Genomic DNA, 72089 nt, shown 5'->3' on the forward strand with positions numbered 1-72089 from the left:
TATAAAAGTTAAGGCTAGAAGAGCAGGGCACAACAGAGAACTTCTTATAAATATAGGCAAAAGCTTTAATTCCTTACAGAGCTCTATTTTTTCTAGATATATTTGCTGTCTTTTTATAAAGAGTTTTCTCAGTGGATGTCTCCTGGAGCTGAAAAAGCATTTCCTTGCTTTAAATCTCACAGGAGTCAAAGAAAGGAATTTATTCAAAGCCTGTGTCTGAGATTATTACATATATGCTGCTTAGTTTCAAGTAGTAAACAAGTTGTTTGTGTTTTGAATTAGAACATTTTCTTCCTATAAAGCTGCTAGAGGAATTCAGTGCATCTTTCCACAATGAAATTTGAAAATGACCATAGAAGCTTTAGCCACCCTATGAGAAATACAAATAACAGGAAAAAAAAAGTTATAGAAGCACCCAAAATGGAGATCTAGCACCTCTTTCCTTAGTTTATGGGGGTTTAATATTTAGTCCAAACTCGCCACATGAAATCTGATCAATGATCTTTAAAGGCCAATACCAGTGCAGATTCAGCCTGTAATTGAAACTTCGAAACCAAGTCCCTTCCAACCCAAACCACTCTATGATTCTTGATTATTGCTGAAGCCTTTTATAAAACCATTGAATCAAAGAATCACAGAATAGTTTGGGTTAGAAGAGACTTTTAAATCTAGTCCACCCTCCCCTCTGCCACGGGCAGGGACACCTTCACTAGAACAGGTTGCTCAAAGCCCCGTCCAACCTGGCCTTAAACATTTACAGGGATGAGGCATCTACAACCTCTCTGGACAACCTGTTCCAGTGTCTCATCACCCTCACTGTGAATAATCTCTTCCTCATATCTAATCTAAATCTACCCTCCTTCAGTTTAAAACCATTACCCCTCATCCTCTCCCTACATCCCTGATAAAGTCCCTCCCCATCTTTCCTGTAGCCCCTTTCAGTACTGGAAGGCCGCTATAAGGTCTCCCTGGAGCCTTCTCCTCTCCAGTCTGAACAACCCCAACTCTCTCAGCCTGTCCTCATAAGGGAGGTGCTCCAGCCCCTGATCATCTTCATGGCCTCCTCTGGATCCACTTGAGCAGGTCTATGTCCTTCTTATGTTGGAGGCCCCAGAGCTGGACACATGGCAACAGCTCAGATTAATTGCATATTATGCAAAACAGTATTTAATTTTCATGAATCAGTTTTAAATGTGCTGCTCTTTAATTTTCTTGTGTGTTCCTTTTTATCAGGAAAGACACATGGGTGAGTTCAATTTTGCTTTTGTGTACTATTACCTTAGATACTTTCATCCCAAGGAATCAGAGAAATTTATCAGTTTACTTGCATTGGTTTATCCTTGAGCACTGGGTTGATATATGCCTTAAGACATCCAAGAGAATGACGAACATTTACTCAGTTTCAGCTCTCCTACTTCACCTTCATGCCTAAATTACTAAGCAGGGTCAGCAGTTCCTACATCACCTTTTGGCCCTTCTGGCTTTGAACAACTAATGCAATTCTGCATTTTCTAGTAACACCAGCACAGATAAACACAGTTATTACACCACACATCCTAGTTAGTGCAATGCTATGTCAGGCAAAGTGGGACAAGGAATTCTTCCCGATTTCAAAAGAAAAATTTAATTCCCCCCCCCCCCCCCCCCTTTCCTAATCCCAGTTTCACCAATTTGTTTTCCACAGTGGAAGATACTTTCTATAAAGGAGAAAGAAGTTATCTGTACCTATGTATTTAGCTACGTTACCTCACCATCCCTGTAAGTAACCTCCCACTTTTATGATAACTGGCAAGATTTTATTTTTTCAGAAGAGACTAGAAACATAGATAATTAAATGTTGACCTTTAGTTTGTCCTAAGTCATTCTTAAACATGTAGAATGCAGTAAAATGTTTATTTTCACAGAACTCAAAATGAATTATATAAAACACATAAAATTTGTTTTTGTCATGCAGTAATCAATCACAAGCAAAACAAGATGAATGGATGCACAGCAGAGTACAAGCAGCAACATAATAAAGCCAGTTTAAAAACTGTGTATCTGTAAGAGAATCTAAGCTTGTCAAAGTAGATGATCAAGCATCTGCATATGTTAATTGGTGTGAGAACCCTTATGCAAAAACCTTCTTGCAGACCAGCATCCAAAATTATTTCTTCTCTGTCAAGCACTAAATCAGTGAAAGGTCTCCAGATCTGCTCTAGAGAAACACCCTGAAGGCAGCAGAACTTGAATAAGAGGGGTTTTTTCATTGTTTCTGCAATATGGTGAGATGGGGTAGTACTGGGAACAAGGACTGAGCAGTTAGTCAATGCTTTGAACCGCTGAACATTGACCATATCCTGTACAAATGAGATGAGGTGAATCAAAAATTAAGGCAGTGGTTAGGCAACAGACTCAATAGACCGCAGGACATCTTCAGTGAAAGAATCAGACAAATCTTAAACAGTGAGATGGAGATACTACATGAACACTCATTTTATGACAAGTTGACTACAGCATCATAAACCACCTATTATAGAGAAGAGGGCCCTGAGCACTTTGGTAGACATGTGAAAAACATCTGGTTTAAAAATACCACTGGGTGTGTATTACACTAATTGCCTACCGAAGATCTTCATGCTCATCTACAAGTTACTCTATATTGTTTTTTGCTTTAGTAATCACTCCTCCCCAGCCTCAGTTCTTACACCTAGACATACAATTATTTCATTACCATATAATCATATTAACATTAAAAAGCCAATTAGTGCTGCATGCATTGCAATTATGCCGTTTGTAAGTTGATGCTTTCATCTGTATTTTTCATAGACCAGTACTTTCATGACAGCACTTCTAATCTCACTGAAGGGTGCCGTCTGTGGTTCAAACACCAATTTGACACACTTTAATCAAGAGACTCTTCAAATCCAAATTTCCCCAATTCATGCTGAAACGTACAGTACTGTTCTTCTAAGGAGCAATTCCTGAACTGACTCACAATGCTTTGGTACTCCTTGTCTCTCCATTTTTCTAACTCCTCTATAATACCTAAATAATATAAACCTAATGTATCCTCTTAGCCACGAGGAACATGTGAAGACAAGAGTAACTTCCAGCGTGTACTTTCCAAGATTTCTCTAACTATTGCTCAAGCTTCCATCCCCTCAACCTATGTGAAACAACCTTTTCCAACCAACTTTTGTTTCATCACAGGCTAACTAAAAAGACCAAGACAGAGATGCATGGCATGCTCTGATATTTGTTATTTTACAGTGAAATAAATTTTAGCATTGGTTGTTTCTTGTTTAAAAAGAGCAAACACATCCACAGCCCTAGATGAATCTGTTGTATACCACTGAAAGGTGTAATTTTCATTAGGATAAATAAGCCTCAACTGGTCTGCAGTATTTACCAAACAGTGGCAGAAGGCTGTCTCAGAAGATTAATGCAGTTTCTTTTAAGACCGTCTTCTCTGTTCAATGCATAATAGACAGTATTGATCAAACAGGTGAGTAAAACCTCAGACTTGGTATCATGGTTCAGTATGCAGTCTGGAGTTACACATGTATTTTTAAACATGCCTTTTTACATTCCCTCAACAATCTGGCTGGTTTCAAAGCTGGCTGAGCACCAACGCCGATCCCTGCAAAATGCTTCATCTTGAAACACAGGAACATTTGCTTGCTATGGCAAAGAGGGAATTTTCCCCCTTGTTATCCACAGTGCAGATTTGGAATGTGTACCAAAATATAGCCAGAGGTGGTTGTTGGTTTTGTTTGGGTCTCTTTTCCTGCATTTCCCAATTAAATTTTTATAATTATCTAAATGAAAGGAAGGAGTTATTGTCGTTCTGAATATAGCTACCTCTCTCCTACCAGTGCTGTTGGACTGGAATTTAAAAAAAGTGTAAAAACAATTCACAGAAAGAAAACATGAAATTTCTGAGGAAAATTCCTTCTCCTTCTCCCCTCCCCTTTCCCTCACAAGATCTTCATCCTAATCCTTCATCCTACTGGTGAACTGTTAAAAAAACCTGAGCACTGTTCTTCAAAACCCAAGTGCAATAGAGTAGCTTTTACCTTTGTTCTGTAACACACCTAGACCTTTAATATAAAGAACAGCCACATGACTTCAGAGACTCTTCTCTCATATTTACATAACTGAACCTTCTCATTAAAGGTGTTGCCTTCTTTCTTGTAAGTCAGAGTATTACCATTCTGGGGGACAACAAAAGTATTTGATAGTATTACAGCCCACTTCTTTTTGCAAGCATGTGCACTGTTTATCCCAATACACAATCTAAAGGAACATATTACTGGATTTGTTATATCCATCTTTAAACACACATTCCCCCCACACCCCGAAACAGAAACACATCTCAAGTTATATGATCTCATTGCAGAAAAAATTACAGTATCTATGTCAAAAATTATGTCACTTGAAAGAATCAGCACACCTCTTAAGTTGTTGACCACTAGCCATCTCTAGTGTTGTACAGCAAGGAAGGTAAGAGTCCCTGGTCAAGATACCAGAAAACCCCAAAAGTTTATTAATAAAGTGCTGATGTCTTAAAAAAAAAAAAAAAAAAAAAAAATCACCAAAGCAGATGAAGCTCAGGTTCAGAAGGAATCAGATGGCCACCTTCTGTTTCCAATACAGATATACACATGTATTAGATTTCATATACAAATAAACAACTTAGATGTACCCACACAAATTAAGGGAGAAAATTTAGCACCCTCTAAATAACAGCGCTAACAGTTTGCTTAAATGCATACACTAGTATTTTCACCTCGCTACAGATGTAACGATCAGACTAACTACAGCAAATACTGCATACTTACCATGCCACAGAATAAAAGAGAACATAAGCAACTTCATGAAAAGTGGTATCTTTCAAGAACATCAAGACGACATTAACACAGAATAGTATTAAAAACCCTCATTTTGCAAGTGATCTGGGGAGGAAGAAAAATCTGCTAGCAGACTCATTGATTTCCTTGAACTCTGAATACTTGATAACCATCTCCAGAAGCTATTTCTGTAGGTGATAATTAAACTGTCTTGTTTTTACAGCTGCTTTCTTCTTGGATTGTTGAGCTATTCAAAGGAAATCAGAAAGCAGAATTCCAAAACCTATGGCAAGTGCCCAAGTATCTCAAGTGTCTTTGAAAATCTTTATGCAAGTGGCACGTGTCTTTTCTACTTCTTATTGGGGCTATTTCTTGTCTGCTAGTTCTGCCCACAGAATATTTTATTTCTTCTGCTCCAGTTACCTTTCTTTGAATACACACATATTTGGGAGAGGGGTGAAGCCCATTTAGAAAGCTGCATGAGAGCTGCAGGTCACACAGTTGTGCTGTGTTGCCTAAGGACTCCTGCACACCTGCCCCAGGAACACCTAAGTGACTAATTTTGCACCAGTTTTACTCTCCGTCAGGCATGTTTTGTGGAAATGTTCCCCCCACACCATTATCCATCTGCTTCATCTAATATAGGTTCCTCTTTCCAGCGGAGGGCTGAAAAATAACTACAAGAGATTGTATTTGAATTTACAAGACAGTAACTTTGAACGCAACAGGTATTTCTATAGATTAGGTGGATCAGACCCATCTAGAGGTGTGGTAACACAATTAATAATGCAGCAACTTCCTCTTTTTCCAACTGAATTGCAGCATGTTTTTATCTACAGAGAATATTCAGAAATCAATCTTCTCATCTAATATCACTGAAAAATCTTTTTGTTTTGCTTTCCAATAAATGGGTATAACTTAACATGTACAGAAGAAACATACTTCACCAGGAATATTCACATAAACTTTAAAAAAATTTAACTGCCTTAAAAAAAAAGAGGTATCTGGTTAAGTATTCCATCTTTCAACTGATTCAATGCTCCTACAGAAAACAGATCTACATTCATAAAATATAATAACTTTTGATTTCAAATATGTATCATGCATCATGGTACATGCTGAGAAGAAAGAATTTGTGCATCTTAATAAGCATCCACATTTATATACACTCACACACTGGGTACTCAAAAATAAACGGCATTCATTTGAACAAAAATATACTTCCAACAACAGAATTTCTCTATTAAATCCATGTTTATTGCTTAAGTTTTATCACAGTGGAGATTAAATTATGCTTAATCATCCGGTCAGTGCTTTTGTACCTTCTTCAATGCCAAAAAAAAACATTTAAACCAAGTCATTCATACACTCGAAGTCTTAATACCATCCCACCGTTCATTGCCTCTGTGTGCTCCTTTAGTCGCCACAAACTGCAAGATTGTAAAAAGATATAGCTAATAGGCTTATTTATAATACGATTTTCTTCAAGTATTCAGAAAGCAGTACAAGTAGCTGTACTGTATATTAGAAACATATCTGTACTGTTATTTATTGCTATAGGATAGAGGCTCCTGATGGAATGATAGTGAAATATTGCATCACCGTGTATGAAGATGAGCTCAGCATTCTGTAATCATCACAACTCTTTCCGTGTTAGTGAACAACACTAGGTAAAGGGGTTTCTTTCCTTTCTCTTTCAGACATGGGATTTCAAATAAATAAAGCATACACTCACAACATGTGTAGTGCAAATTCCAAGTAAACAGAATGACATGGAAATAAACTCATAGTTGCCAACTGTGGTTCAGCAGGGCAGTTATGATTTTATGCCCAGCGCCCTGCATCCCCACCCTTGGTGCACACCAACGCCAGCGTCCCATGTCGGCGACAATGATTGAAAGAGATTGTTGCAGGGAGGGGCCGTAGCGAGGGAAGGGGGAGACAACCACCTCTGCAAACCTTGCGCTTGGGTGGCCAGGCTTCACCCCACGCCGTGGGGTCCCGTCAGACCTTGGAAGGATGCTGGTCACCCACCTGGGGAGCGGCCTCCCATCTCGCATCAGAGAATTCGTATTGGCAACTATGTGAAACATGGATTGCGTGGCCCAGACTAATAGAAAGTAATATTTTTCCAGATACTACCATTGAAAGAGAACATCTACAACACTGCGATTTAGAAAGAACTTAATAATAATGAGAATTAATAGGATAGACATTCAACATTGGGAGGGTGTGGGGTACATTTGTTGCTTGTTGTTTTTTTTAAACAAACCCCAAATAGTGGTTTGATTCTGCACAGCTCTAGGCCACTACAAAACCTTCTGTGTTGAGCACAGGGCTAGATCTTTTTTGTTGCTGTTTCATTTATTTTTCTTAATTATGCAAATCTACTTCCCACACAGCCATATTTTAAACTGAAATAAGACTCCCTAATATTTTCATGGCATAAATTATATATGCAGAGAAAGGCAACGAATACAATATTGTATAAATTAAAAATCAGGACATATTGTAGACTTGCTCAAGACCCTTTTCTCCAAAGTACTGATAGTGAGCAGAAGAGTCATGCAGCTTATCAGTAAAATGAGTACATATTTTTGCCATTTTTCTTCAGTGCTCATTTTGAGATTTTTTTTTTTTAAATTTGTGTTCTCAGTCCGCAACTTGCTCTTTCTTGCACAAAGACTGGGAAATTATTAATTTTTTTAAAACATTCTTATACAACATGTTGAATCTTCCACAAAGGAAACACAGAACTAGCACTAAAGTTCTCTCAGCTAGAAGATGGATATATTAAAATAATAAAAAAATAAAAGGGGAAAAACCTCTGCAAATAAAAAGAAACCTCTCCTCACTTGGGACACACACATTTAGCTTTTAAAAACTGAAAATTCATAAATACAATCTTTGTATAACTTTAGAGAATTAAGGCTTCTAAAAACTTCAGTGCCAAAATAACCTCTCTGCATTACTATTAAGAATAAAATATTTTCCACTTTAGGTTGTGCTTTTTTTTTTTTTTAAAGACTTTTCTTAGTTCTGTAGAATTTTGTCACGTAATATTACATACTGAAGGGGGAGTGTTAGAACTGCTTATTGAGGTTTTAAGTAGTTGTTAGACTAAGTTACAGCGATAAAATTCGATTACTGATCTGATTCATTACTACTTTACATAGGGCAGTTGGCTCATTTCACCTTTTTTTCATGCTTAATGTGGCCATTTCTTCTATATTTGCCATTTGGTATCCCATTTTGGTAATGTCCATTGACAGCGCTATGTTCATCATTTGACCAAAGATGTTTGCTTTGTTTGCGGATAAATTTTGTCATCCTGGCCAAAATATAATAAAGTAAGGCAGCACCCACTAGTACAACAAAGGCAATATCCAGTAAGAAATACTGATATAAAGAGATGCTGTAAACAGCGGCACGTAGATGTTGGGCTCCGTTGTGACGGAGGATGTAATTAATCCAGTATACAGTCCGGTTAACAGGATGACCAGGTTGGTCTTTGTGAATCTCAGACAGCCTCTGGGCCCGCTGTCGGTAGCTGCGGGGAAGAAAAAGAGAAAAGTGAAGAAAGGAAAAAAGGTTGTCAGTGCTCTGAGCAATACAAGCCTGCAAACACGTAAATATATTTAAGCCTCTTCAGAGCCTATTACCATAGGACTCTTGCAGCCAGCACCATACAGAGGGCTAGATAATCTGTCTTTAAATCAGTCCTTACAGCTTATTGATGAAGAATGACTAGAAAAGCAGACCTGTGTGTGACTAAAGGCAGAAATCCACCCTCCAGCAAAGCGATGAATAGCCAAGCTGACCTGCTGCCAGAGAGGAGTCTTATCTAATCCAAAATGAATCCTACCCAGTGAGACACATTTGCCCTTTCCACTGTGAAGTGGCAACATACCCTAACACAGCACTCATGTATGCGATTGTGCAACTGAATTACTAGACAAATACAGAACAAAATGAAAAACTTGGTTTTGATTACACAATAAACTATTTCTTCTTGGGTCCAGAGTTCAGCCTAAAACTTATTTTTGTCAACATACTGTCCCCAGAACTTGTCAAATTCCTTCTCTTCCCCCTCACTTCACCTGTGGGGTCAACAGGTTATTTACACAGAACTCACCTTTATACTAAGGATAATTGCACAAGGGAAGGGTGATGCAACCGATGTTATCAAGACCTCTTTAGTAACATTCCCCTTTGCTGGGGTTCTGCTGCTTGCTCCTTACAGGTTTCTCCTTTCCCAAGGCAAGTGCCACTTAATGATTTTGCTTCCGTGAAAGCAAGAGGCATTGTCAGCACCGTACTCCAAAACTACAGTTAGCTTGGTACAATAAACCAACAGCTAACACATCATTATTTTAAATCTGGATACAGTCTGAACATCACAGATGTTTAAAACAGAACAGCTGGAACAAACCTGTAAAGTAACCTTCCTTGCACTTTAATACCCCTGAGCAAATTCATTTTCTGGAATTAGTTATGAAACCCAGCTCATGAGCTTTTACTTATTCTACCTGAGTAAAAAAAAAAAAAAATTACAAAACCCAGACTGGAGTCTTCATTTTCATATGAATTTGTTAGAACACTGCCATTTGCAATAAATGCAAGTGACCCTCCTGACCTTAAGAGAGGTATTACTGGCCAGAACAGGAAAATAATATTGTTATTATTATTTTAAAATCCAATCATGCATCTTTTTTCTAAAGAGGCACTCTTTTTGAATACCTCCATATTTTTAGCTAAGTTCCAAACATGCCATCCTACAATCATATACCTATATTTTGCTCCAGGGCCCTTAGTCAACACAACAGACAGACTGCTAAACATGGAGTAATCAAGACACACGAACAGAGACATTGGCCAGCAACAAGGAGTAAGTCAGGAGAGGTTTGTTTCTATAACCTTTCTGCCCTTCACATGGCAGCTCTTGCAAAAAGCAAATGAGTCAACTGAGTTTTGGTACACTGAGCAAGCAGTTTAGCACCTACCCAGAAACCTGATCAACTGAGTCATCTTGTGAAACAGGACAACCATCCAAAGACTTGCCCCAACTGTACACACAAATAAATCCCAACATGATTTTTTTTCCCTTGCACAAAGGTTCTGTATATGCTATTATATTATAACCTCTATCTATATATATAACCTATATAACCTATAACAATAACTTAAAATAAAAGCAAGAAACAGTTGCTCATTCCATACCTGGGATCATTAATAACTTTTCTTAGGGCTTCATACAATTCACTCTCAGTGACAGTCTTCCAGTTTAACAATATTCCCATGCCTTTGGCCTGCACACGAGTCATAGTATCATAATGGTCTCCAAAAAGGGGAATCCCCACCACCGGGACCCCATGGTACATGGTTTCAAAAATGCTGTTCAAACCTCCGTGACTAAGAAAAGCTTTAATGTTAGAGTGACCTGAAAACAGAATAGGCATGAAGATTAAAAAAAAATAATTACATCTTCTTCATGTAAAGTTGTTGAAGCAACAGGGTACAACACATTTGTTACCATGTTTCTGTGGCTGCAATTCAGGAAGGCAAAAATGAATGCCACTTGTTCTAAAGTTCTCCTTAAACCCACTTCACTGAAATTTCACATGCATTAGATGATTTTCTTATACACTAAGAGAGGGAACAGCTAATGCAAAGAAAATTTTCATGTATATGAGTTGTGTAAAATTATTAATGGAGTAATTAATGTACATGGTTTACTCCTGAGCAGCTGCAGGTGGTGACTACAACCAATATAGCAGTACATATGAGGAAAAACGCTCTCTCCCTGGCTCGTTATTCATATGAAATACAAATGAAAGGACAACTGATGTTACATTCTCTCTAAAGTTTCACATGCCTTACTTAAGGCTAGCAAGATCTGACAATAATGATAACCACCTTATGTAATGGAAAAATGAGAATGCCTCAGAGCAATTTAGTAACCAAAACAAATCTACTTGCTTTAAAAGTCATTTGCCTAATTTATTATGATAAATACTCCAGCTGACATGCACACACAATGACGCACACACGTTTAATACATTCAGCAGCACCCATCATAGCACTGGAGATGTTCTGCAAACACAAAAGCATCCAGGTACCCCAGAGACATCTATTCTGTGGCCCCTTGGATCTGCAGAGTACTCAGCTACCCTTCAAAAGTGAAGGAAAGGAAAAAAATAAAATACAATACACAGACCCTAACATACATACTCTTTACCAAAAGATGGAAAAATATCAAGTTTCATCTCTGCACCTGAGAACCTGGAATATCTCAGGTTAAACAGAAAGGGTATTGCCGGCTTGCAACACATAGCCAACTTCTGCTAGAGGTTCCTTTGGAGAAAAATAAATAAATGCGTATGTATACAGCAGTGTGTACAGACCCCTAAAACTCGTTTTGATGCAATGTGAACAGATTTTGTATGCTTAGTTTTATGACTTTTCCATGAAGACCAGTGAACACCATTCCACACTTTTTCATAACAGAGAAATTAACAGTTACAGTCATCAGTTCCCTAAAATAGCAGATTCAAGAAAATTTCTTCTTATTTATCTTTAATAATTATTTTCCCCTGCACTGCATAGCTTCCATGGTACAGAAGACACTTATCAAAGCATTTTCCCATTTATTAGGCCAAATAGGTCTTTGGAATAACTATGTCCTCCTACCCTATTCACTCAGACAAAAAAAATGGGAGTCAGTACCAGGGAAAGATAGTTAACATCAGAAAGGTGTTTGATTTCACCATCTTGAAATTCTGACAAATTCTATATTCCTGTACTATAACCTCCATTACATAAGTTACCCTAGCTCTATAATGACTGCTAATTCAGAATATTGTTGGAGGAGCAACCTGAACTCGAGTGAAAATAAGCAATATATGATCAAAATAGATACTCACCAAGGAGGTCATTTTGTGGTAACCATTCTATAAGCTTTGTATTGTTGCCCAAATTCCTTGGTTTGTTTCCTGAAAACCTAAACCAATAAAATCAAATAGAAGCTGAATTATCAAGACCTCAAAAAATCAATAAACTCAAACAAGAGAATCAAACCAAATGATCCATGAGCCCTAAGCACATTTCCAGTTACACAGTGATACTGTTTACTGTTACAAGAAAACAAAATATCCTCAAAGTGCTGTAAATGGCTAATAACTTCCAACTTCATGTTCTCATGATTCAGTTTCCTTACAAACTGGATTGAAATGCAATGTTTTCTGTTAATATAAAAGCAAGACAGTTCCCTCTCAAAGCATATATAACTCTTACCTCTAAGACTGGTAGGAGGTTTTATAACCTCTCTATGGTTCTAACTCCATTGTTTTACTGAAGACTCTGGCTGCTACTAGATAAATAATTCCACTGAAAATACCCCACCACCACACAAATAATAATCCCTACCATCACCATGAGGTGTTCCCTTTCAGTTGGCCAGTTTCCTGTAGCTCTTGATAACTTACTTTAAAAGGAATTACTATTATCAGGAAGGGAAAGACTGACAGCTCAGCTTATGAGGCAAGAAGCTATTGATAAAAAGTTTGGGATCAGACTGGGAGACAAATACAGTTTTTTAACTTGCTCAATTGCCTGAAACCCAATGGCAACATCTTGCTCACCAGAGCTGGAAAAGTTTAGCCCATAAGATGCAGGCTCAAAGTACAAACTAATTTACATATTTGTGTTATATACAGTTAATATAGAAAGTTAAATACATTCTAAACAGAAAAGAAAGAGGAAAAAAATTACAGGTGACTACTAAGAGCTTAGAGCTCTTATGACAGCTCCATTGAACAACGTAAAAATATTCTGGTTACTAGAGAGCATTAGAACTGTAACTTCATAAAGAATCACCTACATATTCCCAATTAAGCAAGCTATACATCTTTACAACTGGCTTGTACATTCTGCATGTTGAAAAAAGCCTACGTTATTTACACTAAGTTATTTAAAACCAAATAAACTATGTTACTGGTTTTGGCTCTAATTAACACTCCATAATCAGAAGTGTAAAAAGAACTACAAAAATTTCACTGATTTAGCATCATGACATAAAGACTGCCAAGCAGTACCACCTTTCCAATTTTCAGAAATACCCAGTATAAAACCACCTGAGTCCAACACAGGTCATAGGTCAATGAACTAAAGAACAAAAAACCCACAATCAACAAACCACAAAGTAAAGTTGGGTTTATAATATCATATTCAGGTATTTAATTGTGGATCTCAAATTTCCACGGGGGTGACTGAAAGCCACTTGCTCAACTCTCCCAAAGACCATGTCTTACATCTAGTGCCAGGGACATCTTCCCACTCCACAAATCACGATGGAAAGATACAGCAGGTGGGTTCCCTTATGCAAAAAGCCATTCAGCAGATAATAGATTGCAGATAACAAAATCAGAATAAAAGATTAAAAACCCCAAACATTGGTAAGGAAATACTAGTGAGGAAAATTACAAATTTTAAAAGAAGGCTTCAACTAAGATTGTTGCTTTTGCCTTAAAAAAAGCTACCCCCAAGAAAAATCCAGTAAAATTGATTTATTTACTACAGAAAGTGGATACTTCCTACAGAAAAACATTCCAGGGAAAACATGATCAAAGGATAAAACAAAATAAAAGCAGTAACATCAACTGGGACTAATAATTACAAACCAAGCAGTGTTGCAGGCTTCCTAACAAACGCATAGTGGCTCTAAACAAAAACTGATGAGATCTTTACTGCAACTACCAAAGGTTCTGTGCCATAGCCTGAAGAATTTCCATTTTCCTGTTCATTAGTGAGGTTCACTATTTGAATTACACACAGCAGTAAAAACAGTCCCAAAGAGATGGTGGGGAACAGGCCACTAAATAGACTGCTAATACAAGTCTGAAAGCACAGCAAGGACAGCAGTCAAACTGTAAGACACTGATTATTTGGAAACCAGTGGTTCATATGAACTCCTCTGAATTATATTCCAGAGCAACTCTCCATGTAAGGCAGAGCTGACTAAACAGTTCTTGGATTTTTACGGTAAGTTGAGAGCATCACTCAATGTTTTTAGAGCTGAGAAAGCTTATTAGTGACTTTTATTCCTGCAGATTTTTCTTCCTCCAATTTCTCACAGAAGAGCAATTATTAAAGTCTCTGTTTACAGATAAAAGAAGAGAAAGGGCCTGAAAAGGCAAAGAAGAGAAAGAAGAAAGAAAACCTAGGACAAAACCAGCAGGTTGTCATTCTTGCTCCCTAGGGTGGCTTCTTTATCAGAAATGATGACAGTATGTCACAAATGTTATAACCTCAGACACTCTTTTCACTGTCTCCAATCCTTCTAGGATATAAACTCAGCATAGGAGTATAACCTATGCCTTATTCTGCCACAAAATCATTACCAGGGGACTTCAACATTTCCACGAAGAGTGTCTTTCAAAAGAGTCAGGTCCTCTGTGCCACCCAGACTGTCTCAATTTCAGCTTCTGCAGCTCTAGATCAAGATGGCACAATAGGAAATAAGCATGCTTCAAATCACCCCAAGTACATCTATCATCGCACTTACCTCCAAATAACTCTCTGAGGCAGTCTTGCCAGAGCATGTGCTAACTTATTTGCTATATCTTCTGACAGGTATTTCACTCCAGCTCCAAATGAGACGAGGACAAAGCCATTTTCGTTAGCACCATTCACCCAAGTTTGGAGATCCTGTTAAAGTGAAAATTTATACTGAGCACTGTAGAAGCATAGGTAAACTACAGAAACAGAATAAATAAAACATTGCTTCAGAAGAACAGTTGTTGGTCCCTATGTTACTTCACAAGCCAAGTTTCAAATCAAACATTTTAGAAACCACTGAGTACAATGACTCAGTGATTCAGAATCCATGGTATAGGCTATGAAGAGCCAAATCCTTCCGGCTTCACTTTAGCTTCCATATTAACAACCAGTTTCATAAAACAATTCGTCCTTTCTTAACTAATCAGTTGACACACATTCACAAGTTAACACATTACATTTTAACTCTGCAAAATATAAATAGTTCTATCTCATAGTATCAGCCTGGAGGTACAGCACAGGAAATAGATGAAGTCTGACACTTAACTGTATGATTTCTAGCCTTAAAGAAAGTGAAGTGAAACAACTTCAAAAGGGTTGTTTTTCTTTCATTGATATAAACACAAACACAACTTGAAAGAAGGCAGAGCTTCAACAAAAAAGCCTGAGTTTCCATTGCTCCAACATTCCAAAGTAGCAAGGAATGATACGACATCTGTACGGCAAGTACAGGATGGATGTCCCTCTTTCTTGGACCTACATATTTTATCTTACTTAGACCTAACTGTGCACCTCTTCCAAGGCAAGTTATCAATATCATATTAAACTTACACAAGTGTAACAAAGGTCAAAGCCCTTTCCATCCTTAAGCTCATCCTCCCCTTGTAGTCACTCTGAAATTGAGTCTCTTGCAATGCAATTTTTTCTGACCCTCTTTATTCAAGGGCTGCCTCAACTCTGGCAAGGAAGGCAATAATGCCGAAAGCAGAGGTCTGCAATACTGTGCTGTTCAGTGGCACTCCAAAAGCAGAACCAACGTCAGTCTCCCTGACCACCAGGCCATGAGATTCAAGTTCGGAAGCAGCAGCTTTCACAGCAGGACACCCTGCGACGATGGTTCTGCAGCAGTGTCAGGCCCTGCCTTCTGCTGCAATGGGGCTTTGGGCGTCTCACCAACAGATGCTCAGCCCACACGCGGGCACCCGCAGGAGAGCCCTTTGCACAACCACAGCTGGTCCAGGGTTCCACTGCACCAAACACCTCAGTGCCTTGGGTCCAGCCACCAGGTATTCTTCCACAGCTGATGCTTCGGGCTAGTCAGAGTTCAGTGGAAAGGAGACTGCAACATCTGAACACCGGCACTGAGTTGGTGAAAATGGGGTTTGTGTCACCGACTACAAGGCAAGCCAGCAGACACCACTACCAACCACCACCAAGACAGCAGGGCTCGGCAGAGTCAGAGGAAAAACCATCCTAGCATACAAGAGTGGAGCTGCCAGCTAAAAGCAAGTATCAGACAAAAGAACAATGCCATCTGGCTTGAGGGGGTTAAAAAATGATGGTTAAAAAAAGGTAAAAGCTTCAGTGTAACCTTTGCTTTTGGAAACAGATTTAAATTCTATTTTTCCAATACAACTGTTGGCAGTGGAAATTAAAATAAATTATACCACTGACATACAGATATGTCAGTCTTGAATAACAACTTGTATTTCCCAGGATATGGTTTAATTCCGGTCTTGCCAAATTTAAGCGTAACCCTGCTCAACACTACTACAGCAATAGGAAATGAGTAAAATGAATATTAAGGGCCCTGTTCACAATGCACTTCTTGTCCTGGTAATAAATAGCAGGCCAGACAGTAATAGAGTAATGCTGTGCTATCCTATCTGAGCACAAAACCACAAAAGCTACCACAAAAACAAGCAGGTGTAATGAAGACCTGCACATTACACTGGGGGTTGTACACTAGCCTCTGCTATGCAGTGAAAAAGGTATTTTCAGCCTCTCTAGAATTCACACTTTCTCATTTTTCTTCATCCTTTTCCACTGCACTTTGCTTTCAATTTTTTTTTCCTGTATCTGTGGAGAGAGGGAGAAGGGAAAGGAATGGAAGTGTCTGTGACCTGCCTTGAAGCTGCATCATTCATTATGGGCTGAACTTCTGACATCAAAGTATCCAAGTGGGTTTGTGATTTAAAGTTTGTCCTTAAATTTTACCTAAAGCATGCTGCAAATGTACATATGCACAAATTTACAAATGAAATGCACAAATACAGGCTGGGCAATGAGTGCATTGAGAGCAGCACTGCAGAGAAGGACTTAGGGGTATTAGTGTATGGAAAACTGAATGCCCGAAATGTGTGCTCTCAGCCCAGAACGTCAACTGTATCCTGGGCTGCATCAAGACAAGTGTGGCCAGCAGGTCGAGGGAGGGGATTCTCTCCCTCTACTCCACCCTCATGAGCCTCCACCTGCAGTCCTGTCTTCAGCTCTAGGGCCCCCAACAGAAGAAGGACATTGACCTGCTCAAGCGGATCCAGAGGAGGCCACAAAGATGATCAGGGGCTGGAGCACCTCCCTTATGAGGACAGGCTGAGAGAGTTGGGGGTGATCAGCCTGGAGAAGAGAAGGCTCCAGGGAGACCTTATAGTGGCCTTCCAGTACTTAAAGGGGGCTACAGGAAAACTGGGGACTGTTTATCAGGGGGTGTAGGGATAGGATGAGGGGTAATGGTTTTAAACTGAAAGTGGGTAGACTTAGATTAGATATGAGGAAGAGATTATTCATGGTGAGGGTGGTGAGACACTGGCACAGGTTTCCCAGAGCAGCTGTGGCTGCCCCCTCCCTGGCAGTGTTCCAGGTCAGGTTGGACAGGGCTTTGGGCAACCTGGTCTGGGGGAAGGTGTCCCTGCCCATGGCAGGGGGGTTGGAACTGGATGATCTTTAAGGTCTCTTCTGACACAAACCATTCTGTGATTATAGTTGCTTTTACTTAGTGGTTCAACTAGTTATATTTTGAACTATTTCCTATCTGTAGTTTAAAGCTAAATAGAAAATAAACTTTTGTGGGCTCCAGGACAAACCATTCTGAAAAGCAATCAAGTACCATGCTGTAAAAGACAGCCCTCTGCCCATTTGTTCCATTCAATCAAGTCATATTCTGAGAGCTGATGTCACCTGTTACAAGGTGGTTTTCTTCTGACAACTGGAAGAAGCCCAACATTCACAGGCTCTTGTCTTTATAGGGCACTTACCTACCCTGATACCTGCTGGAAGGGGCAGAGGCCTGGAGGTTTCTGGAGTGCCTTTCTGATGATGACTCCATGACATCGGTGCTGAAGAAGCCAACAAGAGGAGACACTCTTCTGGACCTCATACATACAAACAAGGAAAACCTTGTCTAGGATGTGAAGGTCAGAGGCAGCCTTGAGATGGAGGAGTTCAGGATATTGAGAGGACAAGGAAGACAACAGCAGCATCTCCTTGACATCAAGAAAACTGACTCTGGTCTCTTCAGAGACCTGTTTAGAAGAATCCTGCAGGATACAGCCCTGGAGAGAAGAGGGGTTCAGGAGAGCTAATCGATATTCAAGCATCACCTCCTCCAAGCTCAAGTACAGTGCATGCTGATGAGCAGGGAGTTAAGCAAATGTGGCAGGAAGATGAACAGAGGACTCCTGGCAAAAATCAGGTATAAAAGCAAGCATACATGAGCTAGAAACAGGGACAGGTAGCCTGAGGAGAATACACAGGCACTGCCTGAGCTTGCAGAGATGGGCTTTAGAAAGCCAAAGCCCATTTGCAGCTGAAGGTGGTAAGGGACATGAAGAGCAGTAAGGTATATGAGCAGCTAAAGGGGAAGCATGGCCCACTGATGAATGGGACAAGGAAGCTGGTGACACAAATATATGGTAAAGGCCAAGGTACTTCATGCTTTCTTTGTCCAAGCCTTTACTTGCTAAGGCTGGCCTTCAGCAATCCCAGGTCCATCAGACCAGAGGAAAAGTCTGGAGCAAGGAAGACCTAACCTCAGTGAAAGATCAGGCTAGGCTACTTTTAATTAAACTGGACATGTACAAGTATATGGGACCTGATAGGATGCTACCAGAAGTGTCAGCAGGTGATTAGGAGCTGGCCAGTGTCACTGCGAGGCAATTCTTTATTATCTTTAAAAGGTCAGGACAATTAGAGCAGATTCCTGTGGACCAGGGGGGAGAAGAAAAGCGAAGGTCACTTTCATTTTCATGAAAGAGGATCCAGGCAATGGGCTGCTCAGCCTCACTTTGATGCCTGGAAGGTGATGGAACAAATAACCCTGGAGATCATTTCCAAACATATTAAGGACAACATGAATGGAACAGTCAGCATGGATTTACAGGGGGAAAATAAGCTTGATCAACCTGATAGCCTTCTACAGTAAGAAAACTGTCCCAGTGAATGAGGTGAGAGCAGTGGATGTTATTTACCTTGACCTAAGTCTTTCAGCCCTGCCTCCCACCACAGCCTCACAGACAGATTGGGCTGGCTACACAAATGGACAGTGAGGTGGGACTGAAAACTGACTAAACTGCGGGGCCCAAACACTTGTGATCAGTGGCACAAAATCCAGCTGGAGGCACATCTGCTTTTCAATAAGGACAAAAAGAGGATAGATGGCACTACTGCTCAAATATTTCTCATTCAGCACTGGGAAGTCCTCCTGCCTGTGGCTCCTTATGCTTGGTCAGACACATGGTTTCCACTGCTAGAGATCAGTCTGTTCTAGCTGAGGAGTGGCTTCCAAGGCTCCTGCTCCTCTGTGCTTAATTAGAAATTCCGTGAGACTTCACAACTCTGATGTAGTCACAGAGTAAGAATTATAAATCATTATGTAAACATAGAGGACCTATAAAATATTTCCTTATAATGGAATTTCTAAAATAGCATTCACAAATACATGTATAGCAACAATTATCTATTAAGTACTTAGAATTTTACGTAGGGGACAAAAAGAAAGGAACTTTATGTGCCCTGGAATTAGAGTCACCCTACAAGCAGGCTTTTGCATTTTATTGTTTCACAATAGCAAAGCAACCTGCCTCACATTATTATGGCATGTTTCATAGCCAAACCTTTGTAACCCTTCCCTTTGAAGGTAATTCCACTGCTTCAGTGGAACATAACACGTACGAAGAGGAACTTAAAATCTTGACAGGCCAGACAAGATCCTAACATCAGGCTCAGAAGATGGAATTTGTTTGCCATGTTAAATTGGATTACATTAAAAAATAAAAATCAAGAAAATAAATGTTTTGTGCAAACTGAAGTTTATTTCCCAAGTGCTCTCTCTCCTGACCCACTTCCTAAGTGTGGCAACACACAAAAGCACATTTGCAAGCTCTCAATCTGGGATCCAAGCGACAGACGCTTGCATGGAAAGATTTTAATTAACTTCAGAAACTGGGCGTGCTTCCCTTACAGAGAGGTCCGCACAATGAAGAAACAAGTGAAATGAGATTTGCCATGCTCCAAGTTGGTCAGGTGCAAATCAACTCTGATCCAACAGGCATCACAACACATCTGCAACAGGCATAGACTTAGCTCAGACAGAACAGCCTACATGGCTACCATGGGCTTCCAAGGCCAGAGCTGGATGATGGCTGGCCAGTCCAAATCAGAAGCAAAGGAACTTGGAAGTTGTCCTTCAGGTTTCTTTTAGGATGATGAATTACAAAGAATATGATTTTAATTCCTCACAGAGTCAGGGTCAAAACTGTCCTGTGCCAACCTCGAGAAGATCCAGAGGAGTTTTAACTTAGCTTGTCCTATTTTGACATCAACTGAAAGGTTCTTTTCTTCCCCCACTCAAATCTGTCCTAATTTTACTTAAGCTTTACACTGTGCTGGTAGTAAGAGGAATTGCTTGCCTGCCTTCTGATCTGCAGCTCCTTTCCATTCTGCTTCCTCAGAGGGGTGCTGGAGGTATCCATGCATGGGTTGCAGAAAATGTATTATAGACTTGTCAGGACAAGGATTCTCCTTGCATACACATGTGTAATTCCTGGTGTAACACAGCCTTATTAAATGGGATCACTAAGTATTGCTAAAAATGCAAGAGTTGTGTAAAAAAAAAAATCAAGAAATGAAGAACAGGGGACTTACACTGCCTCCTTGTAGAGCTCCCCAAATTTGTCACCTGGAGGAGTCCATTATTCCCAGGTTCCTTTAACTTTTTATAATTATTTTTCCTGACAGTTTTTTAGTACAGACTTTCTAAACTGAAGATTGAGTGAAACTGAATCCAAGTAAATGGTGTTCACAGGTCTTTGGTTGCAAGATAGATTTGAAAGTCCTGGTACAATTAGCTGGGCCATGGCACAAAGGCTTAGTATTTTCCTGTACTTGCCCTGTTCTTTACGTGGCACACAAGGTATAGAAGTGACACTCACAGCAGACAAAAAGAAAACTATGATCTTGGCACACAAGAGAGACTAAATACTTCATCAGCTTTATTACTATGGCTATGTATATCCCTTAATTCACACATATACATTCCTAATATTTACTTTAGGAAGCACACTGCAGTGACTGATGCAGGACAAGCAGCACAAGATACAAGCTTTGAGTGATTCTCACAAAGCCTGAATCATGGAATAGAACACACTGATGCCACAGGACAATTTTGTTTGCCTATAATTTCAACATATCTAGCCACTAGAGCCTTTAGTCACCTTCCTACCTTTCCATATATTAAGTCCGTATTAGCCCTAACACCCCAAGTATCAGTCTCAGTGAAACAACTGCTCCAACACCGTATGCTAAAATGTTTCACAGACACCTAGGCTCATGCTCTATGAATTCAACCCTTCCTTTTTCTTAAATCCACTTACACTTTTGACCTCCAGCACATTCTGTCTTCCTTATCTAATTACCCACCATGAAAACTCACCGAGTCAGGATGAGTCATTAGAGCCACATTCATTAAAAGCAGCGTTCCCTGTTCGGGCAGCATTTTGCAGCTCTTAGCTTTTTTTGCTGCAAGCAATCTCCTTCTGCTCGGTTTAAATGATGTTCAGGTTTACTGTAAATTCAGTGTGACTTTTTTAATGTAAGGAAAGGATACTTAGTATTTGAAATTACAACTTTTGAGGTGAAAACCTCCACTAAATATCTGGGGAGGGGGATTATTACATGACGAGCTGCATTACTGAGCCTTCCTCAAACTCTTCAAAGTACAACTGAACACCAAAGTGAGAAGGAAACACCTTTGACTTCTGCAGTTAATTCAAACTTTAAATATACATCAAGACAAACACTTCTTTAAATGGCGCTCTCTTTCAGTGACTGTAACAGAGCACCTGATCACTTTTTTTTTTTCAAATATAAGTACCTCCATTTTTTTTCGTGTAGAAAGAAACACTCTTCCCTCAACGACCTTGAAGTCCCAGCATAGCCAGACGACAACACTGCTTCGCTGAGGATACTCTGAAAACTTGACAAACTGACCAGCAACTTACAGAGAGCTGGGTTTCCCCTTCTGAACTAGGCATTAAACCTCAAACAATTATAACCCCCAAACCACGATGAACCTGAAAGCTGAATTTTCAGTAGAATTTCTGAAAACAAAAACCCCTTAGATTTAAGCACTTACATAACTTGTAGTTGAATAAGCATTAAAAATGTAATTATTATTCTTTCTAAATTCACACTGAAAACAAGCTGACATTAATGAAGTATTAAATTGGATACACAGGTGCATACCAGGATTTTCCAGAAATGTTAAGACACTCAAACATAGCTGACAAGTCTGGGATTGTAGAGGCATTCACAAAAATGACTTGAACGAGGGAGGCTGTTTTCTCCAGGCTATCTCAACAGTCAGCAGAGAGGCTCATTCAAAGGATAAATCTGAGCACCTACAGCTAGACACATCACACCTTCTTGCCCACCCCCACCCCCTCAGCAGGCACAGTATGACCTCAGATGAGGTTGACCCATGTGAAAGACAGAAAACCTGTCAAGCCTACTATAGCATGTTCAGTTTTTGTACTGAATTGTGAACTACATTTTCTAACCGAATTTTGCGTGTCATCCAATTATAGCTTTATATCCCCAATAAAATATCATGTAATACATACATTACCATTTTCACTTAGTGACTTAAAATAATAATAATCGATACATGCTTAAGGGAGCCTCAATTACAATACTGTGCCAAATTCTGTCAGGCCTTTGCCTATTTTCATGTTAATTTATGTGCAAATACATATTCTTTGGGCAAAACAGTATAGTAAGAGACTGAAATAATAAACTCTCTTGAAGCTCCCTGCCTGTTCATTCAAATACCTGGTTTCACGCAAGGTGACTGACTGATCCTGGCACACTGAGTCCCAGAGGAGGTACCAACTCATCTTTAGCCATATTCCACATAAGATGCGCTTTCTGAACCCTTTTAATAAGTGATAATTAAACACACTTACAGGTCAGAGGTATGGCACTTGCATGGACCAGGCAAAGGTGGTCAGACAGCACTACTTCCCTCCTTCCCTAGGCAGGGAGCTGTCACATGGTAGCAGACTGGCCTTGTGGCCATTTCTCCCCTCTCAGAAGTTACATGCTTGTTTTTAAAACGCCACCTTGAGTTTGTCATACACACTGTTCATAGGCTGCCTAAGCAGGCTTCTTTTTCAACATGGATAGCATTTATTGCAGTCAGAGCTCTGCACAGGAGCAGACACTACGACCTTGCTTTGTTCTCTTTTCCAAGTTTGGTTGCCTATGAGTAATGATTTCTGTGTGGCACTATGTTACTGAAGAGTGAATATTTTTGAGTATATACTGAGGTCCTCCCTGTGCTTGCATAGGGAGAATAAGCACTTACTGATCTACACTGTACTATAGGCACAAGGGGGGAAGGGGGAGAATGAAAAAAATAAATCTTTTTACCATTCTCAGACAGGAATGCTATTGTGCTAGCCCTACTGTGTGAGCTTTGTTCTGTTTGATTTTCTAATTAGCTATTCTTAGCAGGCTTAGATGCTAAATGCACAGCTGTGACTATAGAGTGAGGACCCAGCTGGCAGTAACCAGTGGTGCCTAATACTGAGCTTTGTTTCAGATAAACAAAGTACACAAATACAAACATAACCGGGTTTAATATCCGAAGCTTTCCCTGTTCAGCTGCTCAATTCAAAAGTGTAATAGCACAAATGCCTGTTCTTTGAATATGGTTGCAAACCACCATTCCCCAATGGAGAGCACAGGCATACTATGCAACTTCTACAAAACGCTGCTTAGAGTAGACAGAACCAGATCTATTTCAAAATAAATAAATAAGAAGCCACATGAAGTGATCTTTAGAAAGGAGATACTCACTAATAAATAAACAGAAAGGTACACAGACCATTTTTATTAGTGTCCTAACTTTTCTGGCATCTTCTAAATAGTACTGCTTATGTGAAGTGCTTAAATGCTATATTAATACATTTTTAACCTCATTTCAAACTTTACCAAAAATAATGTTTCAGCACAGGTATTGAAAGTCATATAGATGGCATTATACAATCTTTACAATCGCTGAACAAACGGGGTCCTATCATATAATCTGAAAATTATAAAATAACATGTCAGTCTATAGCAAACCGAATAAAATGCCATCACTTTAGGAAAAGTATGCTGTTTGTATTTACTTGCCATGAATTTGTCAATCAGTTTACATCCAAAAATAGAGTTCTTTTTATTTGCTTTAACAAGTAAAGGACAAGAGACACCACAGACAACACCCAACTGCACCAAGCACCTCCCTGCCTCAAGGTATCGAGATGCCTTCTGCTGGCTCAGCTGCACACCTCTGCATCAGCTAGCGCGTATGTCACACTCTGAAGGTAATTTTTCCACTAACTAAATTCCTGCCTTTTAAAAGCAATGGCCACAAGGCAAACGTGCTCATCCCAGGGTTTGTTCCTTTTCATATCATCAGACAGTTCAATTAATAGCAGCCATACTGCTCCCAGCCAAGACAAGATCCTTCCCCACCCCACCATTTCCCTCTGGATTAACTGCAAGTTAATCATTCTCCTTCCTCAGGAACAAGTTTCTGTTGGCCATCAACCTCCTCTCGCTTGTGATCTTGTAACTAAATTTATTTTTCCTGGTCTCTCCTGCTCTCTTCTGCATTTATCCTACTGTTTGAACTCAAACTGTAACTTCTACAAATCAAACAGAAAAGGTGGGGTATTGGTAAAGTCTCAGTAAGTTTCTATCTTGTCTTCCCTAGATATACTTGAGGTTGGCTGACCTCCGCCATATACTATTAAGATGCTAATAAATCTCATTCTATTAAAGAGATCCACTATACACAAAGTCCATGCAGTTAACATTCACATTTTTTCATATTTTGTAGTTCATATGAGCATAGAGTAAGACAATTCCAAAATCAATACTTTGTAGACATTAAAAGAAGCATACTTGGATTATAGCATTAGACTAAAATCCTCTATTTCCTTGCTGGTTAAAGCCATGCTAATACTCTCAGCTGGGAAACAAACTGTAAGATCTGAGCTGTTTTCTGTTAGGAACCCAAGCACTACTCTAAGTGCACTGTCATCACGTATTAATCTAACGATGCTGTTGATAAAGTGCCTCTTCAGTAATATTAGATACAGATTCAGCCTTGTTGAAACACAGACCTTCTCCTTTTATATTTCTCACTGTTTATTTGGTATATACATAGATCTACTGCATATTTGGCTTATCAAAATGCATTGGAGAGTGAAAAAAAAAAAGTCCTTAAAGCCTTTGAAGCTTTTCAATGTCTAAAACGTTGCATTTTCTTCTCCCTGACCTCCACTGCCTTTACCCATTCAACATCTAATACCGACAGAATGTTTAAGTCTATTTAACTTTAAAGAGGAATGAAATGCAGACTCAAATGCAGGCAAGAAATACAGTACTGCAAGCCTTTGTCTTTTCTCCCGTATCTCAGCCCTCTCTAGTTACAGGCGTATCCAATGAAGCCTTTGAGAACACGGTCTACCTAAAACTAGAGGTCAACCAGAAAACTGCCACGCAAGTACTTCCCTGATGCAACATTCCATCAAAAATCCATTACTCACTGGACCTTTGGCAAACACCCTGGCAAAGCAACCTTGCCTTTCAAATGAATGGAAGGTAGTCAAAAATATGAAGCTTGCCCTTCAAGAGAGGTTATTAAAATCACTGCATACAGTAGCAGGTGCAGAGGTATCCCCACATCCAGGATTCAAATTAAAAGCCTTGTGGACATTTGCATCTGAGGTATACTCTGTTAAAAAAAATACCAAAAAACACATTCACTTTCCTAAGCATGAAGCCCTGTCATATAACTTGCAAGCATACACAGAAAAGTTTGTGATTATTAAATGTAAATGCAAACCAAGGTTTTGCCAATCCTCCTACAGTTTCAGTAGGTGCATATGTAGTAGAAAAGCTGGACAAGTAAGAGTTAAGAAAGACAGTTTTAAGTACAGAGAATATTTTTACTTACTCCATCTATAGAACATCGGGTCAAATTTAATTGTAGCGAATACAGTAAGAAGAAAATTGAAAAGCAGCTGAATTTTAAATCCAGACCTCTGTATTACAGACACTGACATACAGCCCCATCCATAAATCCACATTATAAACTAATTTAGGTGGAAATTTTATCTTTCATTGTTCCAGTACAAAACCTGTGCTCTGTGGATGGCAGGAGATATAATGCTAACCTGCAGCTTTGATTTAATAATGGCAAGTTTTTCTTTATTTCCTTTTCAGATTAAATAGCTTTTCTTTCTCCCTGGAGTTTACTCCTCCCTTCTCTTTTTTTAAAAATATTTATAAATATATATAAGCACACACATATGTGTGTGTGCATGTATGCATACACACATAATGTATGTATAGTTTTATATAATATTTATTTTTGACAGGCCATCAGTCATCATCCCTTCTTTAACAAGCTTAAGATCAACTGGCTTCTGAGCCTGTGTTTAAGTGATAAGATCTCACATCCTTCAATAAGACCTCTCTAATCTACTTTTTTGCTCCTCCATTTGGTTGAGGTGACCAGAATTGCACTCAAACTCTTTGGAGGGCCCCATCTATGTGTGTGTCCCCCTCGCCTTCATCCAAAAAGTATGAAGAGAGATCAAGCACCACACTGGCGCCTGCTAAGCAATTCCCCATTTTCATCTCTTTCAGGGCCCCTGATCCCACCAGGTCTGGATGCAGGCAGGGCTGCTGACACAGCAGCACAGCACTATGCAGGATAAATCCCTGTAGCAGCTGCCAAGTATCCTGCCTCCACCTTCCCAGACCAGGGTTATCTGACCCCATCACTGCATGCTGCCTGCAGCATTCCCCAGACAGGGGTAATCCTACTCTGCAGTTTTAAAAAACAAACAAACAATAAAATCATTAGGACAACATTGTTAATAACAAAACTTCTGTTCAAGGTGCTGTTGTGACCTACAAGCAGCTCACTGTCAGGACTGCTCCATCAGGATATAAAATAAGACTTCAGGTCATCTGTAAAGTACATCCACTGAACAAATTAATGTACAGCAGGTTTCAGCCAAACATGGATTGACTCCCTGAAACTATAATTGCCTTGAAGGCAATCTTTTAATGAGAATGGCATTATTTGGAAGATGCTTTTTTAGACAGAGGAGCTGAAGATACATTACTGATTTTCCCAGCACTCTTCAAAAGGTCAGGTAAGAGGTGCTTGAAGTCACACCACAGAAGAGATTCTACAGTACCTGCTCTCAGCCACTGCTACCACGTCAGGGAGCCAAACATGGGACCATTCCTTCTCCCCAACCATCATGTCCAGCTATTCCTCAGCAGCTTCTACCCTCTCCTAGAGGCCCCTGCCACAGGCACCTCACCACTCCCAAACAATGGTTACTGCCTAACGTTAACCATAGACACAGGATATATAAATGCCCAAGTGGATTACTAGCCAAACATGAGTTTTCCACTTCACTGAAATAACCTCTAAGCGTGTAGGACATCTGAAAAGAAAATCTGGCTTGATTATAGAGATGATTTTTTTTGAAGTCAGTAATACTAATGATCAGGCTTTCTGCTCTTAAATGTCAGCTTTCAACACATCCCAATTTCACAAATTATACAAACATGGTATTCAAACTCAAGCAAATTCCAAATACTACAGAAAAAAAGTATGCCTTTGGAAATAAGGTCCTATATATCTTCTGTTTCTCTGCATAATATTAGAAGCTATCCTACAGTATGCTAGAGAAGTAGACCATGGAAAAATTACTAGATCATTATTTGTCCTACACACAGGTCAGTCTTAAAACCTTGTAGGTTAAAGCACTGCACAATACCAAAGTGAGTAAATCTTGTTTATTTGTGCATTCCAATACAAAAAATGATGAATTAGAATATTTAAAACCAAAAAAACGGTTTCTAACAGTACCTTATATTAACCTGATTTTTTGCAGATAAAGCAGCATTTCCATTGCTTTTAACTTTCGTAATTTGACCAATGCAACACCCAAGGTCTGAATCTTGAATTTTTCATTCCAAATACACACAATCATTTGAGCTGAAGAATCACCTTGTACTAAAACCCATGAACCAACTAAATTTGCTGCTTTTTGATGAATAGCACAGGCTTGCTAAAGAGGTTTAGTGTTCATTCATCAGATCACCAGATACAAGCTTATGTTTGGCATGTGTACTTGGAGGACCTGCCTTCCTGACCAAGTTTTATTGGAGATACTTAACTGGTTTCTGAAATCAGCCCTGCATCCTTTGCCCTGTCTCTTACACTACACAGATAGATGCTGAGTCACATATCTTCCCAAATTTAAAATGCAGCAGTATAGCAGGAATAGACATGGTTCATCAACCTAACCATACTGGACCCTCTGAGACTGGAAACTACAGTAGTTTTATGACTGTGGGTATCTGAAGAGCTCAGGTAATGCTTACTTGCATAGCAAAGATCAATTGGGGGAGCGGGAAGAAGCTTTATGTGCAAATATATTTGAGCCAAAATACACATGGTTCAGCACAGAATTTACACAGTGCCCCATAATCTCTATCATCCCAGACTTCTTGCCTCACCAGCTGACAATCACATGCATTTTAAAACAGCTCTAGAACTGCTTCACATCACCAGAAATTTACTGTCAAAAGTAGCTTTATGAGAACTATTCCCCAGACTCAGGAAAAAAAATTATGGTGCTATGCCACGCGCAAAAATCTACTGCTACAGCCTGCAAGAGCTTAGAGATGGTGTCTTTGAATTTGAATGAAGGAGAAAAATCTGATCTAAGGAATAAAACATGTCTTTATTCTTCAACCTAATTTTAAAGATAAATACGAGCACCAGCTAACACATGCCTAGTAAACATAAAACTGTTAGCAAGAATCAGGAAAAAACCCCAACTTTTTAGTGAAGATATTTCAAAGCCACCAATTTGTTACATAGATCTAGATCTATATAACAAGATTAGATAAGAGATCTACAGGGAGGAGTAAGTTACTGTAATTACTATCTGTTGACAGCTATGGCTGAAAGGACAGCTTCTAATTCTGAAACGTGAATAGCTGCCTTTGTAGCATAAATTAGTTCACTCAGGTACAGAAGACTTAAAAAACCCAAACCCAAACCCCCTGTAATTTGTCTGTCTTTTCCTATCAACAACAAATGGCATTCAGTCCAAAGTACCACCTCAAGATCAGCATTGGAAAAAAGCAGTTTTACACAGAGGTAGCTATGAAACTTTAAAAACTCTGCAGATGTGAAAGAGAAGCAGCTCAATTTACAAACTACAGTGTACATGTCATTTTAGTTTATGGGGTTTTTTTTGTAAACACCGACACAGATTTTATCAAGTATAACTGTGTTCAAATTGCAGGATCCAACCTATGTCCAAATGGACCTACATCATCAACCAGCTGATGGAAAGAAGCCCTTCCACTGTTCAGCTGCTTCTCTTGCAGCAAAGACGCCTGCTCATTTCCAATGACCTCCGTCCCCTCCTCGCTGGGTACTTCCCAAGGCAGCCGCTTATAGCACCCCTTGGGTTTCTACCCTGATTCAAGGACGTATTTTATCAGGCTGATTAATGCCTAACTATGTATCAACCTAGTCACAAGATATAAATGCCATAGCAGAGGTTTCCCCATTGTTTCTTAAAATGCATGTTACTTTAGAAAGCCAGCTTCATTCAGCTTTGCAAGATCCCTCTGGACAAGAAAGAGGCAGAGGAGCCTTTTACTTTCCTAATGGCCACAGCCAGCTATCTGGAAAATACTGCCAGGTAACACACTTTATAGTTTTAAGTCAGTGATGACCTTAAAGATTTTATATTCAGTCTGTCTCTAGCTTTTGATCTTTTAAAGCAAATTTTGCTCACACTGTCCTCTATTCAATTCAAGATACACTCTTTTTTGGAGTTAACTATACAGACCCTGAACTCTTTTCCACACGCATGTAAGATTTTATTCACTTACAAGTAATGGGTGCAGCCACATTAACTATCTTCTTGTCTTTTACAGAGCACATTATTTATGCGAGAAGCACCTTCTAAATCCACACACTTTAACCTGTGAAAATAGCACACTAGCTACCACAGAAGACGACCGTGCAGCATCGCCTACCTACAGTGAGCTTTGTGAAGCGAGGATCAGTCCTCACACCACGATGAAGCAGAGTAACCACAAGTTACGCTCAGCTTCATCCACCTGCAGCAGGGCTCTGAAGAGCACAGGAGGAAATGTGCCATCATCAGGCATTCTGGTCCCTGACATACTGCCTCTCTGTAAAGGGCAAGGCTAACCCTGCTACGCCGAGGAGAAGGCTCCCAGGTGCCCGCACCGCGCCGTGCCGCAAGGCTCCGCAGGGCGCCGGGCAGAGCCGTGACCTCCAAAGGACCCGCCGCTCTCCTCGCCGCCTCCTGGCTCCCGCCCCGCAGCACCGCGACCGCTGCCACCGCGCCGAGGGACACTGCGCCAGGCGCAGCCCCACATCGGGACACCGCCTCAGAGGGAGAGCACAAAGGAGAGCAGGAGCCTGGCGAAGGCTCCCCGAGGCGACCGGGCAGGCTGCAAGCCGGAGAGCCGCAGGCTACACACTGCAGCCGTAACTGCCGTAGTGCTCAGCAGCGGCTAAAAACCATGCCCGGGTCGCGAGCGAACTGCACGATCGGGCACTGCTGGTTTCTGGCCTGTACAGGGCAGTAAGAATACACCCCAGTGAGGCCAGTTCCCTTCCCGGGTGACCGGCGAGACGCACAGCTAACATACGGTCCCTGCAGGGACTGCAGCCTGCCCCTACCTGAGCACCGTGCCAGCATGGCAGCAGCTCTGCTTCGAGTCTGTGCATGCGCCAGCAAACTGAATTTGGCTACATCTGTCGTGGCCCCCGATCTGAGCATTCCCCCACAATGTCACTTAAAGCCATCCAAAAGGCCAAATGCTGCTACAGGCACTTGTGTCTCCCTATCACACACCAGCAAGCATTCGGTTTGCAGGTGAAATAAAGCTTCCAGCTTGACATCCTCAAGAAAAACCTGGTTTACCTGATCCAAAAACACTCTACAAAGGGAACTCACATGCAGTTAAGTGAGGATGACTGGGGGATCTACAAAACCCTCCCACTGCCCTGAACCAAAGTATGAATGTAGATAGGACAGGGACAGACCAAAGGATGTCACGTTTATTTCTCATGTATGCACTATTACATGACATGGATATTCAGCACCCCCTGATACATGTTACCTTTAAAGCTGTGTTTTTCTAACTTTTCTTTAAAAAAGTTTAAGGAAAGCACAGGTGCAGACTCTGAGCAACCACAGAACAGAGCTACCCCTAGAATTAAACAGCCATACCATAACAGTTTGAAGGGCCTTGACCTTTGTCTCCTCTTTGATTGTTTAATTATTACTCTGCCTTCTCTTTTTAAGATGTTACTTACTAGCAGAAAACTAGAGCTTTTCACTTACGTGTAGGTATTCTGATTTGGTTTAAAAAAAACCTAGATTTTTGCTTTCCCCCCTTTTTCACAAGCCCCCTCCCCCTTTAAATAACAACCTCTCTCTGCCAACAAGGCAGTGATGCCACTGCTAAGGTGCTTGGGTATTTCAGACTCAAAAAAACCAACACAGATTTTTTTTCCTAATACTTCTCTACCAGAAACATACTAGGCTACTTATAAGCAGTTTTGGAGAATATAAGAGACCTGAATGACTTATAATAGTAGCTCAAATTTGCTTGCTAAAGCTGTTATCTCCAGCCACATGCCCCTCTCTACTGATGATCATCTCTGGGCAGGAACACCACTTTCTTTTATGAGACGACTCCTGAAGCATTATGATTTCCAGCACAGAAACATGAATGAGCTCTGCTTCTGGCTTACCTTAATGCACCAGGCTAAAAGCTGTAGAAAATAAATTGGCAAAGGCTCCTGCTTTAGAGATGCAGCAACAGCTGAAAACAGTTCCAGCACTACCTATCCAATTTTAATCTGCCAGAATAAAGTGACAGTTATGAATTTTATGTAACTTCAGTAAAAACAAACTGACTGCCCAATAATTTACCTACAATACATACCACAGTGGATTATGTATAACAATTTGTCCATGACTAAACTGTATGATAAAAGAAACACACTCACCATGTCTCTCTTGCATTCAATCTTGGAACACTTAGAACATTGTAAGAATTAATTGCCTTATAAAACTGAAGAGAAGGTAAATAATGTCTCAATTACAGGGGGTTTTCTTCCCCCCCACTGTAATAAGTATTTGCCAGCATGTATTCTACCTACAGGTCTAGTTCAAGGTTACTGTCAAATCTGGTTGTATTAAACATTTTACTTGCTGTTCCACCTTTCTGCACCATAAAATACTCTAATAGGTGAATGTCTGTTGTTCCAGGGTAAATTTAGAAAGTACACAAATATATTTTCAAAATACTCCAAATACAGATAAATATATGTGTGTAAATATGTATCTCTACATCTTCTTACAGAACAAGAAAATACTGCTTTGGAAAATGAAAAGCTGAAACTCAATCCAGACAGCAAGGTTTTCCTGGAGAGAACAGGGCTGAACTTTGTTTAGACAGCATGGGGCTACCTTTGATCTGTATTCTCAGGGTATCTGTGCAGCCTGACACTTTCTAAACACACACAAACATACGTACAGGAAGAACCAGTTAGAAGCAGCACTGTTAGAGTCATCTCTAATGACACCTTGGAGAACAGACAATAGTATATGTTGGGATATAACCACTGGTGTGTTCAGAGTGCCATGCAAGTGCCTGCTCTTATCTAGCCTGGATGCATTTAAAGTTGAAAAGGGGAGGGGAAGAAAAAAAAAAAAAAAAAAAAAAAGAATCGACTCAGCACTCCACATCCTGCAGCCCAAATCAGAATTGTCTGATGTTTCTGAGCTGGTCAAAGAAGATACTGCTAAGTCAAGACAGTACCAACAGCACAAAGAATGAAAATAGCAAAACAAAAAAGTCCCAGCCTCCCAGGACCAGCTCTCAGGCTAGAACAGATGAGAAGTGGGCCTGGCAGTTTTCATGAAAAAAGTGAAGGCTGAAAGAGGCATTTTTAGAAGCAAGTTGTTGAGCACTGCAGGTCTACCTACCTATTTATTAGGCCAGAAGCAACCATTAATAATCATCTCCAATTTGAGATCTATTTGTTTATGTACACATAAATAGAAGTGTAAACGACAACTTTCTTGTGAAATTTTGTTCTGCCTGTCACTCACCATTGTGTTGCTGAACAGAGGCATTCTTATATATCAGGTATCAAAAGATCACATGGTACACTGAAGTAATCGAACTTAATTATTAATCTCAGCAGCCAGGATTTCTGGAATCAGTCCAGTCACTATCACTATTTCAGTCTGAAGTTCAGTACCTTATGGCCAGTGAGTGTACAGTAAAAATTTATGTGAGTACAGTGGTGGTGCCATTTAAGTCAACTCACATCATCTCCATTTTTTAGCCTATACACAGTTTCTTCATGCTTATATACACCTAGTTTTAAAGACTTTTTACCTATGAAATCAAGTGAAGAAAACTCTCCATAAACACACTAATACCATGTAATTACATAGCGTAACCTATCAGCAGGCTTCTTTAAGCATAAGCAGTATTCATCCGTTCTCTCTTCTTCCCATTTTAACCCACAATTGGTTAGAAGCTACAGACATAATTTCCAAGACAGCATGCGCTGGTTTTAACTACTGTACCATTAAGCACCTTACTCAAAGCAAAATACTTCCCAAGATCACAAAAGACTCATCAGTATGAGTGTCTGATAGTTTCCCTCACCACCACCCCAAGTCTACTTTCAGTGACTTCACCAAGCAACAACAAATCTGCTAGATCCCATTTGAAATGCACTGCTTAAAAACTGCCACTCATCATATGAGGTCAACCAGATACCACAGAAATTATGGTAAAGCTCAGCAAACCTTACTTCTGGCAGAGGGCTGGCTGGTTTGGTTAGGATTCCTCCCACATAAACAACATTGGGTAGCGTAGGTCTCGGAAACTCCAGTGCTACATCAGTACAAAGCATCCACAGGCTGGATCCATGAACCAAGTCATACATGGACCGTTCTGGCAGAACCTTGTGTTTCTGCATTATCCTTTCATATTTTGGCAGAACCAAAAAACTGACTCCAAATCTTGAAATAAGATAAACAACAGTATTTTTAATCCTCTCAAATAGGTTCATGTGATCTGTGAGTAGTGAGTTAAATTCTGGAACATATGACAGGGGAGCTGGAGCACCCACTTCTGCTGGATACCATAGGCCAGTGGAAAAGACAGCATATTTAACCCCTAAAAGGTGAGCTATAACAAATCCACACATCTCATTGGGATCTACCAGGAGCAGGTCAAATTTTTCCTGTTTCAGGGCATGCATGAGGTTTCGGTTGCCAACGATCATGTCGCAGTTCTTGGAATAGTGGTCCAGGATATCAAACAGTTCGAGGGCTGTCAGTCTCCCCGAGAAGATACTCCTCATCTTGGACTGGAGAAAATCATCCGAGGTGCTGCTGTTAAAGATCCCTGGGTAGCGCTGAAGTCTATAGTGATTAGATGGAGGAATTTCTCTGCCCTCAGAGAGGAGAAACACTGTCTGGTGACCTTGGTCATGCAAGGCTGAGGCCAGAGTCTTGAAAATATAAAGATGGCTTTCAAACATAATTGGCGGCACAACAACGATTTTGGCAGCCCTCGCTATCCCAACAGCACTCCACAGGAGAATGAAAGCTGGAGTGTACGGCTTCATAGCTGAAATGAGAAATAAAAGCATTACATCAACAGAAAACAGATTTGTATGCTACCTGAAAATTAAAAAAAAAGTTATTATGTGGCTGTGTCATGAAAGCTGATCACATCTCCCTATTTTAAAGACATCTTTGCAGTGGTCATGGGAAACGAGAGGCACTCGGCTTCAGAGTGCATTTGGTAGTGCTCAGGTTCCAGCGAGATCCATATGGCTTTTCCCCTCCCCTCCCTTTCTATCTGGCATTAAGAGTAGAAAAGAGACTTCGTCCAGCACAGGTGCTGATACAGCACCTGCATTAAATGGCAGGAAAACCAATTGAGACAATGAGCTTGGTACCCTCCATGGAGATACTGCATGCACCACTTCCAATTTATGCAGCTGTAAGATCTTGAAGTCAGCTCTGAAAGCTAGATCCTGCTACACTCGGGATTATATTTAAAAGCAAAACTGTGTTACTGTCATTGTACTATTTTAAGTGAATAAGAAAGGTGCTAAATTCAAAGACCCAAAGGCTTTCCTATATTTTTCCATGAGACCCAAAGGATGCACTGGTGATTTTCAGTGCATAGGCTATAAGATGACTCTTGTATAAGTAAAATTCAGTCTTGCCCCATCAGTTCGAACTTTCAATATGTCCATTTTAATTTAGTAGTCTGAGAACAGCACACTGCACACTACTGTTAACACAGTTACAGGTTTTCTACTGCAAGGTCTTGTATGATAGTCACCCACAGTTTTCAAGCTGTCCTCTTTTGAGTTGCAACCCTCTATTCGGATTTAAGGATAACATTTTCTGCTGTTTTGTTTTCATGTACACCAGAGGGAGTAGAGAAGATTTTTTTTTCCTCCTGAAAGGACAGGCAACTTCAGGCCACATTTGTCTTTAGTATGAACACTGATCAAACACTTGGAGACGGAAAGTCAAAATCTGGCAGGAAGATGCTACCATCAAATATGAACCAACTTAACTACTTGGAGCTTTCAATAATTACATTGTGTATGATAACAAGTGAAATAATAGGAGTTAACACTACATACATTAATATTGCAACTTCCACTGAAGCACTTTTAGAAGTACTTGATTCTGAACCTAGTTGAACCAGCACTTCAGCACACACTCAAGCATGAACTCTAACATATGCTGAAAACCCCACTGCCATCCTAAACACACACAACTCCCGACAGTAGTGGGCTGCTGGGGAAAGAAAGGGAAAATACCTTTCCCCTCCCCATGTTTTGATGAGTAAAGTATATAAAATGTACCAGATTAAAGCAAACTGCATTAAAAGCACGAGAGAGCATGTCAAAAAGCTCCTCCATCACTTTAACCCTCCTAGGGCAGAGGAACAAGCACAAGCCAAACCAAGCAATCTGCTCTTCTCTCGTGCCAAACTAACCCACATGGAAATCCAAGTCTGTTGCAGCATCCTTTATAAATAAGTACAACAGAAACAAATAACACTGCTACTCAGTCCTTGTTATCTCCTTACAGTGTAGACTTATAACCCTCCTACAACACATTGCTCAGGACATTTTTGAAGTTTCTGGGTTTGGTTTTTTTTTTTTAATGTTATCTGGGTTACCAGCTCACCAACAGAACATCTCATATTTGTATTGCTACTGTATAATATTCAGCTTTCTGAAAGATGTCCAAATTTTCCCCTCCTCCAGCTTCGGCAAGTGGCTTGAGTTTGAAACATCTGTAAGCATGCACCAAACCCAAGTAAAGTCAGAAAATCACCACCAGGTACACTGACTATTTAAATCAAGTTTCTCATGTGAGAAGTTTTCTTAGGGGATTTGAAGCCTCCTCCACACTTGTCTTCAGGAAGGGTTAGCCACTGCTTAGGAGATTACTGACCATCACTTAGAGAACTCTGCCAATTTTAAATTAGTTATCACCAGCAATAGTGTGATACACACACACGTATGCACAACAAAGGTCATACGGGCAGCTGTGAATATTTTTTGTCGGTTTCATTTTGTTCTTTCTGAAGACAAAGCCCACAGCATGAAGATGCAAGCAAAACCTTTTGGTACACATGGACAAGCAATGAGGAACTGAAACACAAAGAATTTATTGAGATCTCCATACCACCATCACATTCACAAGCTGACACAGCATTCTGGGAAGTACTTGGAGCCTTCACTGTCTCTAGGCACAAAGCTCAATTTTATAGAAAACACTTCAGGGGAAGAGGGAGGAAATTACTTGCTTCAAATATTACGAGTAGCATATGGCAGCTTCACTATACTGCACCACTGTCACTGGCATCAGGAGAGATCGATTTGGTTTTTAACCTGCTTCAATTAGGGTGTTGGAGATTATCCTAAAACACCTCCTTGGCAAACAGTAGTAGTTAAATTGAACTAAACAGTAATCCTATTCACTCTCCAATAAAGCTGGAAAACGCATCCTCACTACATGAGAAACAGCTTACCTCCCAGCATGAAGGCCTGACCTGCTGGAGAGTTTAAGGTATTAAATTGCTTTTTTAGTTTAGGCTTTTGCTTTCACTGAAGGCTTTCTAGAAAACCACAGCACCCCACAGAGCTCAGTTGCCCTATCAGGCACTCCCATTTGAAGGACATGCCAGCACCGAGCCCCACTCACCATCCCACTTTGCTCTCATCCATAAAACTCACAGGTTTCAAGCCGCAGCAGAGGTTGTGCAAGTACAGAAGTAGAGAGGCTTGGTGTGCAGTTTAATATTGGCACCAACAAGCTGTGTTCAGCTATCTTCAGTAGGGCCCCACTGGAGGATAATACTCATTAGGTAAATGTGGTTTTAAAAAAATAAGTAAATAATGGTTTGTTAATTAAATATCCAAGAAAAATTATTAAACTTGGAAAAACCGATTATTGATTACACCTCCCCATGTTATAAGCATTCCCACAGTATTACGTTACTGCTCCTGTCAACAACAGCAGTATTACAAAGGCATGAATGGAGGTGTAGGATTGGGAAACTCAGAAACAGTTAATGTTTCCATCAGCGGTATAAATCAAAGGTACCAGGAGCCTAAGGGCTAGTCACAGTCCAATGAATTGCCAGATGCAGGCATGCTGGCTGTACTTTGATCTCCTGACCCAATACAGGCTCAAGGCACAGTGCAGAAGGTACAATCCTTAGCCCTAAGGTATGTTTTCCACACATGCTACCAAAAGCAATAGGAACTACAGCTGTACTTCCCTGGGACGATGAGAGTACTGCGCAACCACTTCCCATCCCCACCCACACTGAGCAGCAACATTTTTAAACTGGAATCACATTGGGCATTTTATATTTATGAAGGTACTATAAAGCACTACCTACTCAACATAGAAATCTGTCAATATAACTACAAGTAATTTGCCAAACAGTAATTTTTCTCCTCTTGAAGTGTATCAGTGTCAAGAGATGACACAACGCACTTCCCCAGGAGTCTGTAGCTTGTGGAATCTTCAGAACTGGTAAAAAAAACCACACACACACAAAAAAAAAAAAAAAAAAAAAAATCACTCTCAAAAACGTATTATGCAACTCCCCTTCTCAATGCAAGCTTCTTCCACAGGGAAGGAAGATATATGTACAGGACCTGCCAAGCCACAGGGATACTAAAACACATGATGCTATTAGAGAACTGTCAGGAAAAACAGTGTTGACCTTATATTGAACTTTTGGTAGGAATGAAGCATCATCATTTCATCCCCTGGCCAGACAGAAGCAGGGAGCTTGGCAGGTTTGTATTTAGCAGGAACGGCAGAAGTATGTAACAACACTCAGTAAGCCAATTAATCATGAGTATAATTCCCATTTGACTGGGAGGCAGGAAGAGGTATGTGCTTGGTGCCATCAGCACACGACTACGCAAGCTGAGCTCCAGGCTTAGACCCAGATGCCCCTTCACTCTGACCATCCTCAGCAATGAGCTCTTCCAGCCATCAGGTATTTTCACCAAGACAGGGATTGCTACAGAGGCTTATCAATTTCCACGGGAATTTCTGATTTGGCTCATCTCCAAAAGCAATGAGCAGTGCCTAGGCAGAAGGGGCTTTACAGGGTCAGGAAAATTATGAGGTGGTGCTCACTTGGAAGCTAGCTAATCAAAACCAGAGCACAGGGACTCTTCCCACTAACTTCCAGTCATACTCCAGCAGTGAACTCCCAGAAAAAAAATCACTTGCCAAAACAAATAAAAAAGGATCACCAACCAATGCAACTGCTTTGTGCTTCTGAACACCAGGAGCATGAAAAACTGCCGTGTCCCAACAGAAAAGAGGAAAGAAAACTCAAAGCCGGAGGATGACACATTTCTCCAAGACAGTTAACAACACAAAACCATTTTCTATCTTATTTATCTTTCTATCTTAAGTCCTTCTGCTTAGATTTGGCTCCGTTAAGATGCTTTTAGTGTCTGAGCTAGTATAATATCCTTTTATAATGGAGAGTGAAGAGATAAATCCAGATGTTCTAAAATTTAGAAAAAAACAAAACCAACAACATCCCACAAAATTATCACCAAATTGAAGCCATTACTACTTTCAGCCAAAAAGTCAAAAAGCAATAGTATGGAGCAAAAAGAAATGCAGAGTGGCTTTATATGAGTGAACCCAACTACCTACTGTAAAGAGTTCACCTATTGGAGTGTATCAAGAAAAAGTTAAAGATTAAAGAAATACTAAGAGCTTAAACATTAAACCTGTGTCAACAGCTTCTTGTAAAGTTAATAACCTACATGTGGGTTTTTTTCAAATGAACGAGAAACTATAAGTTTTAAACTGCTACTGAAAACCAAGCACATTCACGAAAGACTGCTGGAGGGATGTTTTCAGCTGACCAAAACAGATCTAAATCCTGGTTTGTTTGGTTTTTTTTTTAAAGTAGTAATTTTCCATTCACCCAGAAAGACCAAGCAGGATCTAGAACAAGAAGTGTGACTGCACAGAAATTGGTGACTTTCACAGGAAAAAATAAGGGGGAAGATCCTTCTCCCCCATTGTTCACAGAGATATGATACTTGAATACTGAACAACGTGGAAAGAAACTGAATGACATTTTTGTTTAAATGAATTATTTTAAAAGTCATAATGTTTAAATTAATATTATAAAACTGAACTCTAGATATACAGTTTGTTTTGGGAAGTAACCAAACAGATCTCTCAAAAAAATGTGCATCTGCCCAAATGAAATTTTTTGCGTATATGTATGTATCTATCAATTTAAAATTGCTAGCGTTCTCTAAATGATAGTCAGTAATCTCCTAGGCAGTGGCTAACACTTTCTGAAGACAAGCGCTGAGGAGGCTTTAATTAATTTGAATTAATATTATAAAACTGAACTCTATATATATTGAAAGACAGAGTTATACTTCAATCTTAAAAATAGTTTTGAAATAATTCCAACTAATAATTTATGTAACAGTCAATTACAGTACTAGAATACATACCAAAGATTAGATTTATTGCCAATCCTTAGTAATCTGCTAATCACTCTGTAATTAAAATTTACAGGCATGTTTGGGTTTTTTTCCTGCTTTATACCACTGGCTGGCTGCCTACTATTTCTGAATCTCACAGAAATAACCGTTTTCAATCCAGCAACACCGTCGCCAGTGTTTTCCTTCATTGTAGTGAGATATAAAAGCAAAAGAGGCTCTCAAGGACCTCCATATGCAGCACAGCTTGAATTCAAACTGCACAAATATTTACTACTCCAAAAAGTAAACAGTTCTTAGGCACTTATATGTACCATAATGATATAAAGAGTCCTTTTCATTCACTAGTAACACATAATGCTCCTGACTGCCAAAGCAGCAAATTAAGTTTTACAGAGATCAAGTTCAGTGGCACTATTAGCCTTTTCAAGTTCTTCCTCCCAGTCTCTCTTTAGATTTGCTAAGGTTTGTTGAGTTTACCTGGGCAGTTTGGTCAGAAGACAGGGACCTCTGCCTAGAAAGGTGCCCTTCATACTGAAGGGCAGTGCTGTGCTGACACCAAAGGAGCAATCTTTCTAACTGCTGATCACTCTCACCTTACTCAAAGAGCTCAAATTACTCATTACAATTTAAGAGATGCCAGCAGACATTAAATGGATCAGTCTTACCAAGCAGACTTCCACCTCTGCAAAGCCAAGAGTGGATGCTAATTAGCACTGAAACGACTAGGGCCAAACAGAAAGCTAATGATGTGCATCACAGGAGTTTAATTATCAAAAAGGGGGGAAATTCAAGGTTTGTTTGCATTTCAGCAAACTGTGCGTACTGCAACTGCCAACAGAGTTCTGATAATGCACAGATTTATTAGTCTCACAGTACTGTCCCCTCTCTTTATTATCAGTTCATTACACAGAACTCAGCATTTCTGAGAATACCAACTCTGCTTTTAGATTTGTAAACTTGCCAAAACTTCACATTAGTGATTTGAGCCAATTGGAACAAAAGGCAGAAAACACTAATGGACAAAAAAAAAAAAAAGGTGTATTTTATCAGCAACTGAACTTTTATTAGAAGCTGCAAATTTGAGGCAGTTTCCACAAAGGTAGAGCAGATCCTGACCAGTTATCAGTTACATACCGCAACTGTCCGTGGCTAGCTCCAAGACGGGCTGCTGCAGAGCTAGTTGCTTTTCTTTCACTGTGTCAAACTCAACATCAGTTATCCCACCCGCTCATATCTCCATTTGAGGTCAAAAACCAGGACTGTAAGCAGTGCAGTGTCACCCCAGCAGCCAGTCTCACCTTACCATGCCCAACAGCAGCATTTACCACAGGTAAACAAACATATGTAGTGCATGCGTTTCTTTTAAGAGAGTATGTATTGTAGCTGTAAAGAAGAGACGTGATCTAAAGTATGGTAAGAAAGAATGATGTTTTTTCTTACCATACGAGCTAGATTGTGACTGAAAGACAACTGGTTAGTAAGAGCCCTAAAACTCCCTCTGAAAAGCACATAAGCAGCTTGTGGCTATGGTTTACTACTGCTCTTAATAAAAAGGAAGCATTAAAGAGGAGGAAGAAATGAGCATGATCTCAGGTTATTACCTGCTGCATTACCTGATTTATTGAAGCTCCAGTTCTGCCCTGCCTACTCAAAATCCCATTGATGTTAACTTGTTTTATGTGCAAATGTGTTTGCTTTAGCTGTTATTAAGCACAGTTCTACAGATAAAGCATGGTATCCAACCTTCACGGGCTTGTAAACATTTCAGTTAAACTAATACAGAACCAAGCCCTACAACACTAGTTGCATGACCAAAGGCTCTGTAAGCAATGCATTTTATCAAGCCTGAAACAGGAAGGGATGGCTAACAAAAAGCACTTAGTTAAGTATAAAGCTGACAGAGGAATAAAATATTCCAAGACAAATAAAAGGTTCTCTAACACTGGTTGCAGGACAATTCAGTGATAAATATATATGCGCCCAAACAAAATCAGCCACATGCAAACAGCTGATATTAAAGACAAAATTATCTACATACATACAAGCATGAATGCAGTGCATTTGATTAAATACGAGGTAAGAGTAAACAGAGAAAAGAAGTCTTCCTTTCTATTTGTGACATCTTCCAAGACATCTCTTGCAACGATACAAATAATTATTCAAGTGCCCCTCAAAAGATTTAGTACCAGTCCACATCAGGGGTTTTTTTGCCAAGCAACAGAGTAAGGAAATGCTACCTATGTGAGGAAATGAATTGACCAAATTATGCATAACAGCAAATCTCAGAAGATGATCAAATTTTCACAGATATAGGAAGATTTCAATTAGCGGCAAACAGATGACTAAGACCGACCATATTCTTCAAGCTAAAAGTAGAACTTGACTCTTAAACCCATTAAGCTGGCAATTGTAAAATATGTTCTTAACCTATAATACTGCTTGCTGTACTGTACATATTCTGTAGGTAATAGAAAATACTCTTCCATAATCCTTTAGGAGCATTAAAGTAAATCAGGCCCATAAGCTGACTTCAGGCAGCAAACTGCAGTTTAATATTAGGAAGCAGCTGCTACTAAGGAAGCCACGTGCTGTAAAATAGATGAAAGCATCAGAAATGTGTGAATGCACAGAGCCTTGGAGCCACAGACCATTATATGATCTAGGAAGAGACTGTGATAACACAGTTGCACAACCTTTGGATTTATGTTCTTAAAAGTTTTTCCTATCACGCATCTTGTTACTAATTGCAGAGGTAGTGCATGCTATGGTTATTTTGTGTTGCAATGGTTTAGATAAGTGGTAAGATTTGGCTTGTAACTATAGGTTCCTATTTGAACCAAATGATTAAGAACTTAGTGGAAATGATTAGTAAATTATGTGTGCATAAACAAGGGCAGGATTTTGCATTTACTTTGTATAGTTTCTTGAACTACATCCTTCTATCCAAGGACTGAAGCATTTCAATGAGTACAAGAAAGTCACACAGATAAAAGAGAGGAAGATTTATAGGCATTATGATACCGCTGTAATCATCTGTCAGAGACTTAGTGTGTCAGTTACGCAAACAGCAAAGGAGCTGAGGGAGTCAAAAGGGTATGAAATTTATGAAACCCCTTTTAGTAACAAATACTTATTTGTGTAACAGGTTTTATCAAACACTGGAGGATTCTACCTAAGCTTTTGTACTCAAGAGATATGGAAAAACAAAAAAATTCTCACTCAAAAGCTAGGAAGGTAGAACAAAAGAGGTACTTCTCTTTCAAAAGATAGTTTTTACAGTTAGTACACAAAATATTTTCAATATACAAGCTAGCAGACAGATTTTTAAGTTACACAGGAATAGAAGTCTTACACAAGGCATAATGTCCTGATAAGATGAATTTATAGCAAGTGACCAAGGTATAACATTCTTGGTAGCACTCTGCCACTGGCTTTCTTAAAGAATAGCTTTAAATGAAAATTCATGGTTACAGAAAACAATCCTAAACTTCTAAAAAGATTAAAGATTCACGAATATTATCTTTACTATTCTATGAATAGATTCTAAACTTAAATTTTTGAAGTTAAGAGTAATACATTTAATCTTTTTTAAAAAGTCACTTACAAACCATAACAAGGCCTGCATACTTTGGGATTATACTGCAGTATTGACAGCATCAATCAAGAAGAGATTTACCTCGGAGTTAAGGATTAAAGTCCAATTAAATGTTTTTCTGACATGAAGTATGTTACAACAAGGCAAAAGCACACTCCCTTTCACACAACTTAAATTTCTTAACACTCTATGCACTAGACCTGAGTGAACAGTATTCTGTAAAAACAGATACTTCATTGAATGTCGCTATTGTATCAGTATCCATTTTCAAGATTCAGTCCAACTGACTGCAATGTGAGTTTCATAAAGATTTTACATACTATGAAACACTAATGTTCAGAGACCTACCAGACAGGCTAGTTAAAACAATTAAAAATACCTCAAGATTAAAATAACCAAAATAAAAGTGAAAAGAGAAAGAGCAGCAAGCTTTCTTTTGTCCTGCTGTGCACTGGGCAATTCAAACAAGGTATTTAAAATCCTTATAATCTATAGATCTTCCACCTTATGTAGCGGGGATTAGCATTTGCAAATACTAGTCTATCTGTCAATATTTTGTTAAAACTGAGCACTATTGCAAATTCTTCTGTAAGGCTTAGCCAGGCCTAGAAGCACTGCATGAAGAAAAGTCTGATCCTTTCTGCTGCTGGCCTTGGTCCAAAGCAGTATAGCCAGACCAGAAGAGGCTCCTGGCCCCAGCACCTCAGCAGCTGCACTGTGTCCCCAGATCGGGGAGCAGGGGGAATATGATGCAGAGACACATCAGCAGGACAGCTCAGGTCAGGCTGTGCTTATTACTTCAGGCCCTGATGTCAGAGAAAGCTGACCACGTCCGCACATGGTGTTGCAACAGGGCTGATGTGCCATCCTGGGCCTCAGGACGGAAATGAATCATGGTGCAGAAACCTGAGAAACGAAAAGTCTGCGCCAGAACCTACATGCCTTCAACCGAATGCAACCTGAGTCGGTGTGCAAACAATTCAGATTTCTCTGCATTGGCGCTCTCTATTATGCAGGTCTTTTCCTTGCTGCCTACTTACTCCACCCCTAGCACCTTGGAAAGATAAACACTGACTACATATGAAAAAAGCCATCTATTTGAAAGTAAGACACATATATTCCTTGTGGAGACATTTGTCTAGCTCATCCAAAACGTGAGAAGGTTTTCTGACAAATTATACATCTTCCTCACTGCTACTGGGAATACGCAGAAGATGCGGTGTTTTGGGCACCAACATAGAAGTCCCTTGACAGAGTCCCCTGAACTTCTGGACCTTTCCTCCCAGTACTGAAATCTGAAGGCCGTCTTTCTCAACCTGTGGCAGCCATTTCACACCGGAAAGCAGGCAAGCAGAAATAATGTTGTGACATCGAGGGGTGGGGGTATTAACAGAGAAATTGACAGGTTACTACTCCACATATCCTAGAGACACCAGTGTGCTGTTTAAGATGTTATTTTTTGGCTCACAAAATACTGGCCCTGCTCCTGCTGTGTGACACTGTACTGCCCAGAAGAGCCCAGTAACAGAATAATCTACTGCAACATGTTTCAAGCTGCACAGCCAAAAGCTACAGGAGTAAGTGCAGAAAGAAAAAAAAAAAACGAAAAAAAACAACCTACCTGCAGAGAGCCAGGGGCATGAGAGCCACAGCAGCTGATGGAGACAAAGCTGCCTCCACTGAGGGGTTGAAGCTGCCCAGGAAGCCTTCTCTTTCACATCAGCATCAAAAGACAGGTTGAAATACTGGCTGAATGAAGTATGAAAAAGGAAAAAATAAGAAAATCTGACTCTGCCTAACAGTTTCATCAGTGAGAGATTCTCCTTTGATAAAATGACTCTCCAAAGGAGGAGCTGGTAGAAACTGCAGAGCACAACTTGGCAGTAAGCTTAATTTATTGGTGCAACAAAAGCAGTCTATAATTATATGCTACCATCACGCAAACATGATCTTTGCCTCATGGATGAAGCTCAGGATCTGAAAGAATTTTAGTTTTAAACACATTTATTTTAACTTTAATAATTGTTTTGGGGGATGCTTCGTTTTTCACTACAGCTAGCTTCAGCTTGGTACAAGCTCTCCCTGGTCACGCCATCACATGACACCTAGAAGCACTGAATGAATTTCTTTGTTCAGTTTCTGACTTCATCCTATAGCAAATAACTACATTTTAACAAGCCACACAAACAGAATCACAAGGGAAACTATAGCAGGTTTGTTTCTGCAATGGGAAATACAACTTTGAACAAAGTTAAAATACTTGATCTAACAATGTTTTGCTCTTATTCAGCTCAATTAAACTAACTGAATTACTCAAGACCATACACAGCAACAACACACACTCCAACAACATCCAGCTCATTCAGTCTGTTCATTATTAGGTTCTGGTTTAAAATTTACAGGTAGGTTTTCTTAAAACAAATCGACTATTGCTTTCAGATTTGTTGTTTCGTACCATCTGTTTTAAACTACCTCCTAGTAGAATTCAGTTGTTAAAATAAGGATAAAAATACCGTATGTAACAGCTTTTCTCTCTACATTGTTCAATCCTCAGACTCTTGATTTTAAGAGCAAGCCCGTATCACTTATGAAACAGTGGACAGAAATCAACTCAGGAACCTTCTAAAAGGTACAGACTACAATCTAGTAAGGGGTAAGAAAAGACTCAGGGTTTTTTTTTGTAGTAGCTGTATAAAGATCCTTAAATACAGAGAAACTGCCTGCCTATTTCTAGTATCAGTAGTGGACCAAGACTGGATTGTAACTTCAGAAAGGCAAGGGTCTAAATATAGGGTTTGTGGATTTTCAAAGAGAATCCGAAACTTAACTACAATCTGTTAATTTACAAATACTAAGGAAAAAAAAAAATACGATTATCCAAAGTTGCAGAGGGCCATGATAAAGATGATTTACAGCTCAGACTATTCAGAGGATGATCTGGGTGTAAAAGCAAAACATCAACAATAAACCATCCAGATGTACATCAAGTGCTTCCACATGTGCATGTCTGTTCCTACCCACTGAAACAGCACTTTCTGGGAGATGAGAAGAACTTCCTCCACTTCTGGAAAGCAACTAAAACTTTCTGAATACTATCACTATATAGTAATATCTGATGGGTATTTACAACAGAAAGGTGTTCTCTTAACTACAGCCCTGCTATAAGCTATCAAGTTATTTCACTAGTAAATAGTCTAATGCAAGATTGACTGTTTAACAAAGAGTGTAGTCTGAGATTAAATTAATTTATTTGGAATACTCTAATCTTGAGTGTCCTTTCATGAAAATAAAGCTAACTGATATACAAGTAAAACAATTACCAAAGTATCACAAAGCAGAGTGAGTAAAGATTCATCACTATGAATTGTTACAGAAATATGGCAGCTTTAAGGTTGCACTCCTAACTTTGACACACTGAACTCCAGACATGGATCTGTTTTACAAGATTCTCAACTTTCAAAGAAAAATTTGGATAGTCATCAACTGTCCTTGAGCAAGTTTCCACACAAGTCCTCACAAGATTTACACCAACAGTTCACATTTAGAGTTTCAGGCCCCACAAGCAATGGATGCCCCAAACACTAGACTGGCCCATCTAGTCAAGATACTAAAAAACACATGAAATTTTCCAATTCAGAGTGCCTGGAAGAAAAAAATGTGTGCAAACAAAGTTTCCCACAAATATTTTATGCTTGATTTCTTATGGGAGACTTCTGTGCCCTAGCATTAGACACCATACATACGACCACACACCTCTCAAAGTTCAGTTTCTCTGAACGCAGGGACAGGAAACAGCATTCTTTCAAGGACCATCAGGGTTTAATCAGGTTCTAATTCTCCAAAAAGGAATTTGGAGAATTAGACACCTGATTAAGGTGTAATACCACACTCTTGGTATTTACAGTACACCAGTGTGCAAGTTTTATTTAGGCTACCGTGACAGTCTTCTTCAAGTTCACTCAGGTGTAAGAAGCTTAGTGAAAGAGATCCCTAAAAGAAAGTAGAAGAGCTTGAGATCTTTTTTGCCAGCAAGATACAGAACAGCAGCAAGATTCCCACAGCCTGTAGCTCACTACATGGAGTATCAGCACGGCAGGCTTCCTGTAGGAAAAACTGACGCACTTCTTACACCACAAGAACAGTTGCAGCCAGCACTACCTATAGCCTACAAGGTAGAAATGCAGTTTCAGCTGGTGCTGAGGACCATCAAGAACAGACACAAGCCTAACTTGGCAACCAGGCAGCAACCTGATAGAAACAACAGTTTTCACAAAAATAGGAGCAATCACATTATGCATTTGTTTCCAGTTTAGCCAATCCACCTTGTCAGATCTTCCCATTTAGGTTCACAGGCAAATTCCTTGGCTATCAGTTTGCCATTACTGGAGGGAACAGTAATTGCAGCTTAAAAAGTTCAGACCTGGCACTAGAAAAAAACTTTTCCTTTTGAAGAGTGGTGTGGCACTGGCAAAAGATTACCAGAGAGGACAGGGAACTTCCATCCTTGAAGGTATTCAGGACCTGGATGAAAAAGACCCATGGCTGGCCTGATCTTACATTGCCAATAATGAGTGGAAATTCATGCAAGACCTTCCAGAGACCCTCTAGGCAACATTTCTGACCTACTAAGTAGGCACCAGAGCTGATTAACTCTTTCATTCCCTCAAGGGTAATTCCTGCAGAGGAAGTGCTGCCAGCAGCACACACTCTATCCTGAGTACTGCCAATGCCAAACCTCACCTGCAAGCTCTCTGCTGGCAGCCACATTTTAGTCAAGAATGCTCTTGAGAAAGATACTGCTATCAAGGTCCAAGTTTAACATCTCAGCACACCCATGCTATTAACACACCCCCCCCCCCCCTCACACACACACACTTTTCAGCACCTGTTTGCCTTATGATAAACTGGCAGAGCTGGCTTCCCAAGCAAACTTACAAAATAAACATTGAACTACTTACATACAGCATCTACATTCTCTATCAATGATCCCGTTTTAAAAAAAGCACTAAATCTTAGTAATCTGAAACAGATACAACAAACTAGTACCAAAGCTCAGTCACAGCTTTTAAAGCAAGAAGGGAGAAAGCAAATTCAGTGCTCACTTGAAAGAATGTTTCATTATAGAATTTCCAGCAGCATGAAATGTTTATGTATTTGGCACAGTATCACCTATGTTTGCATTCTTATTCCTATGTCTACTTCCCATGTTTCAACTTACAAATATTTAATCAAACTGTGGTGGGGGGAGGGAGAACCTTGTTTTCCATGAAACAAAACATATTCAAATTAGTAATTAAATATGCATTCTCAATCAGTTCAAGGACAGGTGTAGCGGAGAGGAGACACATGCAGAAAGCACATTCTACTACATCACTGGGTCTGCCAGCTGCAGTGGGCTCCTAAGCCATGATTCCCACAACCTCAGAAGCGAGATGTGTATCTCCCTGCTGTTTAAATTCTAACATTTAAAGTAGTATTCTGGCCAAAATTCCTGTTCCTAACCCAGATTTTATTCAGAGATATATGCTGCTTTGATCCACTTATAGTGTAAGCTAGGAAATACCTGTCTTCTCTCTGAATTTAAGAATTTCTCACTTTAAACATTAACTTGGAAGAACAACAATGGTGTCCTAAAAAGAAAGGGCAAATAAGTAAAAACACATGAGTACTGGCCACAGGTCTTTTTAACACTAGTACTTCACTGTTGTTGAAAGTTTTTACAGTTTTCTTAAATACCTTCATTTTATGAATTAGTGTTCTTGGCATTAAGTTACAAACCCTTATTTAAGCCAAATAGCTTCCAACTTTCAAGTGATGGGGGGAGTGATCAAATTCAGCTTATGTAGCTGCATTTTAATCAAAATCTTTACAATTGAGGCCTTGATATTCATAATTTAATGCTTGAAGCTTGTGCTACAGCTATGCACTCAATCTTCATGTAACAAATGTATGAAATAACTTTAAGACTGGTATTGATATATGGGTGAAGACAATTCCTCTAATGGAATACAGTGTCTTAATTTAAGGAACTCCAAAGGTCCTCCCCACCTTTTATGGTCATGCTACTACCGGCCCTTAAACACAATGAGAGGCAACCCTCAATTTTTTGATTTGATTTTTAAAAAGCATGGTGTTTCACCAGACATCAAGGCTCATTTCCAACTCAGTTCAGAACATGAAGCTGACCCAGGATTTCCCATTAAATCTCCCTTCAGTTATTGAGTACGAAGGGAAAATAGTCTTAAGTCACTTGTTTCTCATGAAGCTGAACCATCCATTCATAGGAGCGAAGAACAGCATAGAGAGAAGAAAGCTATACTTGTTCCTGTATACAAATAAAATTATGTGCACAATAACTGTGCTACTTAAGAGAAACTGTCATACCAAATTTGGTTATAACTACTTTTTGCAACTCTGTACTGTTTAGTTTAGAAACCAGGTATCTACTTTGCCTTTCAAACCCCTTAAGTCATAACAGTTACATTTACAGTATGCAAAAATACAAAGTTCTATGGTATTTTTTCCATTTACCATCACTTCTTCCCATATAACAACACTTTTCTGAACAGAGCTAGTAGCTATTTTCTAAAAAACAATCTACTGATCAAATTCAACTGCTAACAAGGATATAGTTAAGTGTCTCAGTCCCAGGTATAGTCAATTAGGTGTACTGTTTCTAATAGCTGAACAATTAAGCTACTCCATAAAACCCCAGACAGTGCTGTCAACTCTTCCCATATTTAGGATTAAGAACACACACAAAATTCAATGTTAAAAACTAAAAAATTCAAAAGCGTCCAAAAGAAAGGACTCACTACTATTATAACACCCTGGCTCCAAGAGCACTACATCTTCCATGTAGTTAACAAAATAAAGAATTCAAAAATAACACGGTGTGATTAAGTAAAAACAAAAAGAAAAGCTGAAAGTTCTTCACCTATTACATGATAAAATATTATGAAGAAAAATATTTTACTAGACTTGCAATGAAAAATAGTGATCAATTCCTGAAAGGTTTTCTTTACAAAGCTACAGACAATATAAAGACTTCCCTACAAGGAGTATTAACAGGACCTCACACACGAAGCATTTAAGATACATACATCCTAAGTGTCATAAAACACTGGAAATATTTTATCAAAGGGTTTAAAAAACCTTCTGTCACAGGCCTTGGTGATTTACTCCAAGCATAGTTGTCCTGAGGGAAAAAAATGGAAAAACCACCACACATTTCAGAACACAGAATTGTATTAAATGCTTCTAGTGTATTTTACTTCCTGGAAAACAGAGAGAAGAGCTGTCTACAATGCCTATTCACAAACACTTCGAGCTATATCAGAATGTCAGCTTTCAGCCCAAAGATACTTTCTAAAACAACAACAAAAAAAATAGAGCTAAATCCATGCTGAAAATTTTTTGAATAAAATTCACTTTCTTTTGTTGGGATTTATTTCAGATGCTTCTAATGTATCAGTATTTCTCAAACACAATCCTCTGCTCTTTTAAAATAACTCCATAATACTGAAACAGAAATAAAAGCATTTCTGTCAGAAGTTCAAATCTGGAGAAAAAAGGTATTTCATTTAGTTAGCATCTTTTGAATACTCTTGAATATGATCTTACAACAACTGTCTCAATAGCTTTTAATACTGTAGAGTGTGATTTTTCCAGTAGGTAACTGACAAGGGACTCCATCAAGACAGAGTAAACAAAGATGAATTATTGGTACTATTCTAAAGGAAGCAATCTGACTAAAACGGTGATGTGGAAAGAAGCACTTTAAAGAGTCCAAAGTGGAAAACACACAGGAAAGGAGGCATGGGCAATAGAGTACTCAACAGTTAGAAGTCAGAATAATGTAGTTCATGCTCTGGAAGGTCCATCAGAAAATAAGCCAGGATAGGCATTGTTGTTACAGTTATTAGTACAATCAATCACAGAACATTTCTGAAGTGGTAGGAGGCGTATTTCAGCAAAACACATCCTCTGTAAAAGTCTCAACAGGCACAGAAAAGGCCATACACAAAGCTATGCTCAGTGGCATTGTTGTATAGATGATGAGGCTTCCCCCAGTACCACCTTCTCACTGAATGTCTGCACATGTAATAACACACCTACCACACCGCAAAGCCTGTGATTAATTCGATTTTTTCCCCCCTGTTCCTGGAAATTAAAAAAAAAAAAATTGCTAGAAATCAACCCTCTCGATCTGTAGCAAATTATATACGACAGAGAATTATGACAGGTTCTCTTTTCTTTACAAACTAATTAGACCATGCTGTCATGATCCATAACACCCTGGCATCCACTTACAAACCCAATACAGTTCCTTCAAGTGAACTAACATGGTTATTCTGAAGGGTTAATTTGGATAACAACCTCTGAAGTGTTTTCAACATGATAAATATGGAATTAAAATTTTATGAACATGGTAGTTCTAACTACCTTCAATTTCTCTAAACAACAACTAAAATAGCTAAGTTTATCACTGGGTATCAATCTGGAGTTATGACAAGAATCCTGTCTCAATCATAAGCCAAGCCTGAACTGTAGTTCCAGTGATTGCCAATGAACTACAACAGCAATTAGCCATTTACTAAGTTGAAGTTGCACCAGTGCATACAACCAATCCACTGCTTCGTTACCGCTTCCTCAGCGAGTCAGCTGCCTGCCACTCCACTCACAGGCAAGCTGAGGACACTTAGGGAGCTCAGGTGGCACCACCCTGCACATAAAGAGAATGCAGGGATTGTCTCAGATGCCCTTTCCTCAAGTCCTTGTTAGTCCTGTAGGTCTCTCCACCCAAATCCTGCTTCAGAACAACCCAACTGCTTAGAGGAGTTTAAGAATATAAAATACAAGCAGTGTTTACAGAGTATGCTAACGTGACGCTCACCTTAGAGTCTATGTACTTAATAGACACATAGGAAAAAAAGTAAATAATTTTCTTTTCTTGCTTCCTGCAAAGAGCCTCTATTGATGTCAAATGTTGTGCAAAAGTCAAAAATAAAATGGAAGCATTTCAGGCCAGTACTCATTTCCTTGTATTTCCACAAACATTTTTTCACAATAGCATGAAAGCCATTGGAAAGAGTGTAGCACACACTGGTTATTAGATTTGAAAAAACAGCCACTGCAGCATCCAGTGTTCAGCCTGGATCAATGACCGAAACAAAAGAACAAAAACAAGGAAAAGTGAAGTAAAGGTTAATTGCATACTATGTTGTGTTGGTGCTATAAAACTAGCTCAGCTAAAATATGTAAGTGACCTTGTGTGATAATTGCTTGGAGAAGCAGACAGGCAGTTTCAGATAGGAATTGTAACCAAGACAATTTTTGGAATAAATTTCTATAAACAAATGATATTATATGAATTATTCCCAAACTAAGTCACCTAGTCATAACATGAAACCCAAAAATACTACTTTCAAAGTGTTTGCTTGGGGATAGTGGGCAGGGGAGAGACCTTTAAGGATCTCTACTGTTAAAGTTACCCACTGCTGTTCATCCCCAGGCAACTCTGATGAGCATGCAAAACAGGCTGCGTATTTTTTAATGATTTCCTATTGTTCCATAGTCACTACAAAAACCAGCACGTAAACAAGTCATAAAAGACAAGATTCAATTTAATACCTGCTTAAATACCGCAACTTTATTGGTATATTCCCTTAAAACTTTATGCTTAACCGTTTTCCTTCTTTTTAAACCCACCGGGGAGGCACAGCAGCAATTATGCAATGTTCTTCCTTCAAAGGCAAGGCAGTTTTGACCGAAACTCAGTTAACATCCACGGAGAGCCCAGCACGTCCCAGTTCAAACACTCACACTGAGGTCCATCACATTACGTCCCCAAGTTCGCAGCCGGGACATAAAATTCTTACTAAGCACACACCAGCAGATGTGCCCGCCCGACTTGCGTGACTTTGGGGCGGCTGTCGGTGACAACCCCTCACGACAGTACCGAGGGCCGAGTAACCGCCTCCAGTTAGTTAACGCAGAAGGGGCAAAGCGAAATCCAAGGCTGAACAACGCTAAAGTCGGTGTCCGAAACACAGCGGACACACACCCCTCACCCCCGGGCCGGGGCCTACGGCAGCGCCCGCCCGAGCCCGCCCCCCGCGGCTGCCGATCTCCAGGTAACGCAGCAGGCACGTACTGTCACCGCTCGCTTCAGCCCCCCAGCTTCTCCCCAGCGCCCGCCCGCCGCGGAAGCACAGCCCCAGGCACTTTCCGCCTCAGCAGCGCTGCTCTTCCCCCCCGTTCTCCTCCTCCCCCTGTGCCCAACTTCCTCAAGCCGCAGCGCGGGCACCTGCCGGGCGCGGCCGGGCCTCCCGCGCGGCCCTGAGGGGGCACCCGGCGCCTGAGGGAGGGCGGCCGGCCGGGCAGAGCGCCCGCCCCACACCGGTGCCGTGCCCGGCGCGCAGAATCCCCCTCCCAGGGACGGTCGGGCTCCCTGCCGCCCCCCAGCCCCTCCTCTCCCCACAGCAGCGGCCCCAGCTCACCTCAGGGTAAGGACGTGTCCTTTTTTTCCACCCACAAATGACGCCCCTCAGCAACCCGCAAGGACACGGTGCCCCCCCCGCCCAGGTCACCCCGTCCCCTCCGCGCCGCTCCCCTTGCTCAGGGACACCGCATCGCCACGGGCCCCTGTTCCCCTGCGGCTTCTTTCTAGTCAGTCCACGGTTCCCCCACGCCGCCACCCCCCGCCCGCCATCGCTCTCCCGCCCCCTCTCCTCCAGACCCCCGCCGCGGGGTGATGCAAGGTGCCCAGGGTTTCCTCTTGCGTTACGGGAAGGAGGGAAGGAGGAAGGAAAGCAAGCAAGAGAAGAGAAGGGAAACTGAAAAGAAAAAAAAAAGCAGCTAGGTGAAACGAGAGCCTCCCCCCTCCTCGCCCACCTCCCCGCCGGCAGTGCCCGGGCAGGGACCCTCCGCCCCCTTAGCGCGGGTCGCCGGTGCCGGGACCGCCTCGCCCTTCTCCCCGTCCGCGGGGTTATTCCCAGCTCCCTCACCGCTCTCCCTTCAGGGCCGTTTCTCCGCGTCGCTGCCTCTGGTGTAACGAGCCGAAGACCGGAGCGAGCCGCTGCTCGAGGCTCCGCTCGCCGCTCTTTTCCTTCGGCGGCGCGGGGGCTGCGCGGCTCCGTCCGGCCCGGCCTGAGGCCCTGCTCCCGCCGGAGCCCCTCCGCTGCGGCGCCGGGAGCGCCGGGGCCGCCTGTCCCCTCCGCCCGGGCTCTGCTGCACCTGCTGCGGGGCTGCGCTGCCCCTGCGGCGCGGGCCGAGGAGAGGAGAGGGCACCCTCGCTCCGTCCTCCCTCAACTTCTCATCACTTTGCTCTGCCCCCGCTCCGCCGCGCTCCGCCGCGCTGCCGCCCCGGCACCACACCGCCCGCCGGCCGCATACACCGGCGCTGCCGTCCGCCCCCACGGAGAGGCTGCCACCGGGTCCCTCGGCTGGACGAGGAAAGGCTCCCCTCACCCCTTCCCCCTCGCCGGCGCGGAGAGCTGCCGTCCGGGTCCCCGGGCGCCCTCCCGCCCCATGCACTGCCCCGGCTCCCAGGACAGCGGGCAGCTCCCGGCGGGGCAGCTCCCCTGGGCCCGCCTCTGGCGGGTGGAACCGGGGCCGCCCTCCACCAATCAGTCCGGGCGAGGCCGCGGGAGGCACCGCCGGGCCCGGCGGCGGGGTGGGGGACAGGCCCTGCCCCGGCGGGAGCGGCCGAGGGGCTGCCCGCCGCCCGCTTCACCGCGGCGGGCCCCTCCTGCTCGCCGGCAGCCGAGCACGCTGCCCTCGAGGCGGTGGAGTGCGAAGCGGGGGAGGATTTAGGAAGCACACGCTGCACCGCGGTGGGAATCTCTGCCTGCACCTGTCGTGGCCCTGAGGGGTACCTTGACAGCGCCGTGTCCTTCCGTTGGTCCTTCTTCGTTGCCAGCTGGCTTTGATTTAAAAAAAAAAAAAAAGACTCAAAAACTAAGTCTTTCAGCCGCACCCCACCCCCTTTCATTAGCGCTAAGTGCTGTTACCTAATTGATCCTACCTGCTAGAGCGATAGACAGTCCTTTATTTCCTCTTTCTGCAGGAAAGGGCACTCAGCTCCCTGGTGCTTTGCTACCTGCTTGGGGAAGGTGGACTAAAAACGATGTAATACTCCTGTTCTCCATCATCCTGGAAAAGACCTACCAGTAGCCTTCCAAGCCATCCCCTGACAAAGTTTAAATGCTAACGGTAATACTTCCAATAGTTTGTGTGTGTGTGATTTGGGTGTGAGTGGGTTTGGGGTTTTTTTTGTTTTTTTTTTTTTTTCCCTGCTATTCACTTATTATTCTTTCTTTGAAAGAAAAAGATTTGCCCCACCTGCCCCATACTCTTTAAAATCCAAACTTTTACCCTGCTTGCTTTAAGTCTGAAAGTGTTTTTATTTTATAGACCGAGCAAGGTAAATGCTTAATTCATTGAAGTTTTTAACTGTAAAGGTAACAAAGTTTCAGACAGTCTTTCTGATTTGACAGATGAAGTTACACCTTTAATAAAAGCAAAAATTTAAGTTTCGTCAGACTCTTGTAAATGAAATTTGAATGGTAAGTTAATGAAATGCATGATAAGAAAGCTGAACATAAGGTTTAAATTTATTTCCATTCAAATGAATCCAATTTATCTGGACACAGAACTTCTCATGGTATTCATTATAGAGCCTTTTAAAAGCTCTTCTGTTTCTCATATAAAACAAACAATTGAAGTTTCTCAAATCTTGTGCCCCATCTGACATCTAGTCAACATTAAATTAGGCGTTAGACTTTAACGGGTGATACCCAAATCCTATAAGCTAATAGTGGCCTTTGACTTTGAGCTAAGTATTAAGCTGCTCAAAAAAGAGGTTCTGAAGTGAAATGTATCAGAATCAAACATACAGAACTACAATTGTGTTTAAAGTTTTTGTTACTTCCAGGCAAAGAAATTTCAAAATGGAATTTTAAATTAAGACAGCAGGTAATAGTTCAATCAATTCAGCTCCTCTGCATATCTAAAGTACCTTCTTATTTTGGTGTTAACTGATTTAGTAAAATCCAAATAACACAGAACCATTCATAGGTTGGAAGTGGGCTTGTCTAAATTTTCTTCAGACTTCTCTGAGATCTGTTGGTATCTCCTGCATGATTATGAGTATTCTTTCTGTTTCTTGGGTAACAGCTTTAATAAATTCATTCTTGTTGTGGAAGTGGCAATGCTGAAAAGTAGCAACTGGTGCAATTACCTGAGGAATTTTATTAACATTATTTATCAGACCTTGGTAAAAAAATAATTTTAAGAGTCTCTTCATGGAATATTGTACTGAAAAAGTCTCACAGAGATGGTAGTATTTTGAATTTCATTACTGTATACTATTTAATATTAACTCAGGAGAGAATGTTATTTCTAGGAGCTTTTTTATTCACCCCCTGCGCCTTCTACCTTTCCTGTCAGAGTTACTTGATTTTATCAGTGTTCTGCCTTCCCAATTTCCTATCTTCAACAGACCAGTATAGGTCAAATAAAATATTTTATTGAAAATTAATGTGTTCAGAGTTAATGATTTTCTCATAACGTTGTACATTTACTGTAGCGTGATGTAGTGATCTTTCTTTGGTGCACATATTTAAACTCAAAGTATGTGGTATTGTCTTTGTTATGGTTACACACTATTGCAAAATTGTTTTTATTTCAAACTCCAGATATGTGTATAATTTTTCATTTAACAATTTTGCATTTCTTTCAAAATTACCTTTTTCATTTGATGGTAGTACTGAGATATATAGTACGTAATGTTACAATAGCACCTGCTCTCTTTGGATTGGAAGAGCATCTTCAAACTTGAACACTCAGTTAGTATAATCTCAGTTTGCTGTTATCTAGGCAGCTAATCCTGTAATGAATGAATTTTTTTCTTCGACTAGTCCAGGAAATGCAACTTCAGATAGTGACTCTAGTTGGATATCTTTTCAGTGGTTTCCTGGTAAGAAGATTCCAGATGTACTAAATGTTGATTGTCTTGCCTTCAATCTAAGTTTTAAGTATGGAGATACAGTGCAGTTTGGGCTGAAACCTTCTAAAGCTCCATATCACAATCATTTTCCAAAGTAATTAAAACCGGAATAATTAACTTGTGTGATATAATTATTAACACATAATACTAAGTTTCATCTTGTCACAATTTAGTATCTCTTGGAAATACTGGGCACTCCCGGAGACTGAAATTATGAGGTCTTGGCAGATAAAGTAGTATTTTACACTGAAATGTCGGCCTTGTACATGACAGCTCCAGTCTTTTATGGCACAGCTTGTCATTTTGATAAACAATATAGTGATGTTCATATCCTTCTTTTATCATTAAAGTGATGCAAGTGGACTGTAGATTGTTTTCAGAATAAAAAGTTTGCGTAATGCAAAGTATTTGGGGTCTTTCTGTGTTTAACTGTGTTGTACTTGATACTTGCTACATACTTAGAGCAATCCAGCTGTGGAGACAGTAAATATAAGGTATTAATTAAGCTATTATTATAAATCAAAATTATATAAAGTATACAGCCCAATACTGAAACATAGAATTTTTGTTCTCCAATAAATTCAAGAACATAATACAGAAATTCCATGTTGCAAAAATTTTGGAATCCTGGAATTCCAAATTCTGATAAGGAAATCAGATTAAAAAAAATAAAAAAGTCACAAAATGCTATAAATAGGAAGCATTTTTAGTCTTCATTAAAGTTTTACAGGGCTAACAAACGCTTCAAAAGTGTTTGAATAATCCAGTATTGGTGTCCAAAGGAACACCCTTGTATTATTTTTCAATTATTTTTTTTTTAAATTGGACACCAATGTTATCAAAGTTATTTGTACTCATGGAGTAACAAGAAAGGCTTCTTGACATGAAATGTTTCTCTTGGAGATTTAGAACTTGGTTCTGTTGAATGAAGGCAAAAGTGCAGCAGCTGCAGAGCTCTGTTTCCTCTTGCATTTTCTTCCCCCTAGAGTTTTTATCATGCTTATAATATAGTAACGTTCTGCTGTTAATTCCAGGTTTCTGTTTCTTCAGATCTGGTTAGTTGGACTGGATAGTATGTAAGTTAAATTGAAGATTCCGTCCCTTGTGCTTTTCTCCTGATTGTCACTGGTCTGTTGGCAAGAGAGAGTGATTTCTTGGAAGATTTCTGGATCATGATGATTCACCTACAATTCTTCAAGTGGTTTTCTTTGCTAGTGCCCCGATTGTTTTGACTATACATGCACATACTTCAAGAGTTTCTACAGAGCAAAGTAGAAGTATAACCTTTGTTATAACTCCTCTAAGATAGTGTTACTTAATTTTGCTTGTTAACTGGTATAAGATCATAAGCAGCCAAACTAGTTTATTTAAATAAGGTTTTTAGTCCTATTGCCTTACCAATTTGCCTGATGGAACTAATCATCTGAAATGTATATTACCTAATTTAACTGCAATGTTACCAGATAGCCATCTCTTCTAGATCTGCTTGCCACCTCTTCTGACGTTGTTCACAGATCCCTATAAACACAGTAAAGGTGTACAGAAGAGTCTGCCTTTGCTGTAGGCAATTGTTGGCCTTATTATCTCACATAATTGACACAAACACAGAAGTGGCATTTATTCTACCTATACAGGTGACTCCTGTAGCTGTATATTACAGCTATGAATGGTGGCTCCCAACAGAAAATAACTACTGTGATCATGCTCTGTTTTGTGGATCTTCTAAGTGTAAAATGGTAATTTCTAGTTAACCGATATGTATTTGGGTAGCAGCACAATATGGGGTGTCTCAATCAGTTTTTCTCTTGGAGGAGAAACCTGTGATATGCACCTGCAGTTGTTCTCCCAGTGCAGTCTGTGTGTTTACAAAACATAATGTACTATTTCTTTGAGAAGAAATTTTAACAAAGGAAGAAGGAATAATTTATAAACAAATTTAAGTGAGATCTCATATTTTATTATTCCTTGTCTGGCAGTACTGTAACTTTCTGAGGAGGTTTTTGTCCTGAGTATGGGCTAACCCCAGAGTCAGAACAATTTCATTTAGAAAAGAGTTAAAACCATTAATCCCACTTCAGTGTGCCTTGTTATAAAGGACATACTGTAGTTAGAGAAGGTACAGGGAGGAGTGCTTAAAGTGTTGAAGGGGATTGAACAGCTGCCTTATAAGTAGAGACTAAAGAAGCTAGAACTCTTCTGTGTGGAAAGGAAAAAGCTGAGGGAGGGTATGGTCAAGATTTACAAAACTGTGAAGGGAACTGAGATGGTAAATACACACCTGTTCTTCACTAGATCCTGTAATCCAAGAACCAGGTGACACTAACTGCAGCAAGTATCAAAACAGATTAAAGAGCTGAAAGGAAGCTCTTCTGGAAAAGCAGCTGACCTTGATACTTTTATTACCACAGAAGGTTATAGAGGCAAGCTGTTGCAGCAGGTTCAGAAAGGGTGTAAGTAGCTTCTTAGGCAACAAGTCTATAAGCAATTACTAAATGTAGTGTTTTATTCTGTAGCTGTCCAAATGCAATAACTGAACATCCTGCATAGTAATAGGGGAATTGATTATCAGAAGTGGCTGTGCTGTCTCTGAAGGGTATTTTCTTTTCCCCTTGTCAGAAACTGAGTAGTGGCTTAGAGGGACTTTATTCACCCATATGGTACTTATTGTGTTGAGAACTTCTAGAGAGCATACAGACTCAAGAATTGAGTTATTTTTTGTTATCTTTGTCCTAATTTAAACAGAGATCTCTGTATGAGATCATAGCTGGAAAACAAACACTTTTTTGGTTTTCTTCCTGCTAGTAAATTGAGGTGAGTGTGTTTTTAAAAAATTTGGCTCTGGATGGTTAAACTATGTTTATGTCTGAGCATTTTAAAGTCTTAAGATAGTATAGATGTGAGGTTGAAATGTAATAAGCAGGCAAGAACTGCTAGGTGTGGTGTAGGTATTTGTTGATTGAGTAGGGTTTTGTTTATGTTGCCTATTCTGGTGGCTTTTTGTTCATTATTTTTTTTTCTATGCTTAGTTATGATTCACTGGTCAGTTCAAAACCTGTGCAACACTCTGTCATTCTCAGGTTCTCAAACTACTCTTTTGACATTGCATGCTTGGTCGCATCTTGAATTGTGTAATAACCGCTTCCTCATTATGCTTTCAAAAAGAAAGATAGAAATGGCAAAAGGGATGTTTGTGTTCACATTTTGACAAAATTGTTTTAAATTCAACTTCAAAAGAAAAGTTAAGTATGTAAAAAAATCTGCACATGAAAAACCATGCACGAGGTTTTATTTATTGTTTTTTCTATCCATAAAATTATCTTTTCAGTTTTGATGTTTTCTTTAATTCTTTGGGAGTTGAAATTAGAGTCAAACATTAAAAAGCCATCGGTATCATTCAGATGAAGGTTGAAATGCCAGATGATTTTTACATCTCTGACCAAGCTGATTTATATAAACTCACAAACTATCTATGTGGATTTAACCTGCTTAATAGATTCTGACTTTAGTCAAAATTAATTTTTTATTATTATTATTTACAAATGTAATTTGTTGCTTTGCAGGTTTCTATACTGCATGTAAATAAGGCCATTTGTAGCCATCCTTATTCCTTTTAAAAGAAGGTAAGGGCGACAATTTTGTCTAAGCTGAGGAAGATAACATATAACAGATATAACAGATATTGGTGATAGTCTTTTCTAATTTTAAAGTATCAAAAGGTATTCAAAGGCTGTTACCTGATGGGACTTGTTTAATCTGGCTGGTTTGTTAGACATGAAGAAGGAATTATAAAGTGCTGCTACAATGAAGTCTCCTTTTAGAAGGAAAAAAGAAACATTTAAATACTTAGCAAGGCTTGGAGCTAGTAATATTATAATTTTATACCTGACCAAATCAAGTTGCTGTTTTAGAACCAACTGACGTTCTTCTGGTCCATATCTACATAGTGTAGCAAGTACTGTGTTTAAAATCTGACTGCAAGGAGAGTAAATTTATCCAATAAGATGCCTGAATGTACTTTGTTTTCACATTTTCTTGATAAGTGCCTTTAGGAAGTATGGATTAGGCTTGAAGATACAGTTATAACTTAAATCATACATATGTAATTTTCCTGTATGGGCAGAAAAGGTTAGTAGAGCATGACCATAAATAAAATAAACAATAGTGCTTGGATACTCTTCTAAAACATGTTGCAGTTTGACTGAAAGAAAACAAAGGGGGGGCGGGGGAACAAAACAAACAGATGTGTTATTCCAGCAGTATTTTATTATATTCACTTCTTGCAACATTTCTCATTAAGAGGAGCACAGTCTTACCACACCTATTAAAAAAACCACCAATCCCAAAAAGCTCTGTGCATCTCGTTTGTTCTCTTTACCTCATGTGAAAGACGAGAGTAATGAATAGACCTAACATGTAGAACCTCAATAGGGACTCCAGGAAGCAGTTAATTGAACTGAGATCTAGCTGGTTATTTGATACTGGGATAATTGACAGGGGTGTGGTATGGTGTGTGTGTTCAGTTTTCTGTTTTTATAAATGGTTAAGAGAGTATTCATAGCTGTAATTGTAGAGTGGCAAAAGCTTGACAAAACAAATAGTTATTAATCTCCTTTAAAAGGAGTTCCGCATTTCTTCTGTCTTATGCAGGTGGGTAATTTTCTTTTTTTCTCATATTTTCTTTTTTTTTCCCCCCTGTTGTCAGAGGTCTGATAACATGAATAGGCTGTTCGGTCTCAGTATTGTTGTGTCTATGTAGTCAAAGAAGACACTAAGCAGTTGTCTGAAATAGTTTGCTAAACAGCATTAGAGTCTGCAGGAAAGAATTCATGTCCTTCTTCCTTAGATGTCTGAACACATCTTCTGTCTCCTTGGTCATTGCTCTAGATGCATGCTTATAGGCTGTGCTTGGTAAACTAGTAACGACTGTAACCTTTTGTAGCTTTTCCATTTGTCGTAAAAGTACTCTGATTTTAAGATGAGCTTGGTAAGTCTATGAAAGACATTGTAGGACTGAGTTCCTGCAATAGTAGGATAATAGTCTCAACCCACGAGGTCCCTTTCAATCCTAAATTGCCGATTAGAGACTTTTAAGACCTCTGAGAGAGAAAAACAGGGCAGGACACTTCAGCCTTCTTTTTAGGATGTTTGCAAGGGGTACAGGGAAAGATCCTGAGTTCGAGCTCCAGTGCCAGGTGACAATTTACTATAAATACACTATCTTAATACACAAAGCTAGGAGAGACAGTGCTTTCCAGCAACTGATATGAACCAAATGACCCAACAGCAAGATTAATCAAAACTGCTAAAGTAATGAAGTATGGCCATTGATGCAAGTCCACAGACCATGGAGAGAATAAAGTGTTTCAAGTGTCATGAGTATATCTCAACAACTCTGCAGTACTTTGGTAAGTCAGTAACTTTGAATATTACATTCCTTGCAACAGCTGTGGGCCTTCAGTAGCAATGCCTGTTAATCTTGTTACAACTCTTGCATTGGGTGTGATGGGAAGTGTGCCAAAATCACGCTCTGTACCTGTCACATACCAAGAAGTCATTTCCCAATATTTGGGTAGCCACCACCACATCCTCATGCCAGATATCCCAAACAAATTCCTGACTTGTATAGTCTGTGTGTTTCATTCTGCAAACATTATGATATACTCTTAGAATGTCATACTGAAATCACCACTATCCACCATTTTAAAAATCAGAGGACATCTTGGTGTTTCATTTAGAGTACTCTTTCCAGAGAGTTATCCCTTTTTGTTCTTCAGTTTTTACGGTAACATGCATCTTCATAGAATTTCCTTGTCCCTATTTCACCTTTGTGTGTTCCTCTACATCTTATGAACTATTTGCCATCTTCCTTGCTTTTAAGCAGTCTGTCAAGCTCTCATCTGAATGCTGCAGAAGCCTTTTTTCATCTTGTACCAAATATCAGTCCCTCTTTCTTCGTCATATTGATATGCTCCAGACATCATAGTGGGTGTCATTTCTTCCACTCACAACTAAAAAATGCATCCCTACTCTGCAACCCCACCATCAAAATCTGGTTTAGGGACCAGAGCTGTTCACATCTAAGGCTCTTTCTTGGTTTTATAACTATCTTTTTTGGAACACTTGCTGTGTAATTTTACATTGCCCCTTCTGTACAAGCCGCTTTTCAATTTCTTACAAATACAGCATGTAATTATTCAAATATTAATTCTGTACTGCTTTATCTGGTTAGTTTTTTCCCTGTTCCTCTTCCACCTATTTTATGATGTTTCTGGGCTTAAAGCAACCAGAAAGCTTGTATGCCTAAATGTACAGAATCATTCATTTAGGGCAGGAGATCTGCTTTGGAACAGAGAGCAAACTGAAAGTCCTTTTCTCTCCAAACTGCTCTATTCATTCAGTTTTCCATGTAGCCTACTTCCCTTGTGCTTAGGAGACAGAAGGATGGAGAAGAAACTTAAGAAGATCAAGAATTCATTTCCATTTATCTCAAAACTAGAGAAAAGAATAGTCTTAATAAATTAGAACTCTGACAAGCTATAAAGAGAATTGAAAAATTTAATTATATACCTAAACTTTCTCTAGATACTAGAAATCTGTTGTGTTTTTTTTCCCCACTGGTGGCATACATACCATTTACTTTCAGGCCAAAGGTCTCAAGTGAGTAATAGTATGTATATTTGTCCATGATTTTTTTTATGACTATCCCATTCAGTAACCTTTGAACTTTTGTATGTTTAACAGTTTTGATGTAATACTGCACAGCATAATGCCAAAAGGCTGTATTAAAGTGACAGTATTAAATAGAACAAGGGAATTGTTTTTAAACAAGTAGAAACTATGTGTCACTGATACTGATGTTCTATACAGACTAACTCTAGACACTTGATTTTAAACATGTGCAGAAAATAACTAATATTTTGCACTATTGATGTGTGTTGTTGTTCCTTTTCAAATAAGCATTTTATCTGCTTTTATTTTCTAGGCATCTTTTTTTATTTTCTCCTCCTAGAGGGGAAATTTGTCTTGTATTAATCCTTTCAGTTTATTTTCTTTGCATTGTCTTTCCATTAATACATCTTTGTATTGTCTTTCCAATCAAATATAGTTGTCTGGGTATGGAACCATTGAGCTTGTACCTTGCTTCTAAGATCTACGGAGAATTTCATTAACCACTTTTAATAAGCATGACACTACATCTCCTACACTGATTAATACTTAAGGTTTTCTTGAAAGTGCAGTTGCTTTCTTTTAACTTTACAGTTAAACATTGTTGTAATCACATAATCAAGAATCCTAACCAAATGCTATGGCTGAATTACCACAGTTTTGGTTTTGGTAAACCTGCTAGAGCAGTGCAGTTTACATCTTCTTTTTTCTTCTAAAGAATTCACAAGCATACATTTTCTGTTCCTTACTTAGAGAATAAGGTGAACTAGATGTATTAACTTGAATGCAGTAAAGGCTTACATTTTAAATCTGAAGTCCTTTAAGATCTAGAATCAGAAAATCTGAGCTCTATTTTGTTTTACTTGGAATGAGATGAGGAACAAGAGAAGAATTTATTTTCTACCCAAGGCTGACATCTCTGCTTAGAAACAGTCAATTATGATGTAAACCCATCTGTGCTTATGAACCACCAGGGAAACCAAAATTGGACAGGAATAGTAGCATGGGTAGATAATTGCTGACAGAGACTTGTTGGCCCTAACTTGTGACAGAGGGGAGAGCAGAAGCACCATTTCTTAGTACAGAAATCTAGCTCTTCTGCAGTCCTGTGCTGATGCTGTCATATAATAATAAATTTCCTGTGTTTTCCTCCTCATAGAAATGCTCTTCTTCTGCCGGACCTTGTCCTTTACTGAACCTTCAATAGTTTAATTGATGCTATTAAGTGTCTCTCAATCTGTACATTTATAATAAAGCCCTCTTGGGAACCTTGAATAATATACTGAACATTTTTCTAAGAGAAATTGAATCTTCTTAGTTTCATTCCACGTCTGTGTTAAATATATGCAAGAGAATCAAGATGTTTGGACTAGTGACCTGTTCATTTGTTCCATTATCCTATTAATATAGTAGGTATGGCTGAACACCAGTCAATCAAAAGTTGGGAAGAAAATTTGTCATTTAATGAATAATCTCTTTCCACACTGTAGTTCTACCAGCAATTTTGAAAAGTTGGTTCTTTTATAGGTAAGGCACAGTGAAGTTTGACTGAGTTTCTGTTAATGCAATATCTCCTTTCTCTGTGCTGAGATTTGTTGTGGGCTTTTTTTTTCCTCCATGCATAATTATAAACTGAGATTTTTGGGCTTATGTGCTGTGAATGGATAAGTGTTCTATTACAGAACTGTGTCACATCTAGATTTGAGTATCTGGAAGCCTTAATGTATCTTCCTTCTAAGAAGAACTGCTTAATGTTGCCCCTGTAGAAGTTGCGGAATAAAGTTCTGGAGGTTCTTTGTATCCAGAATAGCTATAGCCAGTAACAGAGAGATCCTTGAGCATGGGAATCATAAAATAATTTAGGTTGGAAGGTATGTCTGGAGGTCTAGTCTCAACCCTGCCCGGAGCAAATCATACTAGTTTTGGGTGCTTAGGGCCTGACCAGTTGAAATTTGAACATTTCCAGGGATGGAGATTCCACAGCCTATCTGGGCAACCTTTTCCAGCGTTCGACCACCCTCATGGTAACAGGTTTTTTCTAGGTATCTAATCAGATTTTTCTGTGTTGGCCTTTGTGTCCATTGTCTTCCATACTACCACTGTGCACTTCCAAAAAGAGCCTTGCTCCTTCTTTATGCCATCCCATTAGATAGCTGTCAGCTTTCTCTTGAGATACAGGACGTTAAAGAAGCCATTCATCTGCATTCTTTCCATCTTTGCTTGAGTGTGGATTTTGGGCAATAGAGTGCCAATATCCCTCTCTACCTACTTAAATCTTGGGCCTGTTTTGTAAATCTGGGTGTAGAGGGGTTTATGTGGAACAGGAACAGTGATTCCCAGAAGGACAGTGTTTGGAGACTGAATTTAAATCCTATGTTCTTGACTTAGATCAGATCTTGAAATCTGCAAAGGCTGGAGGGATGAAAAAAGTGGTTCCTGCCTTTGATTTATTTCCTATCTGTGAAATATCTGAGAAAACAGTCATGAAGGAACTCATTACAGAGGAGGCAGATTGAGGGGTGGAACAAAAACCAAAAAATAAGAGACAGGATTAGTAAAAATGAAGGCATGACCAGAAGTTAAGTATAGATGATGCAAATGCAAAGAGCAAACTGGAACTACTGTGTGGGGGGCAAATGGTCACAGAAATCACTGTATACATCTTAACAGGTGGCTTGCGGCTTCATAGATCTAAGTCATAAAGGAGCAGGAAACTACTTCTTTTTATTTCATACTAATTTATTTGTGGACAAGGTAAGAGTAAAAAAATTGATAACAAATATTGCAAGAGAGGAGTCATGGAAACCATTGAGTTGCATTTCTCTAGAGTAGTGGGGGAAGATTATTGGTAGAAGGGGGAGGAGTCGTTTGCTTTTCAGCCACTGTTTTGAATAATGAAATATTTATTCCCTGGGAGAAAAAAAAGCTGAAACAATAGAGCTGTGTTTATAGAAAAATGGTCATTTGTCCAGACTCTGATTTCTGGTTCATCAATACCTCTTTGTGAGAGGTACTTCCCTGAAATATGCCTTTGTTTCACATGGAATGCAACCAGGGGCGTGTAGTGCAAGGATTCTTAGTTGGACAGGCTTAAACAAACAATACGACAGTGCAAAGGCTGAAATTAAAATGTATATCTTTTTTTTCTGTGCCATGTTCTATTCATTACCTGATTAAAGCACAAGGCAAACCAATATGACTTGAAGCTTCCAACTAGATAAATTGTATGTTTGTACAGCAATGTTAAGTGTTTTTTAAAACATAATGCAACATCATTCAAAAGGCAATTGCCAAGCTTTTCATACTGTTTGTTTGATAGTTTGAGGTTCTAAATGATGGAAATAACCAGAAAAGCTCTCTTAATTTGTGTCTATTCACAAGGACAAACACCAACTTTTTCCTCTTTTCCCAGACTACTGAGCTCAGTGATCCAGTGTTATACTTGGAAGAAATATGACAGGTGATAACTGAGATGGGTTTAGGTCCCTTTCAGTGTAATACATCTATGTTCTCAAAGTGACATCTGCTTGCCTAGAGGCTGCACTAGTCTATTTTCTTCTCTCCATGTCCCAGTATTGTTTGTTGGAAGCAATTAAGAACTAAGAATATTTATTAATACGCTGTTGTTGGTCACGTCCCTCTTGTGATGACAGTGTGCGTTAAGGCTTCCTTTCTCTGTCATAGAACCACAATGTGGCCTAGTCATAGCAGAAATTTAGGATTGGTAGTTTAATGGTGTACGAGATATGCTTCTAGTTGGATTTGTACTTTTTTCTCTCTGTAATGGCATGTGGACCTTGGCTGGTGTTTTGACTTTTGTTGTTTGATTCTTTTTGAAAGCACCATCTAGTGGTAAAAGCTCACAAGGAGATGTAGGAATATGGTTCCATTTCTGCTTCAGTGCTTGCTTTCTGTGGTAAATGTGTCTTGTTTTCCCTTTACTAAAAATAAGGCCCAAGAGCATTTCCCTAGATTCCTCTACAGCCTAGTTCCCACTCGGAAACTGACTGGCTGCATCCCACCTCTGTGTTGCTTATTTTTTGCCAGAAGATTTAGTCAAATAGAGTGATCAGCAGAACTGATATATGATTTGATGATAAGTAGTACAGCAATCATCTCTTATAATAGTCAGATAAACAGGTGGTACTGTACCAATGGAACCGTGTATCTGCTCTAGAGGCAGGTTAGTCTGCAGTAGGGCTAGATGAAGGAGAGCTGCTGTTATGCCAACTATTTTGATTTTTTGAATAAAGTAATTTATGTATATATTCGATACAATGGAGTAGTAAATAAGATGAAAGGGTACTGTGGTCTCCATAGCAAAAAGACACATACCAGAAGGGTGGCTTCCAAGGAACAATGTGTGCCCCATTGAGAAGCAGGATGTGAAATAAGGATAAGGATGGCAGTCAGGGGAGAGACAGCTTCTGTTAACTATAGTAAAAGCAAAGTGCCATAGGATAGAGGGGTGGAAATGACCAAGAGCCAGAAAGTAAGGAACTATGTGAATGATAAATCATAGAGAATATAAATGTGAAGTCAGTGAATTAAAAGCAGCTGAATACAACACTGCTTATGCATGGGGAATTCATTGAGAAATCAGGACAAGCAATCAAAGTATTTGTCAAATGACTTACACATGTTCATGACAAGGTTGGCAATAGTTGCTTTATTGCATCCATATGACAGCCTGGTTTAACAGTATGAACATCATTACGTCTGCACAAATAATTGATTTGTTCTGGTCGCTGAACAAAATGTAAATGCATGCAGCCCAATGAAATGAGCAATATTTTATTTTGACTACTTAAATACAAAAAAATTAGGATTTTTCTAACAAAACAGAAGAAATGTTTATGAACAACAGAATCTCATTACTATTGACAACCACAGTGATGAACAGATGGTGTCACACCTTGCTGTCTTGCCTGCATCAAATACTTCCTTTGACTAATGGGTTGTTGAAAATATCTCTCCCTCCCAGAATATGACTACCTTTCCATCTCATCATCACCATATTATAGAGTACCAGAGGTGTTTTTAAATGGCATTAAAAATAGCAAGGAAAAAGTTTTCTGATGATTGGCGAGTATGCAAATACATAAGTGCAACATCTTAACAGATAAATCCTGAAAGACTTGTCCTACAGTATGCTATAACCTGATTTTTTTGACCATTTGAAGAGGAAAATATGAAGTTGAGCTGCTTTAAATAGGAAGTCTTTTGAAATCCTATCCAGGGAAAATGGCACATAATTACTAAAATCAAAATAAAAGTTTTAGTGTTGTTGATTTAGAAGTATTTTCAGCCTAACCTGCATCCAGTTTTGAAGCAACTCATACCATGTTTCTGGTATAATCAAAAATCAACAATGAAAGTAAAACATTGCTGTGTTATTATTGTGCTGCACACAATATATCTGAAATGTAAGGAGCCAAAACACTCAGTTTTATGCTTACCGATCACAGCTTTTTGTTACACCAAAGGTATAACACAAAGATAGATAATATCTATATGTATGTTAACTTAGGCATAGGATTCGTTATTAGCATAAAGACTTCAAGTTCTGCCATAATACTGTAAAATTGTATTGCCATATATCTTCCAGGCACAGATGTGGGTGCCTCCTTCTGTCTGAGTAAGGTACAGTGGTGCAATTACTTGTATTTAAAATACATAGCAAGAAAAACATTACTAACAGGCCAGTTTCTATCTGCTGTGGGATAAAAATCTCATCGTTTTCTTAAGTCATAAAAGAGGGTGTATCCTCACAGCATGAAACTTTGAGCTATCACCAGATCTTAATTCTTGGTTTAGCCATCAGAAAGGATCACTCCTTTCTTGTCAGAAAAGATGGGACAGAGGCTAAAGGTGCTTGAATATGTCAGGTCAAGTCAGCAAAGCAGATAATGAAACAGTGTCTTTACAATATGTGACAAGTAAGGACACGACACTGGTAGTGACTCAGAAATTCTTTTGCAACCCATGATGCAGTCTAAGTCTTGATTAGAAATAACCCTCAAAAACTTAACTCCAAATTATAATTATATGTGAATTAACACACAAGCCTTAAGGTACCTGTGAAACAGTGTGCAAGTGTGATGATTAATGTGGTAATTGTGTAGTGAACTGCAACTGTGAATTGTAGACAGGAGTTGCTGAAATGTTTTCAGGCTGCGTAGTAAATACACATGAAATTAAACCTATGTTACCTGTGATTTCTGATGTATAATGTGTGGTTATCACTTATGTTGATAAAACCACATATGTGCAAACATTGCTATCTTCCTGATAGTTTCCTGAGTGTCAGTAATGAGATTCTTGCACAGCAAGTGTCCTGCTTCTACTTAGCTGGAAACATTTGTGGACAGTAGTACTCCCATAACTTATGTGCCTGGTGAGTGGATACAGTGCCTAGTGCAACTAAATACAGTCAGTGTTAGGGGTGCTCCAAACAAATATTTCTGTAATAGCAATTGACTACACTTCAAAATTATATTCCAAGTTTTGATAGGTCAATAAATTTCTGCAGGAAATGGTAATTTAACTAATTCTTGCACTATTGTTCATTAACATTTTTTGTCTAATGTGGGATTTTAAAAAAAGGACTGCATATGAAAACAGACAATGACTTTTGGACTAGGATCTTTAAGGCTCCTTACCACAGGGGCAAAAGCCTGTAAATCTCCTGGTCCTGGGCTGCAGATATACATGTGAATGTAAATGTGTGCTCGGTTTGCCCTCTGACAGCCAGATAAACTTCCTTTCATTTTAGGTTTCAAAATACATTTTTGAATATTAATATGTTATCATAAAATACTTTGCTTAAAATGCATTAACATTTTCCCATTGAAAATCTATTTTACTTTAAACCTTCTGAACATCTTTAAACATCCCCAGCAACTCTTCTCATATATAGACATTTATATTGTATTCTGCTCTTGGCTTCAGAACTCTGCTCAAAACTGTAGTAGAATTATTACATGGTAAGCTTCACAACAGCGTTAACAGACAAGAATATATATATATGTTCATTGCAGTTAGGGCACCTGTGCAATCTAACGGATTATCTTTGGATAGCCATGTAATGGAAAGGAAGAGGTTTCATTATGAATCTGGAAACATGCAGGCTCTGTCTAGTACAGAGGATTTGTCACTTCCAGCTATGGACTGACAATAGCATGGCAGTTGTTTCCCAAGAAGTGTATTAAAGCTTTTCACCTCTGGTCTAGTTCTCATGGGAAAAGAAAGTAACCATAAAAGTCTGTTGAAATTTTGGCAAATTTATGTAGTATACCTATAGTGCATATTGTAGAGAGGAACTGTACAACATGACACATTTTTCAACACTCAGGCAACAAAATTCAGTCAGACTACACTTATGTTAGTTCTCATGTCTTTTTGGTAACGGTCTGCTACTCATAGTCCTCAGAGGGTGTTTCTTGATCATTAACATACAGTTGCCAGAAAGTACAGCTATCTAGGAAATTTACTTTGGCTCAGAAAACAACAAGCTCTGTTTCTTGGTGCTGTAGGTGATGTGATTTACTCTTCAGGAAACCATTCCACTCAGCAGAGCCAAGATGTTTTTAAACAGACAACTAATGTTCAAAGACATACTTAAACAAGCAAGAAGGACCAACTGTTTTCTCTATAGAGAGAGAATAGGATGGATAATGTATGCAATACATAGCACTACCACCATTTGACAGC

At 39.7% G+C, this 72089-nt stretch overlaps 1 protein-coding gene across 3 annotated transcripts; it reads right to left on the minus strand.

The window, feature by feature from the left end:
• Positions 1-5937: 5937 nt before the first annotated feature.
• Positions 5938-55234, minus strand: UGT8 (UDP glycosyltransferase 8). Of its 3 annotated transcripts, XM_074905176.1 has the most exons (7): positions 54709-55234; positions 45321-45448; positions 33862-34685; positions 14395-14537; positions 11756-11832; positions 10053-10272; positions 5938-8382 (listed from the first exon to the last, which is right to left on the minus strand). In XM_074905176.1, exons 3-7 carry the CDS (start codon positions 34681-34683, stop codon positions 8019-8021), a joined length of 1626 nt encoding a protein of 541 aa, XP_074761277.1. In that variant the 5' UTR covers positions 34684-34685; positions 45321-45448; positions 54709-55234; the 3' UTR covers positions 5938-8018. The 3 variants fall into 3 exon arrangements, with proteins under 3 accessions (XP_074761277.1, XP_074761276.1, XP_074761278.1); XM_074905175.1 differs by lacking the exon at positions 45321-45448; XM_074905177.1 differs by lacking the exons at positions 45321-45448; positions 54709-55234 and adding an exon at positions 53411-53582.
• Positions 55235-72089: the final 16855 nt, after the last annotated feature.

The sequence above is a fragment of the Athene noctua genome, chromosome 4, assembly GCF_965140245.1.
Source record: "Athene noctua chromosome 4, bAthNoc1.hap1.1, whole genome shotgun sequence".
Taxonomy (NCBI): Eukaryota; Metazoa; Chordata; class Aves; order Strigiformes; family Strigidae; genus Athene; species Athene noctua.

Excerpts from the sequence above, each read along its gene's own strand:
- UGT8 (XM_074905175.1), bottom strand. The coding sequence starts at position 34,683 with ATGAAGCCGTACACTCCAGCTTTCATTCTCCTGTGGAGTGCTGTTGGG. Across the intron at positions 14,538-33,861 it reads CAGCCAGCCCTCTGCCAGAA|GATCTCCAAACTTGGGTGAA; the intron begins GTAAGGTTTGCT and ends TCACTTTAACAG. Across the intron at positions 8,383-10,052 it reads AAAGTTATTAATGATCCCAG|CTACCGACAGCGGGCCCAGA; the intron begins GTATGGAATGAG and ends TCTTCCCCGCAG.